Source organism: Chelonus insularis, unplaced genomic scaffold (assembly GCF_013357705.1).
Source record: "Chelonus insularis isolate UGA/USDA-ARS -01 unplaced genomic scaffold, ASM1335770v1 contig_29_pilon, whole genome shotgun sequence".
Taxonomy (NCBI): Eukaryota; Metazoa; Arthropoda; class Insecta; order Hymenoptera; family Braconidae; genus Chelonus; species Chelonus insularis.
In genome coordinates, this window is record NW_023276476.1 from 1 (window position 1) to 72,089 (window position 72,089).

General features: G+C 33.3%; 7 protein-coding genes, 1 long non-coding RNA gene and 1 pseudogene across 8 annotated transcripts; 5 read left to right on the forward strand and 4 right to left on the reverse strand.

Moving 5' to 3' along the window:
• Positions 1-45: 45 nt before the first annotated feature.
• Positions 46-887, forward strand: LOC118065315 (uncharacterized; the record flags this gene model as incomplete). Its single annotated transcript, XM_035080512.1, has 1 exon — positions 46-887. A coding segment is annotated over one exon (842 nt), but the record flags the coding sequence as incomplete, so codon positions are not given.
• A 6,429-nt stretch (positions 888-7,316) lies between these two features.
• Positions 7,317-12,159, reverse strand: LOC118065314 (uncharacterized). Its single transcript, XR_004690158.1, has 3 exons — positions 11,955-12,159; positions 7,727-7,903; positions 7,317-7,571 (listed from the first exon to the last, which is right to left on the reverse strand). It is a non-coding gene; the product is annotated as an uncharacterized lncRNA (long non-coding RNA).
• Positions 12,160-15,679: 3,520 nt separating this feature from the next.
• LOC118065313 (mRNA-capping enzyme-like) lies at positions 15,680-17,434 on the reverse strand. Its single transcript, XM_035080511.1, has one exon. The coding sequence runs from the start codon at positions 17,432-17,434 to the stop codon at positions 15,680-15,682; it is 1,755 nt and encodes a 584-aa protein (XP_034936402.1).
• Positions 17,435-19,389: 1,955 nt separating this feature from the next.
• Positions 19,390-21,144, forward strand: LOC118065311 (mRNA-capping enzyme-like). The gene has a single exon (XM_035080510.1). The coding sequence runs from the start codon at positions 19,390-19,392 to the stop codon at positions 21,142-21,144; it is 1,755 nt and encodes a 584-aa protein (XP_034936401.1).
• A 14,768-nt stretch (positions 21,145-35,912) lies between these two features.
• Positions 35,913-36,677, reverse strand: LOC118065316 (uncharacterized). The gene has a single exon (XM_035080513.1). The coding sequence runs from the start codon at positions 36,675-36,677 to the stop codon at positions 35,913-35,915; it is 765 nt and encodes a 254-aa protein (XP_034936404.1).
• A 135-nt stretch (positions 36,678-36,812) lies between these two features.
• On the forward strand, positions 36,813-39,549 carry LOC118065318 (uncharacterized). Its single transcript, XM_035080514.1, has 7 exons — positions 36,813-37,254; positions 37,363-37,845; positions 37,903-38,100; positions 38,176-38,429; positions 38,487-38,829; positions 38,932-39,380; positions 39,541-39,549. Exons 1-7 carry the CDS (start codon positions 36,813-36,815, stop codon positions 39,547-39,549), a joined length of 2,178 nt encoding a protein of 725 aa, XP_034936405.1.
• A 2,730-nt stretch (positions 39,550-42,279) lies between these two features.
• On the forward strand, positions 42,280-42,755 carry LOC118065312 (uncharacterized; annotated as a pseudogene).
• A 935-nt stretch (positions 42,756-43,690) lies between these two features.
• On the reverse strand, positions 43,691-44,518 carry LOC118065319 (uncharacterized). The gene has a single exon (XM_035080515.1). The coding sequence runs from the start codon at positions 44,516-44,518 to the stop codon at positions 43,691-43,693; it is 828 nt and encodes a 275-aa protein (XP_034936406.1).
• Positions 44,519-55,235: 10,717 nt separating this feature from the next.
• LOC118065320 (uncharacterized) lies at positions 55,236-56,213 on the forward strand. The gene has a single exon (XM_035080517.1). The coding sequence runs from the start codon at positions 55,236-55,238 to the stop codon at positions 56,211-56,213; it is 978 nt and encodes a 325-aa protein (XP_034936408.1).
• Positions 56,214-72,089: the final 15,876 nt, after the last annotated feature.

A 72,089-nucleotide genomic window follows, 5' to 3' on the forward strand; every position in this document is an offset into this window, starting at 1 on the left:
GGCGTTCAACCAAATCACTTCATCCAAGTCAATTAAATTATTTAGATAATACAGATTGGATTGTCAATGATGAAAAGCTTATGGATAATAAAGGATACTTTGACATTTTGTTGCCATTGAATATGTTATTGGGATTTGCTGAAGATTATCATCGCATTATTGTCAATGCTAGGCATGAACTTGTTTTAACACGTTCAAACACCGATCTAAATGCAATAGTACAAGCTGCAGCTAGTACAGATGAAAAAATTACATTGACGAAAATTGAATGGATGATTCCTTACATCACAGTATCGGATCCAAGAAAAATACAATTATTAAATTATATTGCCAAGGATCCGCCGATAACAGTGAGTTTTCGATCATGGGAAACTTATGAATATCCATTGTTACCGAGAACAACGAAAAACGTCTGGATGGTGAAAACATCAACACAATTGGAGAAACCGAGATATGTTATATTGGCATTTCAAACAGCACGAAAAAATGATGTAAGAAAAGATTCCAGTCAATTCGATCATTGTAATTTGAGAGACGTAGAACTTTTTCTCAATTCACAATGTTATCCATATGGCAACTTGAATCTTGACATAGCTCACAATCAATATGCATTATTATATGATATGTACAAAAATTTCCAAGAATCATATTATGGTAAAGATCCAGAACCTCTTCTCACAAAAGAACAATTTATCGGAAAAGCACCTTTAATTGTCATCGATTGTTCAAAACAAAATGAATCATTAAAATCTGGACCTGTCGATGTGCGAATCGAATTTGAATCTACAAAACCGATACCCGATAATACATCAGCATATTGTTTAATCATTCATGATCGAATTGTTGAATACAAACCTTTGAGTGGACAATTAAGAAAATTATTATAATGGAACAAAAATCTGTTCAATTTAATCTTCAACCGAAAATACACATAATGCATGCATGGACTTATGTTTACAGAGCAGCCAGACAAGGATGTTGGGAAGAAGCAGCTAATATTATAATTAATCCTGTATTATTGAGAAAAATTGATTGTATAAATAAAACAAAATAAATTATGTAAGAAAAAATTGTTTTTATTTTTATAACACATTTTACAAAACATTTTATTCTTCATTACACATTTTACAATCCTTAACAATGGTATAGAGCCATCATTTTGGTCGTCTTTTGGTGGATAATGATTGTAACATCGTCGATACATTTTAAAATCCTCATCTGATTTCCATTCATTAGGCAGTTTTTCCCATGCAGTGTCAATATTATTTGCAGCCTCTTCAATGATGAATTCTTTCGTTAAAAGTTTTAAATCTGTTGGATTCAACTTAAGTAAATTTTTGGTTACTCGATAAATTCTGATTGGTCTGATATCATCATCAAGAATCGAAATATTCTCAAAAAACCCATTGGTTCAGTTTCTTTATATTTGTAAGTGCACATTTGTATCGATGGAAGTATAGACGTGGAAGTGCTATATTTATTCCTTTATTCACTATTCCTTTGTTGTGTTGGCCACGATGTGGACACATGAATCCAGTAACATCATAAATTGCAAAATTCTCTCTTTCCAAGTTAATAATCGGAATATCTGTTTTTATCAATGATTCCAGGAAATATTGCACTTCATAATCTCGTACAAAAATATAACGTACGTTGTTCAATGTCTCTTTGAAGTACTTGTCCAGTGTTTCATATGGTGTATCACCAATTTCCCATGAAAGTCCATGATAATATTTTTTACCAACATCAACGTCCCATTCTTCATCAATAGATAATTCACTGTAATCACATGGTGGTTTAAATAAAAAATGATATTCACAAATTTCTTCCAATCCTAGCCATTTACATGAAGCCAACTCTTTCACAATCACTTTTCCGTTAGAAAAACGATAGCCTTTTATATCAATAACGAGATCCATGGTGATCACTCGTTCTCTCTGCAAGACTAATTTTGAACTGAGAAAAGAGTCCCTCAATGGCTCTGATGCTTTTGAGCTCCCCACTACCGTTTTTCACCCCTTCTACCAAAAAAAGTGGGAGAAAAGTTAATGACGTCATTTCCATGAAAATAATTGTCTCGAAAATTCAATAGATTTTTTTCTATCTGTTATTTTTTACTTGATTATTAATTAATGGATAAATTACCTTCTTTTCTCCTTTCTCCTGATCAATTTCTTTCCCTCGAGGTTCAAATTTGCAGCTATTCCATTTGCCACCGAAGAATATGAGTTCCAAATTATCTTCTTTGACGTAATCAAGTAAATTGTTGAAAGTAATATTATCTTCTCTCAAAGCATTTGACAATCTTGATGGTAAATGAACAAAGAACTTGTCGTCGATTGTTGCAGTTAATGCATCACCATGATTTGTATTAACTCTTTTCAGACCAGTCACTCTGTATCTATGCTCTACTTGTAAGTCAGCCAATTTCTTTACAGGTTTTTAGTTATATTTGCAATGTTATTTATGTAATCGATTTATTGTTTCTTTTTCACTGCACGATATTAAAATCAATGTGAATACTTCGCTTATTATATTAAAAATAAAACGTCATATACGGCGGGAAAAAGTTTTTATGACGTCACTTACATGGAAATGTACGTCATACGAAAAATATATGATGTCATTGACATAGACGCCGTTCTTATGAAACTAACAAAAGAAATTCTAAGAACTGTGTTCTGACTTGGAGGGCCCCAAGTCAGCAAGTCTCAGAATATTTGAAAATTGTCAATGCCGGACTTGTCCACCGGCGCGTCAGTCAACTCACTGGACCAATCATCGGGAAGTATTTCCCTCATGGCCCAGAAGGCAACTCTACGGCCCTAGTGACGCCAACAAGCATGCGGTCGAGCACTTGTGGCGTCAGTTAGCTCCAGGCAAATCACGCGGTCATCTCTGTGTAATTTGTCGCAGTCAAATCGCGGTTTTGTGCAGTCAGCTCACCTTTGGTAGTACCAAATACAGTCAAGTAGACTCAGACAACTCTCACGAACAAAAGTGAATCATCATAATTACTCTCATCAGTGCCAGTGGTCCAGTAAAGTCAGTTGTAGTGTCTTTGGGCGCGAAGCTGAACTGGCGTCGACGCCATAGAGCCTCACGGACATTCACATATACATCGCACACCCGAACAACTCTGGTGTATACCGTGAATGTTGCTATTCACTGTTTTGAGACGGTTTTTTTTGGTGAAACATTAACTAGCAAACAATCTTCAAGTGAAAAAATAGTTGAATTACGGACAACTCAATGAACCTTAGTGATTAGTTCTCTCTCTCGTACTATTTATTGTTAATTGTTAATAAAAGTGAAAAAACCATACAGTTTTGGTGTTAATAAACTATTTCGTTTTAAGCAACCTTCTAGCATCCAACCTGTTTCGTTATTCTGCTCTTAATTATTACAGTTCACTAGTTTTTTGTTTGCTCGTCCGGCCGACTCGAAGTCAGAACAAACTGAATATAACGGTTAAACTTTCTAAGAACCGAAGATTTACCGATAGAGTGTAGATTATATTAAACAGACGAGACATTTTGAAATCAGTTCTGCTACAAAAATCATCGAATCCACACTTAGCTGTGCACTATTGAGAGAAAATAAAGTAATAATTACGTTGTCAAGTTTAATACATTGTTGAGTGAAATAAAATACAAAAATCGATTACATCAACAGTATTGCGAATAATACTCAAAACCGAAGAAAAAAATGTCAGAATTAGGAACTACACGAAAATATCAAGTGACAGGATTGAAAAGAGTGAAATCAAGACATGGTGACGCAGTCATTGCCACACTGGATGACGACTTCATAGTTTTTCTGCCAAAAAGATCAACTGAAGCATTACAAGACGACACTGGATATAACACCTTGATCGACTTTATAAAGAAAAATAACTTATCACTTCAATACATTGGTGGAAATTGGAATAATTTCAAATTTATTGAAACAAATGAAGTCAACACCCATCAGGATCCCATAATACACGACACTGAATAGGCAGGAAGTGGATATTTGAAGGAATTAATGTAAAAAAATTCATTTTATTATATGTTTTTGTCAATTATGTAATAAAATTTGTTTAATTGCAATAAAAAATCTAATTTTCACAACTCAACCTTTCCTGTAAAGTAAGATTTATGCATTAAATTAATTTACTAAAAATAAAAGTATCAAGAATAATTCAATAATAGAATAAAAATATATAAGTTAAGTAAAATATACTTTTAGAATATTTAAATTAAACATTAGCATCATAAAAATTTTGAACTTTTTAAAATTCACATTTTCGCGCGTCATTACAACAGCGCAACCTGGTGGAGAAGATCGATAACAGTTACCGACACTAGATTGGTAAAAATTACCAACAAAATTTTTCAAAATTCAAATTTAGAATTTTCAAAAATTTTAATTTGAATTATTTTCCCGCCACAACAGCAGCGCGGCCTAGATCGGTAACAATTACCGACTGCAAATCGGTACAGCGCCATCTAGCAGGAAAATCGGCAACTACGCCCACAGTCGGTAAGTTGCCGGCTTGGGTGGTAAATTACCGGCACTGTCAGTAAGGTAGGATACGCCAGAACCCCCCTACATATCTGCTCGAATATAAAGACTTAATAACTACATATGAAAATAACGAAGCAGAAGAATTAATATAATTCGTTAAAAATCCTGGGAGGGATAAAAAGCCAAGAGTAACTCAAGATCAACGAGTACTTGATAAATTAATTAATTTTTTTGAAGAAAATCAGTGATATATGTTCCTCATTAATATATTTCTCTTCTATATTTTATAAAAAATAGTTCATTATTAGTAAATATTTTAATAAGTATATGTTATTTGTTCTTAATGTTTCGTTTAATACTTCTTTATAAATATATCGTTTAATATATTCTATATTTAATGTTATGATCGATTATAAATCAATAAAGTGTTTTATAAGACTTATTCGTTTATTTGAATTTATGTAGATGATTGTTATTAAATAAAAATTAAGGTTTTTTTCAGAATTTCTCATATATTAGTGGCCTCAACTACTGCACCACCATCTGACTCTATACAACGTTGCTGCTTCAATTTCTTACGATTGCTCTTCTATCCCCTCCACTAAAATTAACCGTCGAAATATTTTGTTTAGTTCAATCGTTTGTCTGAATTACGAGGTGAATAATTTCTGTTTTTTTCTCTACTTATTCCGGATATACTATTTTAACAACTATTAGTTTTTCATCAAGATGGTGAAAGCCCTTCAAAGAAAAAAACAAAAAAATTTGTCATTTTCCCACGCTTCTCCTATGCTACATGTACAAAAAATGTCATTTTTAATTGTAATTATCTCGCGTTTGATTAGATAAATCGTCTTTTAATCGTAACAGTATGTGCATTATGAATTTATTTAATTATATTCCAAAATTTGGAAATTTCTTAAAATATTGCTTTCGTATACGTACTACCTTAAAAGGATAATTCATCAAAACATTGGGAATATAGTTCTCTCCGTACTGGACAAATTTCAGTTTCTCTAGCTTGTCGTTGTTGTATGATTTTTTTGCACACTCGATAGTTTTTCAATAATACCACACATTCTATCAATTGCATATTTAAAAAAATACATTAACTCAAATCATTATTCAGTACATGACTAACAAGTTAACTCATTAAAAATTAATATGGATTAGAATCATCTGAGCTTTTGAACCTTACGTTCATTGTAATTGATTTTAAGGGTGTTACCAAAATATTTGTGACAAGAATTCAATTTCATGGTAAGTGGGAAAATTCTTAAATCATTTCCACGAAAGTACAATCTGTTTGAAATATTGTTTATGTTAGAAATTCTACCATTTTCTTTGTCAAACAGATGAGCCATAAAATTAGGATCAACTCTAGCTTGAATCTCAAAACCAGGTAACCCCTGGTTGGGTATTGGGTGGTTACCTAAGATAGACGAGAACATTTAACAGATGAGACGCACATGTATAATCAAACTACCGAAAGAGTTATAATGGCGACATAGGGAAATTATAGAGTCTCACTTCCAGACGAAAATTCAAGACTAGTTTAATTACTTTTCCTCGTAATACATACATTAAGGCTTATGACTTTTGAAGTAACTATTGTTTTTATGTTGTTAACAAGCTTAGTTTAAAATTGTTAAAATAATACGAAACTCCTAATGATTCATTATTTTTTGTCAGTTTCAATTATCAATGATTCATACATTAAAATTTTGTAGTAAATATTTAACCATTTATCGAAGAAACCTGTTTTACCTCATGCACTTATGTGTACAAATAATATATTTATATTTAGCTTTATATTGTATTTTACAATTTTAACATCCGGTAAATCAGGACAAATCCAAAATTTAAATTTATTATTATTTCTTTATTTATTGTATTATTATTATTGTTTAACTACACTTAGAAGTGTATTTCATAGAACTAAACAGAATTACATTTATTTTATTGTAACAAAAAAATACGTGACTCTAGTTTAATAATTGGGATTAAGTACAGATCTTGAGCGCAGTTAAAAATCACCAGTATAAAATATCTCATTAAATTTTATAAACACGAATAGTTATAACAGTCAATATCTAATTGTATAATAAATTATCTCAGGGACAGAGTTAATGCTATTCTTAATAATTTAGCTGATGACTCAGAATAGTGTGGAAACTCGCTGTAAAAATAATGAAATACACTGCAAAATCAATGAATATTCATTGATTTTGCAGTGTATTTCATTATTTTTACTTTTTCAGTTTTAGAGAGGGTCGAATAAGTTTAACGAAATTGTGAACATTTTGATATATAAATATAATAAAAATCCATATCAATATACTGAGATATTTTAGCGGGGAAATGGCAGTTTGCGTCAGACTATGATTTAAAAATGATGATTTTAAATCTTCGGAGATCGCGATGAAGTTGTTTTACCAGAGTACTCGGACTCTGGGGTCTCTGTCACTTAATTTTACCTATACTCTAACTGGTGCTGTACTATGTGTACTCGTTGTCACTTACTTTAATCTACTTCTGGAGATGAGATTCGATGAGAATAAGACGAAGCGAATTAATGCGAATATGATGTGAATAACAATGTCTTTGAGTGGACTTCGGCAACGTTATCAATACGACGTAAGAGTTTGATCGCAATCGTGAAAAAAGGATTAATCGTAGTGTAAGAGACATCTTCTCCTCCAGCATCCTTGGGACTCTGGAAGTACATGCAACTTAATCTAGAGGGGAAAACCCATGATTACTGCATCCAACACAACTGGTTAATATTGACTTATTTATTGACAAAAGATTGCGCGGGATTATCCTCCGTGACCTTAAGCGGCTCTAAACTGTACAATATAACCTCCACGTTATGGAGAAAAGACTGAAGTAATGACGCCCGGGTACAGGCCGGAATGACGACGAAGAGTTACAAATAATTTACAATAATAATTTTTCCCGCGGCTTCACCCAATGCCCTTTACTGTTAAGTATGAAGGTCAGCTCACCCAGGATGCTCTGAAGATGGTGTTGCAACAGCTCCAAATCCTTGTTTCCCTATCCTGAAAAGGACATTTTATTTGAGTACCTCGCCTTATAGGGCATAACTCTGGGAATGGCTCTACTTCTTGTGAGTGCGTAACTTGGAACGTAATATTTTCGCGTCTTTAAAAAGGCACGAGGATACATGCATCTAGCCCAAGGCCTTGCGACATACCACTACGAGTTCAACCTCAATTGACCGAAAGCAACCGGTTCCTACATGTCGTTTTTCGACTTTGCAGCCCTGGATGCGGGCTTGGATTTCGGTCTCCCGTAGTACCAGTATTATCCGCTTTGGTCGGCGGCCACAGTTGTTTATGGTGTGAGGGGAGCACCATTACATTATCGACAGCTGAAAAAAATGTTTAGTATTAGGTGTTTTCTGAAATATATAAAGGTTTTATTATTATTGGAGATTATTAAGTAAAGTAAAGTGAAATGGAGAATAAAATTCCTATCCGTTTGATCCACAGGTTACAGGTGTTCTGCGAAGGTTGCAGACCTGCAACCGGTGCCTAGGTGCTCCGACCATACCCAGGTGTGGATCAATAAAGTTTACGAGCTATGTTTTACGGCGCTGGTAATGACCTACTACTTCTACGGGGCGGAGGATTCTGTGTGTTGGGCATTGCTGCTCCCGTTCGCACTATCCTCCTCTTTTCTCTCACCCCCTCGCGGATTCTTTTGATCTCCTCGAACAATTTCTTTTCCGCGCACGCCTTGACAAATTGTTCGAGGGCTTTACATGTGTCCTTTGTTTTGACGAATTTTGGCGCTATTTCAGGCCACGTTAGGCTGAGGTCAACGTTCGTTTCCGAACGTATGACCGTTATGAGATCATTACGTTTGTCTCTATATGCGGGACAGTGCAACAGGAAGTGCTCCACTGTGTCGTCGTCTCCCCTATTGCAATTAGGGCAGGTTGGGTCTGTTTCGGTGGCATATTGTGCACGAAATATGCCATGTCCTGTGAATATTGGCGTCATCAGGTTGTTCATCTGCATATCCAATTATTATCAAGCCTATCTGCTATGTTTAGGAAGAATTAGCATGTTTTGCGACCCGTCTCGGACGCATCCCATTCTTCCTGCCATATTTTAAGTGTTTGTAACCTGAGGTTTATCATCAGCGTCAACGATTCTTCTGACGTATTGTCACTCAGAGAAATCCTAACATTGTTTTACGTAACTGCTTCGTCGGTACGAAGTGTATATCGCGCATTGAGATCACCGATCGCTATGCGTATAGGCGGGACGCCTATCGCCACGCAGAGGCCGTCTCTCGGGGTAAATGCGCGAGCGTGCGCGACCGCAAGGGTCAGCCAATCTTTAGCGTTACATAAATCGCTCCAGGCTGGGGACGCATAAGCAATCACCGGCAGGAAGCACCCCCTATATATAGTTAGACAAGTGTGGTAATTAAGTCCCCAATGCATTCGCGAAAGGCGTCTCATCTTGTGAAATAGCTTTTCCGCTTGTGCCTGTCGTTTATAAATATGTGTAGGAATGTTAAGATCTCTGCCGAACCAGACCCCCCGGTACCTAACTAACTCTGGGTACTTAATTTTGTCTACAACTCGGCTATATCACGAGGACACATAGCATCTGGTGTAGTGAATCTTTCCTGGTAGCTAAACAGGATGGATCTCGGCAACTTCGTATTGGTTACGGCAGCTGAAACGCTCGGACATTTGAGTTTGGTTATTTACTTCCTAATATACTTAGAATTCTTCAGAACAAAAGTTAATTGGAATTGGACTGCGGAAGTACAAAAGGCGTTTGTTGCAACAAAGAAGGCGTTGACTAATGCCCCCACCTTGTATCCGGCAGATTCATCGTTGCCGTTTCGCCCTTATACTGACGCTAGTGACGTGGGAATAGGCGCGATCTTAGTCCAATATGATGAAAAAGAGGATAGGGAATGTCTAAATTGCTGCATTTCGAGACAATTCTCACAAGCAGAGCGAAACTATCATACTTCTGATAAAGAGTGCCTAGCTGTCATATGGGTGGTTACTAAACTGCGCCATTTCATTGAAGGCAGTCCTGTGACGGTCTACACCGATCACTCCGCCTTAACTCATCTCACAACTGCATCAGATCTCAAAAGTCGTCTGTCCAGATGGGCAGTCCTTTCGTCAACCTTCAACTTTAGATTTGTTCATTGTCGTGGCACTCGTAACGAAGCTCTCGATGCCTTATCTCGTGTTTTTTAAGAAAACTTCCAACCCGATCCTATTAATCCTCCAAAGGTATATGAAAAAATGCCTGAGTATTCCTTCAACCCATCTTTAGTGACCTTGCCTCTCGAAATAGCGCATTTCTATACCTTCGATCTTAAAACCACAGTCTCAGATAATTATTGAAAAGAGAATCCTCCAGAGTACAAAACTATAGTTAACATTCTTCATCAAGCCCATAATGAGGTGACTTCAGGCCACCTGGGCGTTGACAAAACATATGCTAGAGTAAAGTCACAGTATTTCTTTCCTAACATGTCTCGTATGGTTCGTGATTACGTAATCCCATGTGAAGTATGTTTCATGAATAAATATAATCAATTGAAGGCGACCTCACATTAAGGTCATCAACCCATGCTTGTTCCATGGTCGATTTTTTCTATTAACTCAATTGGTCCATTTTCTACTTCAAAAAGGCATATCGAATACGATGATTTCTAACTATCTGTCCAACTATGATCATCGCACTTGGGATGAGAATCTGCGTGAGTTAGAGTATGCATATAACACTGCATACAACTCGGTGACTAAATGCACTCCATACTTCCTAATGTTTGGCAGAAGTCCTCGTAATCTTAAGGATAAAGTAACGGTGAAATATGATCAGCTCACCAATATAGATTATCTTAAGCTTAGAATAGACCGTCTGAACGAGTTGCGACAATTGAGTAAAGCTCCCGAGCACTTCTCTTCTAAACTAGCGCGTAAATATATAGCGCCAGCAATAGTAGAGTCTTTAATTTCTCCTACTGTAGTAACTCTGATTTCAAAGCATAGTAAAAAGCTGAGGACTTATCATATCAACGACTTGAAGTTTCGCACACACAAAGCATAGCCAGTATGTTACAGATTGAAAATGTCATCTTCAGATCAACTTGTTAACATCTTCGCATCGATCCGAGATGCACTTGTTTCATCAATGGGACCACCGGTACCAGTGTCCTTACATGTCACAATCACTTCGTTACCACCACCAATACAGGAACCACCAAGGGTGACACCTATAGTAGTGCCCAGTTAAACACCACTAGTTGACCTCGAGGACTTTTTGGACAAAGTATCTACACCACCACTAAGCATAGATGCCTCTCATGTCCATGGAAACCAACCTCCAAGTCCTCTACCACCAACAGCATCGCCAGAGTACTCCGATGTACTACTTAAATTAAGACTAATTCCTCTAGTACATCTCAAGAGAGACCAAAAGACCGAAGAGAAAATCTCAAGGACAACCCGGAACTACCACTATTGAATGCTATGCATCCACGACTCTCGGTTCATGTGCTGACTTACTACGAAGAAGAACCAAAATACTAATACGAAGATTACTATTGAAGCCAAAACTATGTGACATAAAAAGACTCTAGTTATCATAATTCTTTGTTATAATTAAAATTTAAACTATCTATATTAATTTAAGAACATTCCAAAGACTGCCATAAGCTTAGCTTGAGTACAGTATTGAAACTTGTCGAACTAAATGTCTGTCTGTGGAGAATCAGTATTGTAGTAGTCTAAGACTGTATTTTTTTACATTCATATGAGAGATTTGTCTAACTTAATTAACTAACTAAGATTTAAGATCTTTTTGATACCTTGTACGTCAATTTAATATATAAATGTTCCTTGATTCATTATATGTATGTCTATGAGAGATTACTTTTATCTCCCTTGTGTACCTTCATTCCCTGAAAAAAAGCGTTCTCACATTCGTTTAAAATTGATGCATTTTCTGTTAAATAAAAATATATATTATGTCACTGACTTTTGGGACATCCCTTCTGGATTGTCCAGTCAAAATACTACATAACATGCAAAATAAATTTTAGTACTATATATCATGGGATGATGAAGATTTCACCCAAAGTCACAGAGATAATTACTCCACAAACAGTACAGTCTATAAATTTAAAAATTCTAAACATTAATATGTACACTCCTAAGTAAAAACAACTACGACCAGTACTCGATAAAATAAGTTCACTTGTTGCTTCCCTTCTGGAGCATTGAACTCAAGGTCATTCTATAGAATAATAAGATCAGCTATTTAAAAGCGCCTTTTGCGCATGATCGAGTACGATTGAAGATCAAAACACTATACTATGTTCATAGAATAAATCTGTGACCTTTTCAAGGTCAAATTTTTTAGATTATATAGACTCACCCAGACGTATGTCTGAGACACATTATGTACAGAACTGTTTGTGAGGCTCCCCTCTGCCCTTGTAGAAACGAAGGTCATCGAGCTCCGACTCGCCTGGATTCTCCCGTTGGGAAAATGCCAACCACACCAGCCACCGATAATGCAGGGTTCCACGTAACCTTCAAAGGTCAAACTATAGACGACATCATGATGCGGCTAAAGCGGCGCTGCAATAGCGGAGTGAGTGGAATAAGTGGGTTGACATAATTGTAAATTGTAGCGTAAATTCTTCTCCTGTCATTGTAAATTATTGCTCAATTAATTACTTTGATTATTACATTTGTTAATTACCAATTGTTACTTTTCCGTCCTGTACCCGGATCATAATCATAAGGTACATTAATTACTCAACTCTATAGGCATCATAATAACACGCTAGCTCGTTTTAGGACGCGGGGAGATAATCCCATACGTGTAATCTGAAGTTTATCTTTGTAATAAAGTTCTTTACGATATACGTATGATTTACTTCACTTTGTATGCACCTCTGCTTCGTAATTTTCTTGCTGAACTGAGTTTCCACGAGCCACATAAAGGTAAGTGAGAACACATACACTTATATCAGCAGCTATATATTCTCAAGATCATATTAAATCTCTAATATTATTTTATTTACATACCTTGCGTTATGTTACGTTACAATTCAAAATATAAATAATTGTCGATAAAATGGATGGAGGCTACCAGAGTGTCATACAATTATCCGTTAGATGTCACGACTAACCCGGTGATCGGTCATTCCAGTGATGGTCAGCTGATAGTCTTATGACCATGACATGACGATCATAAATGAACAATTCGGTCATGCTTGCATCTCTAAAAATGACATAATTTAAAACATAATTGATTTATAAGTTTTTGACTTCTGCAGATCTTTCTTAAAATTTTCAATACAATTTTGAAGAATTGATATATAAATTGTATACTTTCATCAAGTGATATTAAAGAACTTGTTTGAATTCATATCCGTTTTATATTTCTTATGTTTAGCTAGTTATCAAAGTGTAATTTTTGTTAGAATTTTTGGGTGAACATTTTACTGAGTTCTTTGAATGCAATTATCATTTGTTCATGATTCAACATGATGTTGTATTTAAATTTATTGGATCATATAGTCATTGTATTGAATTAAGACTTTTTACGATTATAAACGTATCATTTTATGTTGTCTATTTTTCAGTTTATCTGTGTGAACCAGCATGAATTATAGGTGTAATGCCTATAGTACCTTTTTTGGCGGTTTAGCATGCTGGATCTGATGTATATTTCTCTGATTACTATGTATAATATTGTAAAATAAGACTCAATAACAACTTCGGAAAATTAGTAAATAAATAAAAATGTTTATTAATGATTGACAGCAATTAATTAAAAGAAAGAATCCGTGCGGTCAACTCAAGTCACAGTCAAAAACTGGAGATAAACAAACTCTCCTCTCGTTGCTATAAACAATCTAATCGTCAAGCAATCGTCGTTAACTAACAAACTGTCGTTAGTCTAATAGTCATTAGATGGCGACATACAAATATTTTACAATATATTATACCTGAGTTATCCTAAAAACCTTGAAAATGTTTAGCTCATCGTTGTCGCTTTAATTTTGCTTTGGAGCCCTGTTGAACAATACAACATTTCGATCAGTGTGCTTGTTCATTTATTATTTTTAAAACATCTGTCACACCAGTCAGATTTAGATGACTTCAGAAACATAAATATCAGTGCTCTGCAGTGGTCTGGGTGCGACCCGAAAGGTCCACACGACCAACTTCCCAGTGGAAAAAATGGAAAAACACCTCGAATAGAACCCGTTTCCAATTTTTTATAACAGATTTAATTGTTATAAACAAAAAGAGTGAGTTTCTATTTATATTATACGGTTGATAACTTTTTTTTTAGTAAAAGAAAACATGACGCGTCGGAAGAATTCAAATATACCTCATAGATCCTTTTTTTCATTATTTATAACAAATTTTATTGTTATAAACGAAAAAAGTATGTTTTCATTTATGTCATACGGTTAGTAACATTCGTTTAGTAAAAGAAAAAATTATGCATTAAAAATACTCATATATATATATATATATATATATGTAGCATGGATCCCTATTTTTACTGTTTATAACAATTTAAAACTTATTATTTAAATATTACCATGATCAATAATCATTTTTTAGTAACAATGTTCAATTGTTATGGACACAATTCCATATTATTAACAATTATTATTGACTATTATAGCGTCTTCAATGCTGTTTTCTCAATCCTGACACGAGTTTGAAATTCGTTCATTGCTGATTTTGTTTTTTAAAATTTTTTTTTTTTTCTATAAAATGTTGTCATTATATTTTCATACAAGTATTCTAATCATTTAATAATTATATTTTTTTAAAGATTTTGGAATATTATTTAAAAAATGGTATAATTTATAAATTGCAAAATTCAGGTCGTTTTCCATTTTTGCTAGTTTTTTGGTTCTACAAAAAAAAATGGCTTGACCGATTTTGCTGAAAATCTAATCAGTTCTAAGTTACATAATTATGCGTCGAATGCAATTGGTCTCACACCGATATGATTTTTAGTTCTCGAGATAATCGACCAGAAAAATTCGACCGTATTCGACTTTGGGGACATTAAAACGTGGAGATATGTCAAAATTCGGGATTCGCAAAATTGTCCACTGGGAAGTTGGTTATTGATAACGTTAATAATAAAAACTCAAGTACTCCTACTAACTTTCTCTTTAAGTTTAATTTTATTGCACGTTTAGAGGTTCAAGAGGTAATGGTGGCTGTAAAGGGCAAAAGTATGCCCACCTAGGCTGAAAAATATAAGAAAAAGCAGAGCTAAACTCCTACTTTTTCAGATAAGTGCCGCAATATCAATAAATGTCATCAAATAAAAAATGCTAATTAATTCCCAAAGCATAAGAGCGTCCAAATTGTCAATATTTGTTGTTAATGTATGAATTCATAGATTTTTTAATTGTTTTATTAATAATCTCTAATAACTAAAGATAGCTAATGATAATAGACTTATTTCTTAAACATTTTCAGAAGGAATTTTTTTCTCTAAATTTATTTGTTTTTCATAACTAATAACTTATGTCTAGATATATTATTGAGCCTGAGTTAAGAGTTAAAATTCTATTATTAACGTTATTGAGTGAAGAATGTTAATTGTTTATTAAATAGGAAGAGTCAATATAACAAATTTTATTTAAAACGAATAAATATACATATATACAGTACATTTCCATACATAATAATACAATTACTATCATTCCAATATCACACATGCATTCCAGTCCTTAAACACTCTATGTAAAAAATTTAAGTTAGCTTTAAAAAATGATATTTAACAAAAAATAAATTGTTAAGTTAATATACATAGTACATTTTAATTAATCAATAACATAAAATTGATTTTCAAAAGATACTATTAAATATTATAGTACAATTACTAGCATTTCCATATCAAACATTCTTTCCAGTCGTTCAAAACATTTCCAAAAAATTCAATTTAAGTTTAATTTTCAATCTATCTTGAAAAATAATATCATTCAAGGAAATTCAATGTCTGTACAACTATTAAATTGGTTTAATAAATAGTAATATTTACAAATTATGATGCTAAAAGTTAACATTAAAAAAATACAATTTTAACTTAATTAATTTTTCTATCAATTTTTATCTACATCGTTTACATGGTGGAGGCAAACAATCAGAATCATCTTTAAATCTATATATCTCAATATAATTACATAAATTTTCCGCAGTAATAGGTGCTCTAATACTATGGCAAACAGACTGAGCAGTGGTGAAAGAATTGGGAAAAGATTTATCCGTCCTTTCACGCATAAACACCCAATGCCCATTTTCGAATGTACATTCAATTATTTTATTATGTAAATCTTTAATTGCTTTAGTAATTTTTATGTGATCAAATGGTTCTTTTAATCCTCCAACATATAAATGACCTATTTTTCTGGTTAGAATACCCATACCCGATTCAACGACTATTTTTAATTTAAAATCTACAGAATTTAATGGCTTCCATTTTAATACTTCTCCTGCAGTTCCAGGGATGTAGGGCTCCTTCGAAGGCTGGAAGATTAATCCGTCTAGTTGATGACCCAATTGTTTGGCGAATTTTGCACTCAACAAACTGTTGGCTTGTGTGATATCCCAAAAATGCTTTAGTCGGACAGAAAAAGGTTCTTGTTCTCGGCATATTATACCTTCATTTAATGCTCTATAACGGCTTCCCATTATTTCTCTTTCGATGATGGTATATCGATCGGGGAAGAATGATTTTTCAGATACATCGTTCCCGTCATACATGATTACATCATAAGCCAAGTACCTGGGATATTCGGTACTATTTACTTTATCAATGACCATTTCGCTATCCAATAAAGTATCTTTCAGAGATCTTGAAAGATCTCGAGGGTGTGGAAATTTTAATCCAGACACTTGAAAGACACTATTATTCCGATCAATGAAAAATACCTCATTGTCTGCTTGAATCAGCATCATATATCTAGTACCATCAGCTTTCCATGATACTCTATATGGTTTGATATGAAGTAGAACCATATTCTCCTGGACCATGGAGACTGGTTGAGAACCAGGGAAGCCCTTTTTATTCCATTGGCATATGTCTTGAACTCTTTTTTGAATTCTTGCAACTTTAGCTAAATCTTGTACAGGTACCACACTAGAAACTCCAGCCATGAAAACTGGATTTTTAACAATATGTTCCTTATGTCTTCGAGTATGTTTCCTACTTCCGAATTGGTCATGTTCTTCATAGTTTCCTCTGGAGTCAACGGATTCCAAACACCAATTTGGACGTGGTGGTGCAGGCGGTGCATAACTCTCATCATCATATCGTCTGTATAATTCTTTAATGTATTCTTCCTTGTAAATTCCAGGAGGTCTGATAGATGAGAATTCACTAACAGCAGCGTCCAAATTAAATAAATCACTTTCAACTAAGAAGCTTATCAAAAGAAACCCAGTTCTATTGAAACCATGGGTACAATGGACTCCAATAATCTCCAATGGATTTTGTGCAATGAAATTTTTGCGAATTTCAATAAAAACCTTGGTTTGTTTTATGGAGGGAGTTTCTCCATGACCTCGACATTGAAGTTTGAGGTAATGACAACCGTGGGTTTCGACGTCAGCTTTATTATAAAATCTGTCAGTATTTGTCAAATCTATTAGTAATCCCATTTTCAGTCTTTGACTCTTTAATGATGTAAACAACATATTCATAGAAAAAAGACATTCTTCAGAAACTTGACTATTATATTTTTCTGATAGTGGTGTTTTAAATGCAAGAAATTTATTGTTTATTAATTTTATACTTTTTCGAGGACAGTGTAACCATCGTGGAGGGATCATCCCTTTGCTATTTTCGGCACTCCAACTTGACATTGTTCGTTCACTTGACCTCAACTGTATAAATCAAACTTTTTCTATTACAAACACTTGCTTTCACTTTCAAATATTTGTTTTTACGTTTTGATTATGCAAATGTTGCATAAAATTGAAACTGCACTTGTATTTTTACAAAAAAAAAAACAGATCAAAAAACGTATGATGTGCACTGGTTGACATCTAAGTCTCAAGTAATATCAAACAGTTTTCGTTGCCTAGACTTCCAGTCTTGTGCGCCACCTGGTAGCGCATTAAATGCCTCTGGTGGCATAGCTACCTTTTGTAAAAATACAAAGCAAATAACAATCTGAAACACGACTTTGACTATTCTATTACGCATTACATTCAATTCATATAAATACATATATACATTACATTTTTAGATATTATGATACAATTACTATCATTTCAATGTCACACATGTATTCCAGTTTTTAAACACTCTTTGTAAAAAAATTTTATTTAACTTAAAGAAACGCTATTTAAAATAACATTTAACGAAAAAGCATCATTAAGTTAATGTACATAGTACATTTAAATTTTTTCAAATAAAACTATTAAATATAATAGTACAATTACTATTATTTCTATATCACACACCCTTTTCAATCTTCGAACGAATTTCGTATAAATTTAATTTAAGTTTTCTTTTCTACTCTATAATCAGTTATCTAACACCAGAAGCATTTTTTTTTTTAATTACTTTACGCTTCAAAAAAAAATTGTGATAAATTAAATGCATTTGATTATTCGTTGACTCAATCAATAATGAAAAAAAAAAAAAAAATTTAAACATTTTTAACATCGTTCATTGACTTTATTGACGATGAATTAAGTATTGCGAAAGTGAGTTTATTTTTAACAGCTTATTCGTCGTGATGAAACTTTGTCCATTCGTCTTCTTCAGCTTGTGCTTCTCTAGCTAACAACTTATAAACTCTATTCCTCCTGTTTCTACTCCATCTGATAACTAAATTTTCACATTGTAATTTTGTTTTAAAACTAAATGACATTGCAACTTTAACATTGTTTTAACATTTGGTTTTGTCCAACTTGGACCTGATTTTTCACATTCACCTTGATATACCTCAGCAATTAGTACCTTACATAGATCAAATCCTATTATTCTTGCCAGATTGTTTTGCGTTGAAAATAATTATTGTTCCTTTTCCGGTAAATGCTGTTAGATCCTCAACATTATTCAGAACTATTGATGGTGATAGAATTGATGATAATTCTGGCGATAGGACCCTATTGCTACCCTACTATAAGCTGGTAGTGGTTTGTTAGAAATTTCTCGGAGATGAAATAATTTTTTTTCAGCTTCTAATTTTTCTATTTGTAAAAAATGTTTTACACTATAAAATATCGAATTATTTATTAATTTAAATAAATAATTCTCAACTAAATCTGAATATAATAATACGTAAATAGTACTCCACTTATTAACAATAACATTCAAATACATATAAAAACTTACATAAAAATAAGGTTATTTGACTATTATAACGTACAAACACCAGCATATTTTTAACAAATTGACGTTTGTATAATAAATTACCCACTGTTCCTCTTATAATGAATAATATTAATACACAGGCCTCGTTTTTATTTATATGCAGATTTAAAAAAAAATCCACGACGGGCCATTACCGCCGGATAGTTTATTGTTTCGTAGCTATGCCACCAGAGGCATTTAATGCGCTACCAGGTGGCGCACAAGACTGGAAGTCTAGGCAACGAAAACTGTTTGATATTACTTGAGACTTAGATGTCAACCAGTGCACATCATACGTTTTTTGATCTGTTTTTTTTTGTAAAAATACAAGTGCAGTTTCAATTTTATGCAACATTTGCATAATCAAAACGTAAAAACAAATATTTGAAAGTGAAAGCAAGTGTTTGTAATAGAAAAAGTTTGATTTATACAGTTGAGGTCAAGTGAACGAACAATGTCAAGTTGGAGTGCCGAAAATAGCAAAGGGATGATCCCTCCACGATGGTTACACTGTCCTCGAAAAAGTATAAAATTAATAAACAATAAATTTCTTGCATTTAAAACACCACTATCAGAAAAATATAATAGTCAAGTTTCTGAAGAATGTCTTTTTTCTATGAATATGTTGTTTACATCATTAAAGAGTCAAAGACTGAAAATGGGATTACTAATAGATTTGACAAATACTGACAGATTTTATAATAAAGCTGACGTCGAAACCCACGGTTGTCATTACCTCAAACTTCAATGTCGAGGTCATGGAGAAACTCCCTCCATAAAACAAACCAAGGTTTTTATTGAAATTCGCAAAAATTTCATTGCACAAAATCCATTGGAGATTATTGGAGTCCATTGTACCCATGGTTTCAATAGAACTGGGTTTCTTTTGATAAGCTTCTTAGTTGAAAGTGATTTATTTAATTTGGACGCTGCTGTTAGTGAATTCTCATCTATCAGACCTCCTGGAATTTACAAGGAAGAATACATTAAAGAATTATACAGACGATATGATGATGAGAGTTATGCACCGCCTGCACCACCACGTCCAAATTGGTGTTTGGAATCCGTTGACTCCAGAGGAAACTATGAAGAACATGACCAATTCGGAAGTAGGAAACATACTCGAAGACATAAGGAACATATTGTTAAAAATCCAGTTTTCATGGCTGGAGTTTCTAGTGTGGTACCTGTACAAGATTTAGCTAAAGTTGCAAGAATTCAAAAAAGAGTTCAAGACATATGCCAATGGAATAAAAAGGGCTTCCCTGGTTCTCAACCAGTCTCCATGGTCCAGGAGAATATGGTTCTACTTCATATCAAACCATATAGAGTATCATGGAAAGCTGATGGTACTAGATATATGATGCTGATTCAAGCAGACAATGAGGTATTTTTCATTGATCGGAATAATAGTGTCTTTCAAGTGTCTGGATTAAAATTTCCACACCCTCGAGATCTTTCAAGATCTCTGAAAGATACTTTATTGGATAGCGAAATGGTCATTGATAAAGTAAATAGTACCGAATATCCCAGGTACTTGGCTTATGATGTAATCATGTATGACGGGAACGATGTATCTGAAAAATCATTCTTCCCCGATCGATATACCATCATCGAAAGAGAAATAATGGGAAGCCGTTATAGAGCATTAAATGAAGGTATAATATGCCGAGAACAAGAACCTTTTTCTGTCCGACTAAAGCATTTTTGGGATATCACACAAGCCAACAGTTTGTTGAGTGCAAAATTCGCCAAACAATTGGGTCATCAACTAGACGGATTAATCTTCCAGCCTTCGAAGGAGCCCTACATCCCTGGAACTGCAGGAGAAGTATTAAAATGGAAGCCATTAAATTCTGTAGATTTTAAATTAAAAATAGTCGTTGAATCGGGTATGGGTATTCTAACCAGAAAAATAGGTCATTTATATGTTGGAGGATTAAAAGAACCATTTGATCACATAAAAATTACTAAAGCAATTAAAGATTTACATAATAAAATAATTGAATGTACATTCGAAAATGGGCATTGGGTGTTTATGCGTGAAAGGACGGATAAATCTTTTCCCAATTCTTTCACCACTGCTCAGTCTGTTTGCCATAGTATTAGAGCACCTATTACTGCGGAAAATTTATGTAATTATATTGAGATATATAGATTTAAAGATGATTCTGATTGTTTGCCTCCACCATGTAAACGATGTAGATAAAAATTGATAGAAAAATTAATTAAGTTAAAATTGTATTTTTTTAATGTTAACTTTTAGCATCATAATTTGTAAATATTACTATTTATTAAACCAATTTAATAGTTGTACAGACATTGAATTTCCTTGAATGATATTATTTTTCAAGATAGATTGAAAATTAAACTTAAATTGAATTTTTTGGAAATGTTTTGAACGACTGGAAAGAATGTTTGATATGGAAATGCTAGTAATTGTACTATAATATTTAATAGTATCTTTTGAAAATCAATTTTATGTTATTGATTAATTAAAATGTACTATGTATATTAACTTAACAATTTATTTTTTGTTAAATATCATTTTTTAAAGCTAACTTAAATTTTTTACATAGAGTGTTTAAGAACTGGAATGCATGTGTGATATTGGAATGATAGTAATTGTATTATTATGTATGGAAATGTACTGTATATATGTATATTTATTCGTTTTAAATAAAATTTGTTATATTGACTCTTCCTATTTAATAAACATTAACATTCTTCACTCAATAACGTTAATAATAGAATTTTAACTCTTAACTCAGGCTCAATAATATATCTAGACATAAGTTATTAGTTATGAAAAACAAATAAATTTAGAGAAAAAAATTCCTTCTGAAAATGTTTAAGAAATAAGTCTATTATCATTAGCTATCTTTAGTTATTAGAGATTATTAATAAAACAATTAAAAAATCTATGAATTCATACATTAACAACAAATATTGACAATTTGGACGCTCTTATGCTTGGGAATTAATTAGCATTTTTTATTTGATGACATTTATTGATATTGCGGCACTTATCTGAAAAAGTAGGAGTTTAGCTCTGCTTTTTCTTATATTTTTCAGCCTAGGTGGGCATACTTTTGCCCTTTACAGCCACCATTACCTCTTGAACCTCTAAACGTGCAATAAAATTAAACTTAAAGAGAAAGTTAGTAGGAGTACTTGAGTTTTTATTATTAACGTTATCAATAACCAACTTCCCAGTGGACAATTTTGCGAATCCCGAATTTTGACATATCTCCACGTTTTAATGTCCCCAAAGTCGAATACGGTCGAATTTTTCTGGTCGATTATCTCGAGAACTAAAAATCATATCGGTGTGAGACCAATTGCATTCGACGCATAATTATGTAACTTAGAACTGATTAGATTTTCAGCAAAATCGGTCAAGCCATTTTTTTTTGTAGAACCAAAAAACTAGCAAAAATGGAAAACGACCTGAATTTTGCAATTTATAAATTATACCATTTTTTAAATAATATTCCAAATCTTTAAAAAATATAATTATTAAATGATTAGAATACTTGTATGAAAATATAATGACAACATTTTATAGATTTTAAAAAACAAAATCAGCAATGAACGAATTTCAAACTCGTGTCAGGATTGAGAAAACAGCATTGAAGACGCTATAATAGTCAATAATAATTGTTAATAATATGGAATTGTGTCCATAACAATTGAACATTGTTACTAAAAAATGATTATTGATCATGGTAATATTTAAATAATAAGTTTTAAATTGTTATAAACAGTAAAAATAGGGATCCATGCTACATATATATATATATATATATATATGAGTATTTTTAATGCATAATTTTTCTTTTACTAAACGAATGTTACTAACCGTATGACATAAATGAAAACATACTTTTTTCGTTTATAACAATAAAATTTGTTATAAATAATGAAAAAAAGGATCTATGAGGTATATTTGAATTCTTCCGACGCGTCATGTTTTCTTTTACTAAAAAAAAAGTTATCAACCGTATAATATAAATAGAAACTCACTCTTTTTGTTTATAACAATTAAATCTGTTATAAAAAATTGGAAACGGGTTCTATTCGAGGTGTTTTTTCCATTTTTTCCACTGGGAAGTTGGTCGTGTGGACCTTTCGGGTCGCACCCAGACCACTGCAGAGCACTGATATTTATGTTTCTGAAGTCATCTAAATCTGACTGGTGTGACAGATGTTTTAAAAATAATAAATGAACAAGCACACTGATCGAAATGTTGTATTGTTCAACAGGGCTCCAAAGCAAAATTAAAGCGACAACGATGAGCTAAACATTTTCAAGGTTTTTAGGATAACTCAGGTATAATATATTGTAAAATATTTGTATGTCGCCATCTAATGACTATTAGACTAACGACAGTTTGTTAGTTAACGACGATTGCTTGACGATTAGATTGTTTATAGCAACGAGAGGAGAGTTTGTTTATCTCCAGTTTTTGACTGTGACTTGAGTTGACCGCACGGATTCTTTCTTTTAATTAATTGCTGTCAATCATTAATAAACATTTTTATTTATTTACTAATTTTCCGAAGTTGTTATTGAGTCTTATTTTACAATATTATACATAGTAATCAGAGAAATATACATCAGATCCAGCATGCTAAACCGCCAAAAAAGGTACTATAGGCATTACACCTATAATTCATGCTGGTTCACACAGATAAACTGAAAAATAGACAACATAAAATGATACGTTTATAATCGTAAAAAGTCTTAATTCAATACAATGACTATATGATCCAATAAATTTAAATACAACATCATGTTGAATCATGAACAAATGATAATTGCATTCAAAGAACTCAGTAAAATGTTCACCCAAAAATTCTAACAAAAATTACACTTTGATAACTAGCTAAACATAAGAAATATAAAACGGATATGAATTCAAACAAGTTCTTTAATATCACTTGATGAAAGTATACAATTTATATATCAATTCTTCAAAATTGTATTGAAAATTTTAAGAAGATCTGCAGAAGTCAAAAACTTATAAATCAATTATGTTTTAAATTATGTCATTTTTAGAGATGCAAGCATGACCGAATTGTTCATTTATGATCGTCATGTCATGGTCATAAGACTATCAGCTGACCATCACTGGAATGACCGATCACCGGGTTAGTCGTGACATCTAACGGATAATTGTATGACACTCTGGTAGCCTCCATCCATTTTATCGACAATTATTTATATTTTGAATTGTAACGTAACATAACGCAAGGTATGTAAATAAAATAATATTAGAGATTTAATATGATCTTGAGAATATATAGCTGCTGATATAAGTGTATGTGTTCTCACTTACCTTTATGTGGCTCGTGGAAACTCAGTTCAGCAAGAAAATTACGAAGCAGAGGTGCATACAAAGTGAAGTAAATCATACGTATATCGTAAAGAACTTTATTACAAAGATAAACTTCAGATTACACGTATGGGATTATCCTCCCCGCGTCCTAAAACGAGCTAGCGTGTTATTATGATGCCTATAGAGTTGAGTAATTAATGTACCTTATGATTATGATCCGGGTACAGGACGGAAAAGTAACAATTGGTAATTAACAAATGTAATAATCAAAGTAATTAATTGAGCAATAATTTACAATGACAGGAGAAGAATTTACGCTACAATTTACAATTATGTCAACCCACTTATTCCACTCACTCCGCTATTGCAGCGCCGCTTTAGCCGCATCATGATGTCGTCTATAGTTTGACCTTTGAAGGTTACGTGGAACCCTGCATTATCGGTGGCTGGTGTGGTTGGCATTTTCCCAACGGGAGAATCCAGGCGAGTCGGAGCTCGATGACCTTCGTTTCTACAAGGGCAGAGGGGAGCCTCACAAACAGTTCTGTACATAATGTGTCTCAGACATACGTCTGGGTGAGTCTATATAATCTAAAAAATTTGACCTTGAAAAGGTCACAGATTTATTCTATGAACATAGTATAGTGTTTTGATCTTCAATCGTACTCGATCATGCGCAAAAGGCGCTTTTAAATAGCTGATCTTATTATTCTATAGAATGACCTTGAGTTCAATGCTCCAGAAGGGAAGCAACAAGTGAACTTATTTTATCGAGTACTGGTCGTAGTTGTTTTTACTTAGGAGTGTACATATTAATGTTTAGAATTTTTAAATTTATAGACTGTACTGTTTGTGGAGTAATTATCTCTGTGACTTTGGGTGAAATCTTCATCATCCCATGATATATAGTACTAAAATTTATTTTGCATGTTATGTAGTATTTTGACTGGACAATCCAGAAGGGATGTCCCAAAGTCAGTGACATAATATATATTTTTATTTAACAGAAAATGCATCAATTTTAAACGAATGTGAGAACGCTTTTTTTCAGGGAATGAAGGTACACAAGGGAGATAAAAGTAATCTCTCATAGACATACATATAATGAATCAAGGAACATTTATATATTAAATTGACGTACAAGGTATCAAAAAGATCTTAAATCTTAGTTAGTTAATTAAGTTAGACAAATCTCTCATATGAATGTAAAAAAATACAGTCTTAGACTACTACAATACTGATTCTCCACAGACAGACATTTAGTTCGACAAGTTTCAATACTGTACTCAAGCTAAGCTTATGGCAGTCTTTGGAATGTTCTTAAATTAATATAGATAGTTTAAATTTTAATTATAACAAAGAATTATGATAACTAGAGTCTTTTTATGTCACATAGTTTTTGGCTTCAATAGTAATCTTCGTATTAGTATTTTGGTTCTTCTTCGTAGTAAGTCAGCACATGAACCGAGAGTCGTGGATGCATAGCATTCAATAGTGGTAGTTCCGGGTTGTCCTTGAGATTTTCTCTTCGGTCTTTTGGTCTCTCTTGAGATGTACTAGAGGAATTAGTCTTAATTTAAGTAGTACATCGGAGTACTCTGGCGATGCTGTTGGTGGTAGAGGACTTGGAGGTTGGTTTCCATGGACATGAGAGGCATCTATGCTTAGTGGTGGTGTAGATACTTTGTCCAAAAAGTCCTCGAGGTCAACTAGTGGTGTTTAACTGGGCACTACTATAGGTGTCACCCTTGGTGGTTCCTGTATTGGTGGTGGTAACGAAGTGATTGTGACATGTAAGGACACTGGTACCGGTGGTCCCATTGATGAAACAAGTGCATCTCGGATCGATGCGAAGATGTTAACAAGTTGATCTGAAGATGACATTTTCAATCTGTAACATACTGGCTATGCTTTGTGTGTGCGAAACTTCAAGTCGTTGATATGATAAGTCCTCAGCTTTTTACTATGCTTTGAAATCAGAGTTACTACAGTAGGAGAAATTAAAGACTCTACTATTGCTGGCGCTATATATTTACGCGCTAGTTTAGAAGAGAAGTGCTCGGGAGCTTTACTCAATTGTCGCAACTCGTTCAGACGGTCTATTCTAAGCTTAAGATAATCTATATTGGTGAGCTGATCATATTTCACCGTTTACTTTATCCTTAAGATTACGAGGACTTCTGCCAAACATTAGGAAGTATGGAGTGCATTTAGTCACCGAGTTGTATGCAGTGTTATATGCATACTCTAACTCACGCAGATTCTCATCCCAAGTGCGATGATCATAGTTGGACAGATAGTTAGAAATCATCGTATTCGATATGCCTTTTTGAAGTAGAAAATGGACCAATTGAGTTAATAGAAAAATCGACCATGGAACAAGCATGGGTTGATAACCTTAATGTGAGGTCGCCTTCATTGATTATATTTATTCATGAAACATACTTCACATGGGATTACGTAATCACGAACCATACGAGACATGTTAGGAAAGAAATACTGTGACTTTACTCTAGCATATGTTTTGTCAACGCCCAGGTGGCCTGAAGTCACCTCATTATGGGGCTTGATGAAGAATGTTAACTATAGTTTTGTACTCTGGAGGATTCTCTTTTCAATAATTATCTGAGACTGTGGTTTTAAGATCGAAGGTATAGAAATGCGCTATTTCGAGAGGCAAGGTCACTAAAGATGGGTTGAAGGATACTCAGGCATTTTTTCATATACCTTGGAGGATTAATAGGATCGGGTTGGAAGTTTTCTTAAAAAACACGAGATAAGGCATCGAGAGCTTCGTTACGAGTGCCACGACAATGAACAAATCTAAAGTTGAAGGTTGACGAAAGGACTGCCCATCTGGACAGACGACTTTTGAGATCTGATGCAGTTGTGAGATGAGTTAAGGCGGAGTGATCGGTGTAGACCGTCACAGGACTGCCTTCATGAAATGGCGCAGTTTAGTAACCACCCATATGACAGCTAGGCACTCTTTATCAGAAGTATGATAGTTTCGCTCTGCTTGTGAGAATTGTCTCGAAATGCAGCAATTTAGACATTCCCTATCCTCTTTTTCATCATATTGGGACTAAGATCGCGCCTATTCCCACGTCACTAGCGTCAGTATAAGGGCGAAACGGCAACGATGAATCTGCCGGATACAAGGTGGGGGCATTAGTCAACGCCTTCTTGTTGCAACAAACGCCTTTTGTACTTCCGCAGTCCAATTCCAATTAACTTTTTGTTCTGAAGAATTCTAAGTATATTAGGAAGTAAATAACCAAACTCAAATGTCCGAGCGTTTCAGCTGCCGTAACCAATACGAAGTTGCCGAGATCCATCCTGTTTAGCTACCAGGAAAGATTCACTACACCAGATGCTATGTGTCCTCGTGATATAGCCGAGTTGTAGACAAAATTAAGTACCCAGAGTTAGTTAGGTACCGGGGGTCTGGGTTCGGCAGAGATCTTAACATTCCTACACATATTTATAAACGACAGGCACAAGCGGAAAAGCTATTTCACAAGATGAGACGCCTTTCGCGAATGCATTGGGGACTTAATTACCACACTTGTCTAACTATATATAGGGGGTGCTTCCTGCCGGTGATTGCTTATGCGTCCCCCAGCCTGGAGCGATTTATGTACGCTAAAGATTGGCTGACCCTTGCGGGTCGCGCACGCTCGCGCATTTACCCCGAGAGACGGCCTCTGCGTGGCGATAGGCGTCCCGCCTATACGCATAGCGATCGGTGATCTCAATGCGCGATATACACTTCGTACCGACGAAGCAGTTACGTAAAACAATGTTAGGATTTCTCTGAGTGACAATACGTCAGAAGAATCGTTGACGCTGATGATAAACCTCAGGTTACAAACACTTAAAATATGGCAGGAAGAATGGGATGCGTCCGAGACGGGTCGCAAAACATGCTAATTCTTCCTAACATAGCAGATAGGCTTGATAATAATTGGATATGCCGATGAACAACCTGATGACGCCAATATTCACAGGACATGGCATATTTCGTGCACAATATGCCACCGAAACAGACCCAACCTGCCCTAATTGCAATAGGGGAGACGACGACACAGTGGAGCACTTCCTGTTGCACTGTCCCGCATATAGAGACAAACGTAATGATCTCATAACGGTCATACGTTTCGGAAACGAACGTTGACCTCAGCCTAACGTGGCCTGAAATAGCGCCAAAATTCGTCAAAACAAAGGACACATGTAAAGCCTCGAACAATTTGTCAAGGCGTGCGCGGAAAGAAATTGTTCGAGGAGATCAAAGAATCCGCGAGGGGTGAGAGAAAAGAGGAGGATAGTGCGAACGGGAGCAGCAATGCCCAACACAACAGAATCCTCCGCCCCCGTAGAAGTAGTAGGTCATTACCAGCGCCGTAAAACATAGCTCGTAAACTTTATTGATCCACACCTGGGTATGGTCGGAGCACCTAGGCACCGGTTGCAGGTCTGCAACCTTCGCAGAACACCTGTAACCTGTGGATCAAACGGATAGGAATTTTATTCTCCATTTCACTTTACTTTACTTAATATCTCCAATAATAATAAAACCTTTATATATTTCAGAAAACACCTAATACTAAACATTTTTTTCAGCTGTCGATAATGTAATGGTGCTCCCCTCACACCATAAACAACTGTGGCCGCCGACCAAAGCGGATAATACTGGTACTACGGGAGACCGAAATCCAAGCCCGCATCCAGGGCTGCAAAGTCGAAAAACGACATGTAGGAACCGGTTGCTTTCGGTCAATTGAGGTTGAACTCGTAGTGGTATGTCGCAGGCCTTGGGCTAGATGCATGTATCCTCGTGCCTTTTTAAAGACGCGAAAATATTACGTTCCAAGTTACGCACTCACAAGAAGTAGAGCCATTCCCAGAGTTATGCCCTATAAGGCGAGGTACTCAAATAAAATGTCCTTTTCAGGATAGGGAACAAGGATTTGGAGCTGTTGCAACACCATCTTCAGAGCATCCTGGGTGAGCTGACCTTCATACTTAACAGTAAAGGGCATTGGGTGAAGCCGCGGGAAAAATTATTATTGTAAATTATTTGTAACTCTTCGTCGTCATTCCGGCCTGTACCCGGGCGTCATTACTTCAGTCTTTTCTCCATAACGTGGAGGTTATATTGTACAGTTTAGAGCCGCTTTAAGGTCACGGAGGATAATCCCGCGCAATCTTTTGTCAATAACTAAGTCAATATTAACCAGTTGTGTTGGATGCAGTAATCATGGGTTTTCCCCTCTAGATTAAGTTGCATGTACTTCCAGAGTCCCAAGGATGCTGGAGGAGAAGATGTCTCTTACACTACGATTAATCCTTTTTCACGATTGCGATCAAACTCTTACGTCGTATTGATAACGTTGCCGAAGTCCACTCAAAGACATTGTTATTCACATCATATTCGCATTAATTCGCTTCGTCTTATTCTCATCGAATCTCATCTCCAGAAGTAGATTAAAGTAAGTGACAACGAGTACACATAGTACAGCACCAGTTAGAGTATAGGTAAAATTAAGTGACAGAGACCCCAGAGTCCGAGTACTCTGGTAAAACAACTTCATCGCGATCTCCGAAGATTTAAAATCATCATTTTTAAATCATAGTCTGACGCAAACTGCCATTTCCCCGCTAAAATATCTCAGTATATTGATATGGATTTTTATTATATTTATATATCAAAATGTTCACAATTTCGTTAAACTTATTCGACCCTCTCTAAAACTGAAAAAGTAAAAATAATGAAATACACTGCAAAATCAATGAATATTCATTGATTTTGCAGTGTATTTCATTATTTTTACAGCGAGTTTCCACACTATTCTGAGTCATCAGCTAAATTATTAAGAATAGCATTAACTCTGTCCCTGAGATAATTTATTATACAATTAGATATTGACTGTTATAACTATTCGTGTTTATAAAATTTAATGAGATATTTTATACTGGTGATTTTTAACTGCGCTCAAGATCTGTACTTAATCCCAATTATTAAACTAGAGTCACGTATTTTTTGTTACAATAAAATAAATGTAATTCTGTTAGTTTCTATGAAATACACTTCTAAGTGTAGTTAAACAATAATAATAATACAATAAATAAAGAAATAATAATAAATTTAAATTTTGGATTTGTCCTGATTTACCGGATGTTAAAATTGTAAAATACAATATAAAGCTAAATATAAATATATTATTTGTACACATAAGTGCATGAGGTAAAACAGGTTTCTTCGATAAATGGTTAAATATTTACTACAAAATTTTAATGTATGAATCATTGATAATTGAAACTGACAAAAAATAATGAATCATTAGGAGTTTCGTATTATTTTAACAATTTTAAACTAGCTTGTTAACAACATAAAAACAATAGTTACTTCAAAAGTCATAAGCCTTATGTATGTATTACGAGGAAAAGTAATTAAACTAGTCTTGAATTTTCGTCTGGAAGTGAGACTCTATAATTTCCCTATGTCGCCATTATAACTCTTTCGGTAGTTTGATTATACATGTGCGTCTCATCTGTTAAATGTTCTCGTCTATCTTAGGTAACCACCCAATACCCAACCAGGGGTTACCTGGTTTTGAGATTCAAGCTAGAGTTGATCCTAATTTTATGGCTCATCTGTTTGACAAAGAAAATGGTAGAATTTCTAACATAAACAATATTTCAAACAGATTGTACTTTCGTGGAAATGATTTAAGAATTTTCCCACTTACCATGAAATTGAATTCTTGTCACAAATATTTTGGTAACACCCTTAAATCAATTACAATGAACGTAAGGTTCAAAAGCTCAGATGATTCTAATCCATATTAATTTTTAATGAGTTAACTTGTTAGTCATGTACTGAATAATGATTTGAGTTAATGTATTTTTTAAATATGCAATTGATAGAATGTGTGGTATTATTGAAAAACTATCGAGTGTGCAAAAAAATCATACAACAACGACAAGCTAGAGAAACTGAAATTTGTCCAGTACGGAGAGAACTATATTCCCAATGTTTTGATGAATTATCCTTTTAAGGTAGTACGTATACGAAAGCAATATTTTAAGAAATTTCCAAATTTTGGAATATAATTAAATAAATTCATAATGCACATACTGTTACGATTAAAAGACGATTTATCTAATCAAACGCGAGATAATTACAATTAAAAATGACATTTTTGTACATGTAGCATAGGAGAAGCGTGGGAAAATGACAAATTTTTTTGTTTTTTTTCTTTGAAGGGCTTTCAACCATCTTGATGAAAAACTAATAGTTGTTAAAATAGTATATCCGGAATAAGTAGAGAAAAAAACAGAAATTATTCACCTCGTAATTCAGACAAACGATTGAACTAAACAAAATATTTCGACGGTTAATTTTAGTGGAGGGGATAGAAGAGCAATCGTAAGAAATTGAAGCAGCAACGTTGTATAGAGTCAGATGGTGGTGCAGTAGTTGAGGCCACTAATATATGAGAAATTCTGAAAAAAACCTTAATTTTTATTTAATAACAATCATCTACATAAATTCAAATAAACGAATAAGTCTTATAAAACACTTTATTGATTTATAATCGATCATAACATTAAATATAGAATATATTAAACGATATATTTATAAAGAAGTATTAAACGAAACATTAAGAACAAATAACATATACTTATTAAAATATTTACTAATAATGAACTATTTTTTATAAAATATAGAAGAGAAATATATTAATGAGGAACATATATCACTGATTTTCTTCAAAAAAATTAATTAATTTATCAAGTACTCGTTGATCTTGAGTTACTCTTGGCTTTTTATCCCTCCCAGGATTTTTAACGAATTATATTAATTCTTCTGCTTCGTTATTTTCATATGTAGTTATTAAGTCTTTATATTCGAGCAGATATGTAGGGGGGTTCTGGCGTATCCTACCTTACTGACAGTGCCGGTAATTTACCACCCAAGCCGGCAACTTACCGACTGTGGGCGTAGTTGCCGATTTTCCTGCTAGATGGCGCTGTACCGATTTGCAGTCGGTAATTGTTACCGATCTAGGCCGCGCTGCTGTTGTGGCGGGAAAATAATTCAAATTAAAATTTTTGAAAATTCTAAATTTGAATTTTGAAAAATTTTGTTGGTAATTTTTACCAATCTAGTGTCGGTAACTGTTATCGATCTTCTCCACCAGGTTGCGCTGTTGTAATGACGCGCGAAATGTGAATTTTAAAAAGTTCAAAATTTTTATGATGCTAATGTTTAATTTAAATATTCTAAAAGTATATTTTACTTAACTTATATATTTTTATTCTATTATTGAATTATTCTTGATACTTTTAATTTTTAGTAAATTAATTTAATGCATAAACCTTACTTTACAGGAAAGGTTGAGTTGTGAAAATTAGATTTTTTATTGCAATTAAACAAATTTTATTACATAATTGACAAAAACATATAATAAAATGAATTTTTTTACATTAATTCCTTCAAAATATCCACTTCCTGCCTATTCAGTGTCGTGTATTATGGGATCCTGATGGGTGTTGACTTCATTTGTTTCAATAAATTTGAAATTATTCCAATTTCCACCAATGTATTGAAGTGATAAGTTATTTTTCTTTATAAAGTCGATCAAGGTGTTATATCCAGTGTCGTCTTGTAATGCTTCAGTTGATCTTTTTGGCAGAAAAACTATGAAGTCGTCATCCAGTGTGGCAATGACTGCGTCACCATGTCTTGATTTCACTCTTTTCAATCCTGTCACTTGATATTTTCGTGTAGTTCCTAATTCTGACATTTTTTTCTTCGGTTTTGAGTATTATTCGCAATACTGTTGATGTAATCGATTTTTGTATTTTATTTCACTCAACAATGTATTAAACTTGACAACGTAATTATTACTTTATTTTCTCTCAATAGTGCACAGCTAAGTGTGGATTCGATGATTTTTGTAGCAGAACTGATTTCAAAATGTCTCGTCTGTTTAATATAATCTACACTCTATCGGTAAATCTTCGGTTCTTAGAAAGTTTAACCGTTATATTCAGTTTGTTCTGACTTCGAGTCGGCCGGACGAGCAAACAAAAAACTAGTGAACTGTAATAATTAAGAGCAGAATAACGAAACAGGTTGGATGCTAGAAGGTTGCTTAAAACGAAATAGTTTATTAACACCAAAACTGTATGGTTTTTTTCACTTTTATTAACAATTAACAATAAATAGTACGAGAGAGAGAACTAATCACTAAGGTTCATTGAGTTGTCCGTAATTCAACTATTTTTTCACTTGAAGATTGTTTGCTAGTTAATGTTTCACCAAAAAAAACCGTCTCAAAACAGTGAATAGCAACATTCACGGTATACACCAGAGTTGTTCGGGTGTGCGATGTATATGTGAATGTCCGTGAGGCTCTATGGCGTCGACGCCAGTTCAGCTTCGCGCCCAAAGACACTACAACTGACTTTACTGGACCACTGGCACTGATGAGAGTAATTATGATGATTCACTTTTGTTCGTGAGAGTTGTCTGAGTCTACTTGACTGTATTTGGTACTACCAAAGGTGAGCTGACTGCACAAAACCGCGATTTGACTGCGACAAATTACACAGAGATGACCGCGTGATTTGCCTGGAGCTAACTGACGCCACAAGTGCTCGACCGCATGCTTGTTGGCGTCACTAGGGCCGTAGAGTTGCCTTCTGGGCCATGAGGGAAATACTTCCCGATGATTGGTCCAGTGAGTTGACTGACGCGCCGGTGGACAAGTCCGGCATTGACAATTTTCAAATATTCTGAGACTTGCTGACTTGGGGCCCTCCAAGTCAGAACACAGTTCTTAGAATTTCTTTTGTTAGTTTCATAAGAACGGCGTCTATGTCAATGACATCATATATTTTTCGTATGACGTACATTTCCATGTAAGTGACGTCATAAAAACTTTTTCCCGCCGTATATGACGTTTTATTTTTAATATAATAAGCGAAGTATTCACATTGATTTTAATATCGTGCAGTGAAAAAGAAACAATAAATCGATTACATAAATAACATTGCAAATATAACTAAAAACCTGTAAAGAAATTGGCTGACTTACAAGTAGAGCATAGATACAGAGTGACTGGTCTGAAAAGAGTTAATACAAATCATGGTGATGCATTAACTGCAACAATCGACGACAAGTTCTTTGTTCATTTACCATCAAGATTGTCAAATGCTTTGAGAGAAGATAATATTACTTTCAACAATTTACTTGATTACGTCAAAGAAGATAATTTGGAACTCATATTCTTCGGTGGCAAATGGAATAGCTGCAAATTTGAACCTCGAGGGAAAGAAATTGATCAGGAGAAAGGAGAAAAAGAAGGTAATTTATCCATTAATTAATAATCAAGTAAAAAATAACAGATAGAAAAAAATCTATTGAATTTTCGAGACAATTATTTTCATGGAAATGACGTCATTAACTTTTCTCCCACTTTTTTTGGTAGAAGGGGTGAAAAACGGTAGTGGGGAGCTCAAAAGCATCAGAGCCATTGAGGGACTCTTTTCTCAGTTCAAAATTAGTCTTGCAGAGAGAACGAGTGATCACCATGGATCTCGTTATTGATATAAAAGGCTATCGTTTTTCTAACGGAAAAGTGATTGTGAAAGAGTTGGCTTCATGTAAATGGCTAGGATTGGAAGAAATTTGTGAATATCATTTTTTATTTAAACCACCATGTGATTACAGTGAATTATCTATTGATGAAGAATGGGACGTTGATGTTGGTAAAAAATATTATCATGGACTTTCATGGGAAATTGGTGATACACCATATGAAACACTGGACAAGTACTTCAAAGAGACATTGAACAACGTACGTTATATTTTTGTACGAGATTATGAAGTGCAATATTTCCTGGAATCATTGATAAAAACAGATATTCCGATTATTAACTTGGAAAGAGAGAATTTTGCAATTTATGATGTTACTGGATTCATGTGTCCACATCGTGGCCAACACAACAAAGGAATAGTGAATAAAGGAATAAATATAGCACTTCCACGTCTATACTTCCATCGATACAAATGTGCACTTACAAATATAAAGAAACTGAACCAATGGGTTTTTGAGAATATTTCGATTCTTGATGATGATATCAGACCAATCAGAATTTATCGAGTAACCAAAAATTTACTTAAGTTGAATCCAACAGATTTAAAACTTTTAACGAAAGAATTCATCATTGAAGAGGCTGCAAATAATATTGACACTGCATGGGAAAAACTGCCTAATGAATGGAAATCAGATGAGGATTTAAAATGTATCGACGATGTTACAATCATTATCCACCAAAAGACGACCAAAATGATGGCTCTATACCATTTGTTAAGGATTGTAAAATGTGTAATGAAGAATAAAATGTTTTGTAAAATGTGTTATAAAAATAAAAACAATTTTTTCTTACATAATTTATTTTGTTTTATTTATACAATCAATTTTTCTCAATAATACAGGATTAATTATAATATTAGCTGCTTCTTCCCAACATCCTTGTCTGGCTGCTCTGTAAACATAAGTCCATGCATGCATTATGTGTATTTTCGGTTGAAGATTAAATTGAACAGATTTTTGTTCCATTATAATAATTTTCTTAATTGTCCACTCAAAGGTTTGTATTCAACAATTCGATCATGAATGATTAAACAATATGCTGATGTATTATCGGGTATCGGTTTTGTAGATTCAAATTCGATTCGCACATCGACAGGTCCAGATTTTAATGATTCATTTTGTTTTGAACAATCGATGACAATTAAAGGTGCTTTTCCGATAAATTGTTCTTTTGTGAGAAGAGGTTCTGGATCTTTACCATAATATGATTCTTGGAAATTTTTGTACATATCATATAATAATGCATATTGATTGTGAGCTATGTCAAGATTCAAGTTGCCATATGGATAACATTGTGAATTGAGAAAAAGTTCTACGTCTCTCAAATTACAATGATCGAATTGACTGGAATCTTTTCTTACATCATTTTTTCGTGCTGTTTGAAATGCCAATATAACATATCTCGGTTTCTCCAATTGTGTTGATGTTTTCACCATCCAGACGTTTTTCGTTGTTCTCGGTAACAATGGATATTCATAAGTTTCCCATGATCGAAAACTCACTGTTATCGGCGGATCCTTGGCAATATAATTTAATAATTGTATTTTTCTTGGATCCGATACTGTGATGTAAGGAATCATCCATTCAATTTTCGTCAATGTAATTTTTTCATCTGTACTAGCTGCAGCTTGTACTATTGCATTTAGATCGGTGTTTGAACGTGTTAAAACAAGTTCATGCCTAGCATTGACAATAATGCGATGATAATCTTCAGCAAATCCCAATAACATATTCAATGGCAACAAAATGTCAAAGTATCCTTTATTATCCATAAGCTTTTCATCATTGACAATCCAATCTGTATTATCTAAATAATTTAATTGACTTGGATGAAGTGATTTGGTTGAACGCCAAATGAACTATTTATGCCATCAAGTGACATAGAAGGAATTATAGTGGAGAAAGTCATTGATGTTTTATTAGCACAAGTTGAAGAGCGAGATTCAGGATGGTCCATGGTGGAAATCATTCATCTCCAAGTCAATATTAATAGATATGATCCATTAGTAGCAGGCGAATCAACTTGGATTGCTCTACCACAGTTCATTCAAAATAAAAAAGCAGTGCTAAATATCAAGAATAATGATCAATGTTGCTTTTTTTGGGCAGCTACAGCAGCACTATTTCCAGCTGAAAATAACATAAACAGCACATCATCATATCCAGATTTTAGGACGATTTTCAAGTATCAAGGTATTAATTTTCCAACAACCTTATATGATATTCCAACGTTTGAACTAGATAATAATCTTTCAATTAATGTTTATGGATTAAAGAATAAGGATAAAATAGTTCCATCATACTTAAGTAAATTTCCTTGCGAAAATCGAATACATTTATTGATGGTAGAAAGTAATGTTAAAGTTGATAATAATAATAATATAAAACCTATCTATCATTTTTGTTTAATTAAAGATCTCTCCAGATTGGTTAGTTCTCAAATTTCTAATGGTAAAACAAAAAAATTTCTGTGTAATAGATGTTTGTGTCATTTTAAATTTCAACAATCATTCGATAATCATCGGGAAGATTGCATTAAAATGAATAAGACTGCTATTACCTTCCCTGAAAATGATGAAAAAATTAAGTTCAAAAATCATAAAAATAAGGAACAAGTTCCATTTGTTGTTTATGCTGATCTGGAATGCATTCTTGAACCGGACGATACGAAACAAAAACATATTCCATGCAGTGTTGCTTTCTATGCTCATTGCTCATTTGATAAATCTAAATCTTATTTTTCATTGAAACGCGATGTAGATTGCATTGATTGGTTCATTGGAGAATTAAAAAAATTATCAGAACATGTAAAAGACACTATTAAACATGTTGTGCCAATGAAACCATTAACTTTCCAGCAGCAGAAAGCTCATAATGATGCTAAAAAATGTCATATTTGTAATCAAAATTTTTTAAATGAAGAAATTAAAGTTCGAGATCATTGCCATTTCACAGGTGCTTATCGTGGTCCTGCACATAACAGATGTAATTTAAATTATCAATCTTCTCACATCATTCCTGTTGTTTTTCACAATCTTTCTGGATATGATTCTCATTTTTTAATTAAATCTTTGGTATCAACATCATTTGAAGGTAAAGTCGAATTATTACCAATCAATAAAGAAAAATATATAGCTTTCACCAAAACAGTTGGTAAGAAAGAAAAAAAATTTCGTAGAAATAATAGAAAAAGAACTTGTGAAATAGTCATTAAATTGCAATTCATAGATTCATTTAGATTCATGGCTAGCAGTATTGATCAATTAGCATCTTTTTTAGATAATGATAAAAAAAATATCACTAAAAGATTTTACAATGATCTGGAAAAATTTAAATTGGTAGTGAGAAAAGGTGTTTTCCCCTATGAATATATAGATGACTGGGATAAACTTAATGAAACTCAGCTTCCTGCTCAATCAGCTTTTTACTCAAAGTTGAATAATGCAAACATTTCAGATGAAGATTGTCAACATGCACTCACTGTATGGAATAAGTTTCAACTTTAGACTTTAGGTGATTATTCAGATTTATATTTGAAGACTGATGTTTTACTATTAGCAGATATCTTTGAAAATTTTCGTGAGAATTGTCTAGCTGCTTATAACCTTGATCCATTACATTATTTAACTGCACCAGGTCTAGCTTTCGATGCTATGTTAAAATACACAGAAATAGAACTTGATCCTTTACAAGATGTTGAAATGTTGAATTTTATTGAGAAAGGTATAAGAGGAGGTGTATCTCAATGTAGTAATAGATATGCTAAAGCTAATAATCATTACATGGGAGATAAATATGATCAAAACAAAGATGAATCACATCTGATGTATTTTGATGTGAATAATCTTTATGGTGCTGCAATGAGTGAATATTTACCCACTGGTTCATTCGAGTGGGTTACTGATAATTTTGATTTGAATAACAATATTGAGAATTTAATTTTAAATATTCCTAAAAATTCTTCTACTGGCTATATTTTTGAAGTAGATTTAGATTATCCACAATCATTAAATGAACACCATAAAGATTTACCAGTATGCCCTGAACATTGGCAACCACCAGATAGCAAATGTGAAAAGCTGATGACAACGTTATTGCTAAAGAATGAATATGTAATACACTATAGAAATTTACAGCAATGTATTGAACTTGGTTTGAAAATCACTAAAATTCATAGAGTTTTACAGTTTAAACAGTCAGCTTGGTTGAAAAAATATATTGATTTGAACACAGAGATGAGAAAAAAGTCCAAAAATGATTTCGAGAAAAACTTTTTTAAACTTATGAATAACGCTGTTTACGGAAAAACTATGGAAAATGTGCGTAATTATAAAGATATAAAATTAATTACAAAATGGGAGGGAAGATGGGGTGCACAAAGTCTAATATCACAACCGAATTTCCATAGCAGTGTCATTTTTGATGATGATATGGTTATTATTAAAATGAATCAACTTGAAATAAAGTTTAATAAACCAATTTACGTAGGTTTTGCAATTCTCGATTTATCAAAGATTTTTATTTATGATTTTCATTATAATTATATTAAGAAAATATTTAAAAATAATTTTAAATTGCTATATACTGATACAGATAGTTTAGTTTATCATTTCATGAATGTTAACATATATGACTATATAAAACATGATATTCATATGTATGATACCTCTGATTATCCAGAAAATAATGTATATGGTATTCCTAGGAAGAATAAGAAGGTACTAGGTTTAATGAAAGATGAGAATAAAAGGATAATTATGACTGAATTTGTTGGTCTTAGAGCTAAAATGTATAGTTATACTATTTTAATTGAAGAAAAAGATAAAAATAAAGATAAAGCTAATGTTGTTAAAAAAGCTAAAGGTGTGAAGCAGGCTACAGTTACAGCTATCACATTTGATGACTACAAAAAATGCCTGTCTGATTATACAATTTTAAACAAAATTGAATATCACATTGTCAGTAAAAAACATGAAGTATGTACTGTTCCTAGATCAAAAAAAGCTTTGAGTTGGCAAGACAATTAAAGACAATTATTAGAGGGAACTACTGATACTGTACCATGGGGCTATAAAAAAAGTAATACAAATTCGTAATTTTTATATGTTTTCTTTTATTCTTCTTCTCAATTTTTATATCTTTTAGCTTTCTGTAAACAGTATCAAATAATTGCTTCTCATCGGCTGAAGTTACATCCACAGGTTTCATCTTAATTGTACGATGTTTAGTATTGTTATATGATGATAATAGTTTCGGTAGCAAATCAATCCACTTATAATTTCCAATATGAGTGAATTCTTTCCACATTTTGTTTTTTAAAGTTCGATTAAATCTTTCACAAATTGATGCTTTGAGATTGCTGAATGTTGAGTACATTTTAATGTTATACTGTTTCATAAGTCCTTCAGAATCCTTATTATAAAACTCTTTGCCTCTATCAACGTGTAAATGTTTGGGAACTCTTTTTTCTTTTAAAATAGTCATCATTGCAGCAGTGACATCTCTACTATTTTTAGTCTTAATTGGTATAGCCCAAGCATTTTTAGAGAAAATATCAATAACTGTTAATAAATGTTGATATCCTTTATTGTAGGATTTATATGTAGTCATATCAACAAGATCCGCTTGCCAAGTCTCCTCAAGACCACGTATATCCACATGTCTGACCCGGAGTACTTTCATATTTTTTATTACCAATGTAAACAAATTTATCATCAAATCTCGCTTCAGAGTTACCAATCATCAGTTCATTTTTTAATTTTCTGATACCAAACTTTGTATCCAATTTCTTTACTTGATGTTTTGAATTGAATTTCTTCAAATATGATACTGCAGGTAACTCTTTTATCGGTGTACTTTGATGAGGAGCAGTGGTAAAAGATTTATCATCAGTTATTGCACTATTATCCACATCATAATCAACAGTATTATCATGTGTTGTTTGAAAGCTTATAGCGTCTTCTATAGGAACTTTTTTGATTAGCTCTTCTTTTTCCACATCAAATTTCTCCATTTTCATCGGTGTCTTATCCACTAATTGTTGCAGAGGAGCTACCACGGGTTTAAACATTTCGTTCATAGCTCGTTGAGTTGTTTCTCGTCCGTGTTTTATAATTTCATGCTTACGTCGTATTGCATCACTCGCTTTTGCAATTTGATGCAGAACATCAGCTTGTTTTTGCATTTTTCTTATCTTCATACTACCACTTTGATGACTGCGTCACAAATGTTCTTTTTCTCTTATTGTTGTACAATTTATATATTAATGAAGCAATCGAATCCTTTTCTATAACGTCCACAATCGATTTCTCTGTCTTCGTCGATAACGACGAATCCATACTTATCATTCCAACATTTGGAACAAAGTTCTCGAAAATCAGGAAATGACATATCAGTGTTTACATGATCATCATAAATATGCTTTAAATTAATATCATCTTGTCGGAAAAGCACGAAAAAATTTGTATTATCTCGCACTAGATGTTTGGGAATACGTGCATAAGTTTGACAGAGATAAAAGCTATCAACATCTCTGTGTCGTCCTATACAAAAATAAGCACGCATATTATCTTGTTTCTCACACGCTACGTCATCAAAAATCATGATTGAATTTGGTTTTGCTTGCTCTGGTTTCACAACTTCTTTATGTTCATTACAAGGAAAATAACCCATACCTTCTACAGGTTCAAGTAATTTTTCCAAAAATTTATATTTTGGTTGATGTATGGATTTGGAATATAAATATATATTTTCAAATCGTAATCCATTTGGGTGTATAACAAGAGCTAAGAAAGCATTTGTTTTACCGCAATTCGAGGGGCCACATATCACGCCGCGAACGCTACTCGGTAATAAATTACCATGACGTTGAATTTTTACAGTTTGTGGCACGACGTTGTCGAAATTCGACACCGGTAATTAAGTTCTGTGTTGCTCGAACTTCATCTCGATGTCAACTGAAAAGCTAGAGTATAAATGCGCTACTTTTATAGAAATTATTTCAGTATGGCTCGGGTTATGACACAGTACAGACGTGGCGCCGGTTTAGTTAACACTATCATAAATAAATTGCCATTCGAGTTACATATTCCTGGATATCAGTATTGTGGACCCGGAACAAAATTACAAAAACGATTAGAACGTGGTGATCATGGTGTAAATCCATTGGACGCAGCGTGTAAAGAGCACGATATTGCGTATTCGAAAAATCGAGAAAACGTAGAAGCGAGAAACGTAGCAGATAAAGTGCTTGCTGAAAAAGCTTGGCAAAGAGTTTTTGCTAAAGACGCAAATTTAAGTGAAAGAGCTGCTGCATTAGGAGTTACTAATATCATGAAAGTTAAATCAAAACTCGGAATGGGTTTGAAGAAAAGAGTGGGAAAGAAAAAAGTTGGGAAGGTTTAAAAAAAAAACCTTTAAGACAGATTGTGGATTCGGCCAAGTTGATGATGAATTCTGGTGCAGATCCCATAAAATGTGCATTATCAGCTGCACGAAAAGCAGTAAAAACGATTGGTGGGAAAAAGAATGTTCGAGTTCCTCGTGTATTACCTGTACCGACTAAGGTTGGAGGTATTTTACCACTTATACCGATATTCGCCGGTCTAAGTGCAATTGGTGCTTTAGCTGGTGGAGCTTCAGGTATTGCAAAGGCAGTTAATGATGCTAAAGCTGCTCATCGTCAATTAGGTGAAGCAAAACGTCACAATCAAAAAATGGAAGCCATAGCCTTGGGTAGAGGTCTACGTTTTAAACGTCGAAAACGAGGATATGGCCTATATTTGAAACCAGCGAAAAAAAACGTATAGAGCTACCACATCGAGCATTAACTAACATCGACATTTTGAGGTATGCAAAAATTATAAAAATTCCATACTTTCGTGGAGTTTTCATGAGAAATGATTTACCGAAATCTAAACCATGGAAAAATGAGTCAGCTATTATTAACCTTGATGATAAAGATGGACCTGGAACTCACTGGGTGGCATATAAAAAACGAGGAAATAAAGCAATATACTTTGATAGTTTCGGTAATTTAAAACCTCCACCTGAACTTCAAAAATATCTCGATGTTAGTAGCTTATTATATAATCATACAAAGCAACAAGATTATTCAACAACAAATTGTGGACATCTATGTTTAAAGTTTCTCAGAGAAAAAGTTGCAGACATCTGAGGACTTGGTATTGAATTTAATCTCAAAAGCTATATAAAAAGTGAAGATGAATAAAAAGTTCTTCAGTCATGGACGATTCGTTCACAATAACGCTGTCTGGACAGTCCTCTATATCAGAGGTAGGGACTCCGGATCAACTCTGTGAGATCGATTTTCAAGATCGATTCAAATCGACACCATCAAATCGATCTTTAAAAAAAATCAAGCCATAAAGATCGATTCTAAAAGAAATCGATCTTCAAAAATCAAAAAAATTTTTTTTAAATTCAAATTGTAAGACAAATAATTATTCTTTATAATTTTCGATTAATAATCAATGAAAATTTATTAATTAGAACATTTTATTTATGAAAACTATTATAAAAGTTTTTATTAACAATATATTTTCCATATTTATTTTTCTTTTAATTATAATATTATTATAATGATATAATATATAGGTAAACTACATTTAGTGACTATTTTTCAGTCTTGAGTAGTATTTATCCCAATCACAAGTATCTTTTGTAATTAAACAAATTAAAATAAAATAAAATGTACGTTTTTTTTTTAAAAAACCAAAATTCTTTACAGCATCCAGTCTGAAAGATCCAAAGATTTTAAAAATAATAAATTAGACAAGTGTTCACCAGTAAGTCTATTGCGGATCCTTGTCTGCACATTTCCAGCCATGGAAAATAGTCGTTCACATGGGGCTGAAGTGGCTACAATTGATAAATATTTAAGAGCTATCTGAGATAGTTCTGGAGTATTCTGTTCATGAGCCCAATATTGAATAGGATCAGTATTTAGAGGTTGAATTTTCTGACTAATGTAATTCTTCAAACAATTACTGAGTCCAAATGAACCAAATCTGTTTTCACTGTCATGATTATGATTATTGACAAGCTCAACATGAAACTTCCATAACTCATGATCTGTGCTCACTTGTTTTGGACCTAAATTCGAATCATCAACTGATTTTTTAAATGTTTTTAATTCTTTATCAACTCTTTCAAATGCTAAAGCAGCATCACCGCAGTTTTTGTTAAAATTTACTCTCTTATAACGTGGGTCAAGAACTGTTGCCACACTATGTATATAACTTTTAGTTATATTCTGAAATCGGATTTCCAGTTGGTCGAGAATATCATTGCGAAGTTGAATAGCGATCGGTGATGTCATATAGGCTGCTTTCAAATTTTTTTCTAAACAACACAAAATTGGAATCACTTTACTGCATGTTGTGTATGTTTGACCACACATTTCTGTTGTTGCTAATTCCATGGGTTTTAAAATAGCTATAATTTCTCGTGAAACTTCAATTTCCGATGCAGACAACATTGGAGGAGATTTTGGAAACTTCAATAACACAGTACTAATAGGCTCAACTATTTCAATGAATCGGCATAACATGAAAAAAGTAGAATTCCATCTTGTTGATACATCCTGAATCGGTCTCAATGGTTGTGATGAAGCTTGTGCTTGTTTCAGAGCATCTGAAGCAACGACAGAGTGTTTAAAATATGTCACGATTGATTTAATTTTCATTAACAATTCATTGAGATGCGCTGATTTGGCTATAGCTGAATGTAGAACTAAATTAAAAGTATGAGCAAAGCAGGCTATATGCTTTTCTTTACCAAACGTATCACAAACAGCTTTAACAATGTTTGGTCCATTGTCCGTCACTATAGCTGAGACTTTATTCAATGAAATATTCCAATTTTCAATAATATTTTTAAATTCACATTGTAAATTTCCACTTGTATGACGATCTTGAAGTTCAGTGATGCCAAGGGTTAGAGATTTTAACCTTGTATTCTCTAAAAAATGAATAGTAATACCCAAAAAACTTGTTGTTGTATTCGTTTCAGTCCATAGATCAGCTGTTAATGTATAGTAGGACGCATTTTCCAATTTCTCCTTAACGATTCTTGAATGAACTTCATATTTACGATCAACACAATCTGTTACTGCTGTATGTAAAGGAGGCTGGTAGTGTGGAGCAACAACATTCATAAAATGTTTGAAGCTATTGTTTTCATAGTTGTATCTATTTTAGGTTGAAAATTACTTGTAGAAGATGTTGAAGCATCAGTAGAAGACGAGTTTTTTTTTGTATAAAGAATTTTTTTATCTTGAGAATTTTTGATGAAAGATCTTATCTTTGGTATATCTTGATGATATCGAATCAAATGATTATTAAGATTCGTAGTATTTGAAGCTTTTACAAGCTTTTCACATATAGCACAAATACCTCCCTCTTTGTGAGCACTAAAATATGACCACACATGACTTTTAGACGGCTTCTTGTTCATTATCACATTTGAGTTAGGTTTCGAGTTATCTCTAATTGAAGTCTCAATAATCTCAACTTTATCAGATGATCTCGGTACATTACTATTTTCTTCGTTCTGCCCAGTTTCCATACAATCACTTGGTTTATCTAGTTCGAAATCACTAATTTCTTCAGATGTTGGCATCACAAATGGAAAATTCTCTAGATCAATAAGTACATAAGTAATGTTGTCTGTAGAATACCAAGCAGCCGTAACATCCTCCCCATTTGTATTTAGTTTTTTCTTTTCGTATATAAGATATTTTAAATATCGAACAGCAAAACCATCACTCCCTGTAAATAAAATTAATTATTAAATATTCGACGATAACAGATAAACAAAGTTATAATTTATGATACTCACCTGATACTCGAACATATACTCGATATTGAATCCCGTCAACTCTAATATTGGGAAGATCATTTATTCGAAAATAGAGCGTATACGTACGTTCTTCCGGCTCCTCTGTAATACACAATAAAAAGTCATGCTCAATAAATAAATATTGAAAGGAAAAACCAGGTTTTAAACACAAAAAACCGTTAATGATTACCAAATCATAAATGTTCATAACTTTTAAGATAGTTTTTGTTTTTAAATTTTACATTCCAGAAATTAGTAATAGTTAATAGATTCACATACCTGCAATTGTTGAAGATAACATTTTTATTATCTTTTATAATAAATTTAATATAAATTTGAAATAAGCAAATGACATGCTCCATTTATGGCTGTATTAGTTATGTGGATTGTTTGCAAAGGCGCTGAACTCTTAAGCCCAAATATGGCCGGAACTCACAATAAGTATGTAGTGACCTCTATCGCAGATTGTCAAAATTTTTCTGTCGGTTAATTATAAAAGAACGAACAAAAAAAGTGTATTGCGAAGATAAATAATAATTAAATAATAATAATAAAATAATAGTTAACATCAATGACAGATAATTTCAAATATTCTACGAAAACAATGAATGTGTATCTGGCAAGTAAGTGGCTTGACATGAATATAATAATAGAGTATACTGTACTAACCTATTCTTTAAGAAATAGTAAAATTTACTAATGTTATTAATTAATTTATTTTTATTTTCAGAGCCAACTTCAGAAATGAAGTTTACTCTATTCTTTTCAGTAAATTTTGAAGATTCTTATTGCATAGAGGGGTTGGATTTTCATAATTATTTAAGAATCACGGGGTAGGTAACATTTAAATAATTCTCTCTAAGAAGTTTAAATATACTATTATTATCACTATATAAATTATAAATAAATTTATAATTAAATAAACTCTTCAATCACAGTTCTACAAGAGAAGCAAGGACTTTACTCGCAGAACTGATGAAAGAAGGGAAAATTCCTCATCCAAGGGACCCTATCGATAAACTTCACATGAGCACTGATGGAATTCACTAGTAAGTATTTACTGAATATTTATATTCTTTCTTTTTTTCATATCTGAAAATAATGAATAATGGTTATTTTTTAGTGAATTGATAAATGAAGATTTAGAATCCGAAGCTGAAATGATACCCTCCTCTCTTTAATGGATAGAAATTTTTTATTCCGAATACGAAATAATAATTGTTATAATAATAATAATAAAAACAATAAATTTATTTTCCAATTTTAATTTTCAAATGTATTTATTTTATTACATTATTTTACCTGGAATTCTTCTTAATTTTACGAAATTGATTTTTATTTTATTTTTTTTTTTTTTTATTGAGTAAATAAGGAGATAGATGGCGCTAGGCTGTATTGCCCATTCCGCCAATTTACAATATTATACAGGTTTTTTAACAAAAATATTTTCTTTATACCTTTATATCTACTTATGATAGTGATATGTAATTACTGAACCACTTCCAATAATATTAGACTATAACATATATTTCCTCTGGCTTTACCCTTTGCTTCAGAAATACTTTAGTTTTTCCTTTTCTTTGGAAATTTTATAAAAATAGAAAATTTTATAAAAATAAAAATATAATAACTTATAAGCTATTTATACTTTCCGTGACACAAAACACAATAACTCTTATACTTAATATTAATTATATATTACAGTCGATACTGTTTAAGAATTTCGCAATCACAAAAATTGCATTTGGTGTCATACTATGCAAAAATGACTCTATACAAAAAGGTGGGAAAAATCCCTGTTTGATAAGCTCTTTAACAAACTGACTTCTTACACACTCAAATCTTTTGCACTGCCATAAAATATGATTAATAGTTTCTCTGGCTTCACCACATTCACATATATCTGAATCATCAATATTAAATCTAATTAGACTTTCTTTAAGAGAGTGATGGCCTGAGCGCATCCTATTAAAAGTTACAAAAGCTTTTCTCTGGAGTCTGATCCTCTGATACCATGGGGTCGCGTCCTCTGAGGCATAATTCTGAAAGTATTTAATACCTTTCTCTCTACCTAAATTTTTACACCATTGACTTGTCTCTACTTTCATTTTTTCCTTCCATCTACTACTGAAGTCAGAGCTAGGTATAGTGAACTGAGAATCGATTCCCTTTACACAGCTCTCTTTTGCGGCGATGTCTACCACTTCGTTGTAGTTAATTCCGCAATGGGCCGGAACCCACCAAAATTGTACTTGTTTCTCTTGTTCTTCTAACAATATAAGTTTTTGCTTAATGAATCCAATAATCGGTGCATGATTTTTAAAATACGATGGCCTACTCAAAGCCTCTAGCACACTTTTAGAGTCTGAGAATATATAGAAACAGTTTCCCTCTTCTTCTTCTATAATCTCTAAGGTCTTTCTAATGGCCATAGCTTCTGCTGTAAAGATCGATGCAAAGAGTTTTGTTCTGCAATAGTAAATTTTCATATCAGTTACACGCACTACAGCAAACCCGACAAACTCAGAGTGAGTTCCCTTGGAGCCATCAGTAAAAAAACATATGCCTTTGCTACTTAAGTTTCTAACCATCGTATCCAAGTTCTTTCGCCCTTCAGGACTATTCTTAGCATCCTGCCCTTCTTCAAATGAGACTACTGCTCTGTAAAGCAACGATTCGTATGAATTACTGAAACAAATAGGCTTGTCTGAGCTTGCTATCAAGAATTTATATAAATCCAATTCCTCGTAATAACTGACCAACCATGGAAGTTCCATTTTGAAAACTTTAGTAGGTTGTTCTCTCCTGATTAAAATTTTTTCAATGACCTTTACTATCGGGTGATCTATATTTGTAATTGCTCTAGTGAGATAATTTCTACACAAAAATTGGAATCGAGTTTGTAATGGTGCAATTTCCGTTTCAGCTAGAATCATATTCCTTGGGGTAGATTTTATGTATCCCATTGCCAGTCGTAATCCCTTATACTGAATTACATTCAGTTTGTTTATCTGACTCTTATTTAGTGCATGAAACATAAAAGCACCATATTCTATTCTAGATCTCACAAAAGCTATATACAATCGTATAAGAATAAGTGGATCCGCTCCTAACCAAGTCGATCTAATATAACTCAAAATCGCCAACGGGTTTATACATTTCTTTCTTATTGCTTCGATCTGTTGTTCCCAGTTAAGTGCTGAATTAAGAAATATTCCCAAGAACTTGACTGTGTTTACCGATTCTATTTCTTCATTCGAGATATTGATTGACCATCTTCTAGATCTGATCTTTGTTTTATTACTAAAAACTATCAGTTTACATTTTTCTGGTGCTAATTCTAATCCACTTGAATCCAAAAAGGTATTAATACTTTGTGTGGCTTCTTCAATACTCTGTAAACAAGTTGTAGGATCAGGTCCAGTCGCGTATACCGCGACATCGTCCGCAAATTGAATCATCTTACATTCCTGATTGATTACCCTATCCATCGAAGACATGTATAAGTTATACAAAGTTGGACTAAGAACGCTGCCTTGAGGTAAACCTCGACACACTGTCCTTTGACAGTCAATTGACCCATATCGAAATGTCAGAGACCTTTCCGAGACCAAATTATATATAAACCTAAGTACCTTGCTGGGCAAGTTAAGTTTTTTTAGTCGTTCAATTAAAATTTCTGCAATCACGTTGTCGTATGCACTTTGTATGTCCATAAAAACTGCTCCAACACATTCATCTTCCTCGAATGCATTAAATATATCCAGGTAGAGTAATGCAATATTATCTAAGCATGATCTACTCCTTCGGAAACCAAACTGAAGTTGGGGAAGTAAATTGTTATACTCCAACCACCAACTCAGTCTCATACTAATCATCTTTTCTACTACTTTTAGTAAGCACGGAGCTAGTGATATAGGCCGAAACTTTTTCCCTTCTGCTTTCGAAATAAAGAATACTGCGTATTGCTTCCATTCAAGGGGAAATGCACCATTCAGAAAAATTTTATTATACAACCTCAACAACAGCTCACGCATTTCGTCTGGTAGAAATCTTATAACCACGTAATCTATACCATCTAGGCCGGGAGATGACTTTTTCTTCATACTTGCGATTGCTACATTAAGCTCCTCTATAGTGAACGGTAGATCCAAAAATGGATCTCCCATATCGGTGTTAATCGTTAGACTTCCAGCTTTCGTCCATGCAGGACAAAGCTTATCAATAGCTCCCATTACTGCCTCTATTTTTGAATCATCGTACTCATTAGATCCTACACCTGTATTCCATGCCTTTTTGAGTCCTCCAATCTTACGCCATATGTAAGTTGGGTTAACGAATCGATTGATGGAATTACAGAATTCCATAAAGTAATTTTTCTTAATTCTTTTAAGTCCACTTTTCACCTTACTTTCTGCTTTTTTATACTTTAAAAAGTTCTCACGAGAAGGAAACTCTTTCAGCCTCTTTAAAGCTGCTCTTCTTAATCTTACTAACCGATTACATTCTTCATTCCAAAAACTCGCTGTACTTTTTTGTTTAGTGTTCTTAGGTTGGTTATTATGTCCTGTAAAGGCTAGTGTTTGACATCGATTTTTCGGACTAGCATTAATGATGCAATCTGCTATCATTGATGTAAAAGTTGTATACTTGACTTGAGTCTCTATACTAGAATCTGCAATTACCTCTGTGCATTCCTCCAATTTTTCCATTAAATTCTTCTTTGCTAGCTCCCAATCTGTACTTTTCTTATAAACTCTATATGTTGACTGCTTAACTGCATTAGTTTCAGCCTTCTTACTCAGTTCAATATAAATCGGGTAATGATCACTACCCCAACTATCTTGCTCTACTCTCCATTTATAAGAAAGAAGAAATTGATAGTCTGCTAAAGTTAAATCAATTGCTGACTCCGTGCCATACTGTCTTGATCTAAAAGTCATATGACCTCTATTCACTACACCCATCTCCGACTCCTCAATAGCTTCAAAAATTTTTTTCCCTTCAGAACACCTATTTTGCCCTCTCCAAAGAGGATGATGGGCGTTAAAATCTCCAGCTATCAAAAATCTTCCATTAAATTGCCTCAGAAAACGCTTCCACAAAGCCTCAGAGATATGAGCATCCGGTGGCCTATAACAAGATACGATTAATAACTCTTCTTTATTCACAAATATTTTGATGGCACATACCTCTATTTTTCCATTACAATTGTATAAATTACTAACCTTTTTGTACTTTAGATTACTACTTACAATAATAGCTACACCTCCTCCAGTAACACCTACCCTGTCTTTGCGTATTATATCAAATCCTCTTATTCTTATATTATCTTGTTCAGTGAGCCAAGTCTCTGATAACAAAATAACCTCGAAATTATTAGCCCTATACTGAAGCTCATTCATTTTATTCTTGATGCTCTGACAATTCCATTGAAGAAACTTTATTTTTTCCAGCTCCATTTTGGTTTCCAAAAGTTGAAAGATGTAACTCGATGGTCCTCCAAATTCTACCTAGCAGTTTATCAGCATCTGGGGCGACTTGAATGAAATTTCTTAGAAATTCCCATCCCTCTGGGTTATTATTTGCACTATCCTCTTGTAATGAATCTTGCTTACTTCGGTTACTTTGACGATCGTTACGTAATCCACTGACTGCAGCTAAATTCTTTATTTCAGCAAAAATATTCATATTCTCAATGTTCTTTGGTACTTTCAATTCAGGAAAATTCTGAGCGTTTTTGACTGGAACCCTATTATTAGTCCCTATCACACTACTAGCTGCATACTTTTTTCTGGCTTCTTTGAAATCAACGTTGTCATACGCCATAATTTTCCTAATTTCTCTTTCTTCTATTAGTGTTGGGCATCTGCGATCCAGGGTTGAATGTTCCTCTCTACAATTAATACATTTAGGCTTTTCTTGACACCGTTCTTCCTCGCTGTGCTTATCTAGTCCACATCTTAAACATTTCTCTTGATTTTTGCAAAATTTACTAATATGTCCTTTTTTACCGCATCTATAACATTGAGTGACACGTTGAATATAAGGCACTACGCCTATTCTAGTTTTTTTCAAATAAACATATTCTGGTACTTTCTTGCTTCTAATAGTTAGACATACTGAGAATGTGTCCACCAGTATATTGTGTCCACCATTTTTTTCCCTTCTCTTCATTCTTTCTGCTTCCTCTACATACAGTTTAGGATTGGCGTTGTTCAATTCTTCTATTAGTTCCTGCATCGTAATGTCTAAAGGGATGTCTCTTATTATCACTTTTCTATATACCAAGGCACGAGGAACCCAGACCGTCAGATTTCGTTTTCCCAAATATGGATTAGATAAAGCTCTATTAGCAGCATCTCTAGAATAAAATGTAACCTCCCATAACCTCCTAGACAAAGGGGTTACCAAATCATATTTAATTGCACACTGTTCCAGTAACCTACATACTTCTAAGGCCATCAGTGGTTTGGCAGGTGCCTGGGCTACGTTCTCTTTGTCTACTTTTCTTAATCTTATGATAAATGGACCTTTGTCCTTGGTACTATATTGCAATTTCTATTCCTTTTTATTTTCATGTCCCAAAGTATCCTTACAGATAGGACTCCGACTTCTTGATCTACTATTAATCTCTATATCATTTGAACCCGCTGCTTCCTTTTGTAAACTCATAAATAGGTCCGATTCTCTTAATCTTTCATCATTCATTTTTTCTTTTACTTTTCCCGCCAGCTCAAGATCCCCATCGTTCCTTTTCTCTCTCTTTGCCTTCATGATAACCTACTCTTCTACCACGTGCGTGGTAAAGAGAGGTTAACTTTAGTTTAAATTGAAGAAACCTCTCTATACTACTGCTGTTACTGACTAATTTAACTTATTATTTTAAATTTAACTTATTTAACAAATTTTCTTATTTGTTTTAGGAAATATATGAGAAAAGTTATAAATTTACTATCTAAAGCCACTACGACTCTCCCACCAGCCTCTCAATCTTTTTTTTCGTATAAATATCTATTTCCACGCATCCATTTCCTTGTATCGGCCGTCACCTTTCCTGAATTTTATTTAAAGATTAAAAATATATGGTGCCCCCTAGTGGTTGTGTATCGAACTAAAAGTTGATTTGATCTCGGACCTCAAACTCGATCTATTCGATTTATCGACTTACCAAGATCGATTCAAAAAATCGATTATTTACAGGCTAAAGATCGATCTTTGTAAAAAATCGATCTCAGATCAACATCCCTAATCAGAGGCATATTATTTTCCACCTATCGAATTAACAAGGACAAAAAATTATGCACTGGGTCTTGTTGAATTATTAACATTCAACTCTATCCCAAACATTGATAATGGAAATAATAAATTTTATTATAATATAAATAGACAAAATAAAATTATTGAAATACCAACAGGAAGCTATGAAATTGAAGATATTGAAAATTATTTGAAGAAAGCAGATCCTCAATTGTCAATTTCCATTAAACCTAACAACAATGAATTGCACAGTGAGATTTACAGTGATAACGCTACAATAAATTTCGAGCCAGATGATTCTATTGGTCGTCTGTTGGGTTTTGGTCCAATACTTATCTCGCCAAAATCAACACATACGTCGGATTCACCAGTTTCTATCTTGAAAATAAATGCATTGAGAATCGAGTGCAATATTACTACAGGAGCATACATAAATAATAAATTAGTGCATACAATTCATACAATTCATGAATTCTTTCCATCAGTTCCACCAGGATATAAAATGATTGAAGTGCCATCTAACGTCATTTATCTTCCAATCGCCGTGCAAGCAATACATCATATGCAATTAAAAATTGTTGATCAAGACGGAGAATTGGTTAATTTTCGTGGAGAAATAATAACAATTCGTTTGCATGTGAAATCTGTGAAATAATGGGTATTCTTTATAAAACGATTGTCGGAAGAAGCTATAAAACTGAGTTACCATGCCAAAGAATTGTCAGTCAACGACAAAACCTCTGTTATGTACCAGAGTACACAACATTTTTTGTTAAAAACAAAAAAGGAATATTACATTTTAAAAAGAAAAGGACAGCATGCAGAGGAAAGTCAGGTAAGGAAAAATCAATAAGTGAAGTCAGACTTGGAGGCACCAAGGGGAAACTCAAGGACGCTAGGTGGACAGACAGGTGAAGGAAAGAAGAGAAAGCGAGCGTAAAGGCAGTTCAAGAAGCCCGCACGTGGATAGCCTGACCAAAGGAAATTTGGATATTCAAATTTACCGGATTGGCAGAAAGAACATTAAAGCTACCACCTCCAGCTTTTCAGAGGCGTTGGAACCCTGGTTAAATAGTTCAGGTTTTCCCAAGGAACTTCACTCTCTTCCAAATTTTTACTGGGCACGGTGCAAATCCGAACTCAGCTTGATATAATTTTTCAAACTCAGAATACTTTTAAACTAATTCTTGATTCAACTCTAAAATTCAAAGATAAATTTTTGGGCTTGAAATATACTCATTTGAGATTAAATAATCCTACGTGGATTTTCTCTCAAACAAATTGCATATTTAAATTCTTTTATTTTTAATCTTATTTATCTCCTAACAAAAATTATTAAAATAAAAATCGGGAGTGTAAGAAGAAGGAAGATCAGTCAACTAGAAGGCTTCAACGAAGATTTCCAACGAGCCAACGACAACCTTTCACCAAGACGGCCATAAAACCATAAAATCATCTCAACTACGCCGAAAGACGCCGCACCAACGCCGAGAGCCGAGAATCGAAGCGTCAACCAAACCAAGCAACTGCAGCCTTTCACGCGTATACAACCTTCTGCTACCTAGCTACCTGTTTAGCCAAGCTGTAAAACAATTTAGTGAGTAAAAAGATGACAGAAATTAAATAAAGAATTGACTATCATAAGAACAAATTTCTATCTTTCTTTGAGAAAATTAAATGCACCAGTGTGGTTTGTAAAGCACTAAGAACCTTTCCTATTTCTTTAATTCTCCATCTAAAGTATATTCTGCGTGGTCTCCGCACCCATGATGAGTAGAGGACGATTGGGTCTTGACTCGAAAAAGAGACTATTCTGTTACTGAGACGTAACACCTCAAACGACTAAGTCGTTAGAATATTTCGTTTTTAAAGAGCTTGGGCCTTCGCATACGAAAAAAGTCAAAGTAAAAGTGTGCTGTTTTGCGTGTTTATTGCCATGGCTGCGGGAGAGGAGACATTAGCTATCAACAGAAGAGTTGTTTTCACAATGTGAATTACATGCGCATCAACCTTATGCATCAGCTTCACTCAACAACAACGATGAAATCCGGATTGCTGTTCAACATCAAGATTTGTGCTTATTGCCTTGCAAGAGTTCTCTTCATATTACTGAAAAATTTATGAAAACTAATGACACTGCTGTAGCATCGACAACGAAATTAGTAAACATGGCATTATGTTACTTATTTGAAAAAATACGATATGAATTGAATGGCATTGAGATTGATCGCAATAAAAATGATGGTCTTGCGAGTGTCATCAAAGGATATCTATCACTTCATCCAAGTCAATTAAATTATTTAGATAATACAGATTGGATTGTCAATGATGAAAAGCTTATGGATAATAAAGGATACTTTGACATTTTGTTGCCATTGAATATGTTATTGGGATTTGCTGAAGATTATCATCGCATTATTGTTAATGCTAGGCATGAACTTGTTTTAACACGTTCAAACACCGATCTAAATGCAATAGTACAAGCTGCAGCTAGTACAGATGAAAAAATTACATTGACGAAAATTGAATGGATGATTCCTTACATCACAGTATCGGATCCAAGAAAAATACAATTATTAAATTATATTGCCAAGGATCCGCCGATAACAGTGAGTTTTCGATCATGGGAAACTTATGAATATCCATTGTTACCGAGAACAACGAAAAACGTCTGGATGGTGAAAACATCAACACAATTGGAGAAACCGAGATATGTTATATTGGCATTTCAAACAGCACGAAAAAATGATGTAAGAAAAGATTCCAGTCAATTCGATCATTGTAATTTGAGAGACGTAGAACTTTTTCTCAATTCACAATGTTATCCATATGGCAACTTGAATCTTGACATAGCTCACAATCAATATGCATTATTATATGATATGTACAAAAATTTCCAAGAATCATATTATGGTAAAGATCCAGAACCTCTTCTCACAAAAGAACAATTTATCGGAAAAGCACCTTTAATTGTCATCGATTGTTCAAAACAAAATGAATCATTAAAATCTGGACCTGTCGATGTGCGAATCGAATTTGAATCTACAAAACCGATACCCGATAATACATCAGCATATTGTTTAATCATTCATGATCGAATTGTTGAATACAAACCTTTGAGTGGACAATTAAGAAAATTATTATAATGGAACAAAAATCTGTTCAATTTAATCTTCAACCGAAAATACACATAATGCATGCATGGACTTATGTTTACAGAGCAGCCAGACAAGGATGTTGGGAAGAAGCAGCTAATATTATAATTAATCCTGTATTATTGAGAAAAATTGATTGTATAAATAAAACAAAATAAATTATGTAAGAAAAAATTGTTTTTATTTTTATAACACATTTTACAAAACATTTTATTCTTCATTACACATTTTACAATCCTTAACAAATGGTATAGAGCCATCATTTTGGTCGTCTTTTGGTGGATAATGATTGTAACATCGTCGATACATTTTAAAATCCTCATCTGATTTCCATTCATTAGGCAGTTTTTCCCATGCAGTGTCAATATTATTTGCAGCCTCTTCAATGATGAATTCTTTCGTTAAAAGTTTTAAATCTGTTGGATTCAACTTAAGTAAATTTTTGGTTACTCGATAAATTCTGATTGGTCTGATATCATCATCAAGAATCGAAATATTCTCAAAAACCCATTGGTTCAGTTTCTTTATATTTGTAAGTGCACATTTGTATCGATGGAAGTATAGACGTGGAAGTGCTATATTTATTCCTTTATTCACTATTCCTTTGTTGTGTTGGCCACGATGTGGACACATGAATCCAGTAACATCATAAATTGCAAAATTCTCTCTTTCCAAGTTAATAATCGGAATATCTGTTTTTATCAATGATTCCAGGAAATATTGCACTTCATAATCTCGTACAAAAATATAACGTACGTTGTTCAATGTCTCTTTGAAGTACTTGTCCAGTGTTTCATATGGTGTATCACCAATTTCCCATGAAAGTCCATGATAATATTTTTTACCAACATCAACGTCCCATTCTTCATCAATAGATAATTCACTGTAATCACATGGTGGTTTAAATAAAAAATGATATTCACAAATTTCTTCCAATCCTAGCCATTTACATGAAGCCAACTCTTTCACAATCACTTTTCCGTTAGAAAAACGATAGCCTTTTATATCAATAACGAGATCCATGGTGATCACTCGTTCTCTCTGCAAGACTAATTTTGAACTGAGAAAAGAGTCCCTCAATGGCTCTGATGCTTTTGAGCTCCCCACTACCGTTTTTCACCCCTTCTATCAAAAAAAGTGGGAGAAAAGTTAATGACGTCATTTCCATGAAAATAATTGTCTCGAAAATTCAATAGATTTTTTTCTATCTGTTATTTTTTACTTGATTATTAATTAATGGATAAATTACCTTCTTTTTCTCCTTTCTCCTGATCAATTTCTTTCCCTCGAGGTTCAAATTTGCAGCTATTCCATTTGCCACCGAAGAATATGAGTTCCAAATTATCTTCTTTGACGTAATCAAGTAATTTGTTGAAAGTAATATTATCTTCTCTCAAAGCATTTGACAATCTTGATGGTAAATGAACAAAGAACTTGTCGTCGATTGTTGCAGTTAATGCATCACCATGATTTGTATTAACTCTTTTCAGACCAGTCACTCTGTATCTATGCTCTACTTGTAAGTCAGCCAATTTCTTTACAGGTTTTTAGTTATATTTGCAATGTTATTAATGTAGATCTGAGAGAAAGAGATATTGTGATGATTTTGCTGCCATGACGACTTCCCCACGCAACTCACTACAATAGTGGTGGGAGATAGCAAAGTGGGCGGAGTCAAATGGTATAAAAGTGTTGGATTTTGCGGAGATCGGCACTTCACTTGTCTCCGAGGTACTAGACTGGCGAGACCAACGAGAGCTGTAGCTTACGTTGCCAAGAGTTGGTGCTCTTGGTGTTAGATAACAATCGAGAGTTGGCGCTTACGATTTTGACCATGTAGGAGTTGTATCTCCTCGCCGAAGAGTTGTAGCTCGTCGATTACTTAGGCAAGGTTGAAGCCTTCTCTCTAGGAGTTGTTAGCTCTTGGAGTACCTTGGGACAAGTTGTAGCTCACACCCATGTCCCTAGAAGAGTTGGAGCTCGTCGATTACTCAGGCAAGGTTGAAGTCTTCCCTCTAGGAGTTGTTAGCTCTCAGAGTATCCCGGGTTGGGTTGTAGCCCGACCAATTAGGGGTTAGGTTTAGGGGTAGACATTTTTGGGGTGGGATTTTATATCAACTCTCTTTCTTGAGTATAAAGGCATTTAAGTTAAAGTTTATCTGTAATGCTGTACAATTGGAAATCTCGAATAGAATAAATATATGTTGTAAATTGTTTATATAATAAAGTTGGAATTGGATATTAATTTGTGTTTAGAGAAGTTACTTCGTAGCATATCCGCCATAGAATCCTGGGCCATAAAATTCGATGCTTTTTAAATTGGGGCGGGAATTTTCTTGAGGATTCACCTTAAGGAAATTTTAGTCGTTACAACCTATTTATTCACTAAAAGAATATAGAAAAATATTCCTTTTTCATTATTTTTATGAATTTCAATAAAATATAATATAAAAGCTTTTTATATATATATATTTATTCTAAACTGAAATTTTAGCTTAATAGAAATTCTTTTGTATTTGATAATGAAGACTCATAAAATTTTTTTCAACGTGTCTAAAGTGTAACTTTTTTTTATTCCATCGTATATGAAAAAATCATCTTTATAAATTACAATAAATATTGTATCATAAAGTTCGTGACATTTCAATTATTCTTTAAGATTCTTTATATCATAATTGTTATTTCTATAATCACATTAAAAAAATACTCACATGACTTGTTGTTGAGGAATTTCCTGATCCATCTCTTCAGAACTTGTAAACTTTATATTAGACATTTGATTTTTCCGTTTTGCACTTATTGAAAGTTATTATTCTTTTTATATAATAACTCAATTAAATGAATTGATGAATTGGAGTTTTTGATAGTTGATAAGCTTCCTTTGACAGATTTATATAAACAATTGACATTCTGTAAACAACTGTTAGAAACTGTTGTTATGACAATATTTTAGGCTATACTTATGAATAAATTTTGTAATTAAGATAATAATAAAGTGGTATGTTAATTCATCGATGAAATATTTGATCGAATAACCATCGTATTTTATGATATTTTTTATTAATGTAACATACTGAACTCATGTATATATGCAAAACACATAACATTAATAAGATTTTCAAATTGAAATCGAAAATTTATTTGAAATTATATTAATAATCATGGTCATATTTTTTAATAGAAACTTATTTTTAAGTACATTGCAAATTTATTATCAGGGATTGTTATCACTCTATCTTTAAGCGTGTTAATGATACATATTTTTAAATTTAATCATTTATTTGATATTAATATACGTTTTTAATGCTTCTTGAAATATGTAGATAGTGAAATATTTTAAATATTTATTGATTTTAACTTCATTTTAATGAAATTTTCATTTTTATGATTTATTTTAAATTTAATAATTAATAACTTCAATATTTCTAGCTTTTCTATGTATTGTATAATTTAATTCATAAATCTTATTTTCTTATGTACATTGTTAATTTCATTCATTGTATTTTATTGAATTATGTTCAATTTGTATTTCTTTTTAATTTTGATCTTTTTTCTATTCTCAAACTTATTCTGCATTTTATTTTCTGTTTTCTATTCTTAAACTTATCCTGACTTATATTTTTTCTGTTTTCTTTTTCAAATTGTTTTTTCCTTTTTTTCAAATTAATTTTTATTTTATTTATTAATATTTTTACATTTTTTCCGTTAAACGTTTTATAATTTCAACAAAATTTTAATTTTTATTTCACTTTAAACTATATACTATACTAAATAATTAAATGATTAAACGAACTTACCCGTAAGTAAAGTTCTATCTTAATTGTACGGAGCGCCTCCTCCGAAGATCACTATGTAGTACCCCTGCCTAGTGCCTTTTCAAGCCACATGCTCCAAAGTAATTTTTAACTTTACTTAACAAACTATTTCTTTCTCGTCTTTAAAACAGCTTTAGCAAACTGATTGCTGCTATCAATAATTATTCGATCATAAAACTTAGCAAACATTTCAGCCGATTCCGTCCAACCAGCTGTTTTTCTGATGAGGTCAATATTTATCCCTTGTTTTTTCGCCGAAGATGTTGAAGCATAGCGAGTTGAATACGCAGAAAAAATAGATGTATCTATACCACTTTCAGTTAGAACAGATTTTATCCACTGACTTATGGATTCTGTATGAATAGCTTTATACGGTTTCTTATATGAAATTAATAAAGAAACTGTATCTCTCCGATGGATCTCTGTTCTTTTCAAATAATCTGTTAAAGTTTTAGCTACACAAATACAGCTGTTATCAGTAAAATATGGCAAGGTAAGGATTGGTTGAAATCTTCCCTGGCCAGATGTTTTCAACCGAGCTGGAATCTTAATTTCCATTCGTGTATCTAATTCTTCAATATTCCTAATATCAATAGCAGCTAGTGTTTGTGTCCGTTGACCTGTTGTTACTGCCAACAAAACGGCAAGTTTTTTAGACAATTGTTCAAGTGTAATCTGGTCATGAGGCCGCCACTACACAACTAGATCCAAAACTATCTGAGGATTCCAGGTTTTGTTATATTTTGGTAAGCATGGTCTTAACTTCGAAGCTCCTTTACAAAACCTCCGAATATCTGAGTTTTCACCAATTTGAGGTCCTAAAATCAACGATATTGCTGATCTAAAGAAATTTATTGATCCATAAGAAGCTCCAGCTTCAAATTCATACGTAAGAAACAATAAAACTTGATTTGTATCAGCCTCAAAGACGTCTATTTTATTTAACTGACAACATATCCACCATTTTTTCAGTCCAACATTGTATTGCTTCCATGAAGAATCTGATAATAAAGCTAAATTAACTTTTATTGTTTCTGAAGACATCCCTTTTGTTATAAATGCATGTTCGATAAGATTCCGGCCACCAGAGAAAGTTGCGACCAAAGTGGATGTAGCTCCCTGGTGGAAGAAAGTAAAAGATCATTTCGTGGTTTGAACACTATTGGTTCAGATTCAAAAAGTTTCAAACTATAGAAAACGGAGGAAAAGCATAGAAAAAGGTATCATACCACGACAGTGTAAAGGCATCTCTTGCCACAGAATGTGGGTCTTTCCTCCATGATACATATTGATGACATTTTGCATTAACTCTGCTGGCAAACAGGTCTATTTCCGGTCGTCCAAACTTCCTACATATCATGTCGAAAGCTTCTTGATACAAGCTGTACTCATCTTCAGTTTCTTGCTGTCTAAATTCATAATCAGCAATTACATGCTCCTTGGATTTAATATAGGACGCAAATATCCATAAATTTCTTTTTTCACACCATTGCCATATCCCTTTAGCAATTTTATTGAAGCCCGGAAACTGGATACCACCCATACGATTTATATATGATATAGCCGTGGTATTATCGATACGAAGTAGAATATCACGGTTTTCCAAATTTCCAGCGAAAGATTTCAAAGCCATAAAGGCGGCCTTCAGCTCTGAAAGGTTTGTATGTAATGCACGTTCATCTAACTTCCAGAACTCATGTGTAGATTCTCCTCCACATGCTGCTCCCCAGCCTGTACATGAAGCATCTGAGAAAATTTCAATACAATAATCATGACTGGTTATTGGTCTATAAATATGCATTATATTCTTTTTCCACCAGTTAAGATCTTCCTCTACTTCTATTGATAAAGTCAGATAGGAATTAAAATTTTCATTAGAACGTCTCAAGGCTAGGAACTTTTCCCTCTCTATATCCTTCATATAATTCCATCCATATTTTGCTGCAGGACAACATGCTCCCAAGCTACCAATGATCAAGGCAAAATCCCTGATTTTATACCTTTTCCCAACTTGAAATTCTTTTAAAGCATTTAACATTCTTATACTTTTATCATATGGAAGTTCTAATCTCATCTGTGTTGAATTCAATATCAAACCTAAAAATTTCTGTCTTTGAAGTGAAATTAACTGACTCTTTTCTTTATTGAGAATAAAACCTAGTTTTTCAAGTAAGCAAACTGTTTGAACAATGTTATCCTTACAATCTTCTACTGTACCGCCCAGTAACAAAATATCATCAAGATAAATTACTGAAGTAAATCCCTGACTTCTCGAAAGGGTAACCACTGGACGCATTATCTTAGTAAATACGTAAGGAGCTGTATTTAACCCAAAAGGCAAACAGTTGAATTCATAAATACAACCATTAAATTTAAATCTTAAGAATTTTTTCGAATAATCAGCTATTGGTATCAAATGATAAGCATTTTTCAAATCTATTGATGCCATAAAACAATTGGGCGTCAAAAGATCCCGAGCTGTTCGAATATCCCCGAGCTTAAAATGTTCCGTATTAATAAATTCATTCAATTTTTTCAGATTCAGTATTAGTTTACCTGAACCGTCTGGTTTTGGAACCAAAAATATGCTGGAGAGAAATTGACCTTCACATTCCGTGACTTTTCCAATAGCTCCTTTATTCATCAAATTACTAATATGTTTTAATAAATGCTTTCTTTCCTCTATTGACCGAGGTCCTTCTGCCGGTTCTAAATCTTGAACTGGCTCTTGGGCGAATGGAATGACATAACCTTCGAGCCATTTTAAGACTACTCTGTCAGAGCAAAATTCTTCCCAGACTGGGACAAACATTTTTAGTCTGCCTGCTGACATACTCACCGATGGTGGCATTAGTGTCTCTTGTGAGACGAACCTGTCGATGTTCTTGAATACTTCCGGTAACTGGATGGCCTTTGCTGCTGACTGCTGTGTCGATACTGCCCCGTCGCCATCTGACGTGTCGTCATATGCCGACGAGGTGGTCTCAAGTTTTTTGAAGGATATCGAGCTTTAGTTGCTTGAGGCCTTTCTTGATTCTTTTTTATCTGTTTCAATTCCTTTGCGGATTTTTCTAATAACTTTGCATTTTGAAGCGTTTCACCAAACTCCTTTCCATATAACCATTCATCTGGTTTAGTCTTCTTTAGTGTATCCTTCATGACCGGATTTATATTTGATACTATAATAAGGCGACGTGTTAATGTTTCATTCCTTTAAAGATCTACAAGCAACCGTGTTACATCACTTAGCGTTGCCACCAAGCTTTCCTTCGGTACTTCTTCCTTGGACAACTTTTCAATTAACCCGCCTGAAGCTGCGAGACAGACTGTCACCTTTTGTTGTTTTCCAGCAATTTTCGAGTCTCTGCTTATAATTGGAGCTTCAATAGATTTCTCCATTTCAGTATTTAACTTGGGAGCTTCATATGCTCCTAAATTTTCTGGAATTTCATACTTTGTTAGTAATTTCTCCAATTCTTCTTTAGGAAGACCAACTTGCAATATTGGGTCCCAACGATCTAAAATATCTTGGTGTATAGGAGGGCCACGCTTTGTTTTTATATTGAGGCATGGTCCTAAAGCTTCCAATAATTCTACGTCTAAATGATCTACTGACGGAGTATCTGCTTCTTTATTTTGAGGATCTATTGATTGACCGTTCTCTTTGGGATCTTGTTTCTCTGTCTGATCATTTGTTTTACTTAGATCAGCTATTTTATTTTTCCGAAGACGATGGACCTCTTCTTCGCTATCACCGCTATGGCCTGAAGATGATGATGAACTATAACTTGAACCTCGATCAGCAGATCGCCGATGTGGTCGTCCATAGCAACTGCTATCCGAAGAATCACTTGATCTGATTCTATAAGGCCTTTCCTTCCGGCTTCTCTTACGTACAGAATAAAAGGTTTTAATAGTCCTTGACCATAAAGCCGACTTGTGCTTAACAAGATAATAACTTGTTTTCGAGGAAGCTCGTCCTATTGTGTTTAGAGAAAACTTGTTCTCTTTGTTTCTAGAGAAACTTGTTTCCTCCCTCTGAACTTGTCAGAAAATTATTTGTGGACTTTACTTGAATGTAAATGATATCGTTGCTTGAATGTAAATAATATCGTTACTTGAACGAGTGATAAAGATATACAACTGTCTTCCTTCTGGCTGCCGCTAGAACAAAAGTGAGGTTATATTTACGTTTATGTTGCAAATACTCCAAATCTCGCTCTTGATCCAGCAATTTTCTTTTCAATCTTTTCAGTCTTCTCTCAATACGAGAATCTTCTTCACTATCCGACCTGTAGCGACGTTTTCCCATCTTACTTCAATTAATTTCAATATGCACGTGGCTTTACTCGGGCACAAGAAAAAGGAATGAGGAACATGGATGCTAGCCGTTGGGACGAGCGCCAACACGCGGGAATAGGTAAAGTTAAAAATTACTTAAAAAAATGAGGCTTGAAAGGGCACTAAGCAGGGGTACTACATGGTGACCTAAAGGAGGAGGCGCAAAGTACAATTGTGAATTATATTGTAATTTTTTTTCAGCTAATAAAATTTTGTATTAATAATTTTTAATTAATATTTTTTATGCTAATATTCTTATTTCTGTAGATTTTTTTTTATGTTTTTTGCCTTCTTCACTTGAATGTGTTCCCTTTTTATCTCTTTGTCACGTTTATTATTATTTCCTTTCTTGAAAAATTACTTCACGTCTTCTTGTTTCCATCCATATTATCATTCATACTCTTTGTTCTTGTTTAATTCCCATTGAAAAATATGCCAATAACCCAAAAATTACAACACTAAATTGATTATTTTTGTATTATTGTTTACATAAAGATATTATCAAATTTATGTCAATGTGAATTGTACCATTTTTCTTTACTTACTTACCTTGAATAATATAATTTTATATTTTATTTATTTTCAATCATTAATTAAATATTTATTTATTTTGTTTCCCTATTGATCTGTACAGTAGGTTGTGAGTGTTATTTATTTATTCTAATCTATCAATTGTATATTCTTAACATAAGTAATACAATTTTTTTATTTTCATTTCAATTGAAAATTGATTTGTATATGATTGCAAAATTTTTCCTTTACTTATGATTTATACTTTATTATTCATTTTTTAATTATTTTACACAATTTTTTGAATCGTTTTACAAACATATATATCTTTTTTAATCAACGTTCATACATGTATGAGTGTGTGTGAGCGTGTATGTATGTATATATGTAGATTTGTATGTAAGTTCGTATGTATGTTGATGTGCGTGAGCGTACGGTAATTTTTTAATCAATGCGTGGGTGGAAAAATAAATATGCACATTTATTGCAAGTTTTTGAGAGACAGATAGAATTTTTGTTTTATATATCAGATCAATTTGATGAAAGAAGGCAAAGAAAATTCGATTACTACAGCAGAAGAACTAAAAGCTCAAAAGATTGAACTTGAAAAAACAGTAGCTCAGTTACAACAAAAGTTTGAACAGGCTAAAAGAAGATCAACTGAACTACGAGATGTCGAACAAAACAAAGCATTCTGAGAAAATTGAACTTTAAAAAAAAACAAATCAACAACTAAAAGGAGTTTTTAAATATTTTTTCATGTATTAATCATTATCTTTAGTATTGCTTACAGATAATATAGCATTATAAAATGTATAAATATTAAAGAATATGTCTGATAATATTTATAAACATATAATGTATTTAATTTCCAACTTGTCACTCTTTTCGTGTTAACTATCTTCACATTCTCATTAATATTCATAAAAATGATTTATAATTGAATTTAATTACAGTCTTTGAGAGCCATCCATAAATACGGTACAATTGTCTGACAAATTCGTAAAACGTACGAATTATTTTTTGGTTTCAAATTAAATTTATTTATTATTGGTACCTATAAATGTTTAATTGACATTGACAGCTATATTTTGTTTAAATTTTCAAATTCCTTGTAACGACTAAAATTTCCTTAAGGCGAATCCTCAAGAAAATTCCCGCCCCAATTTAAAAAGAATCGAATTTTATAGCCCAGGATTCTATGGCGGATATGTTACCAAGTAATTTCTCTGAACAAAAATTAAAATCCAATTCCAACTTTATTATATAAACAATTTGCAACATATATTCATTCTATTCGAGATTTCCAATTGTACAGCTTTACAGATAAACTTTATCTTAAAATGCCTTTATACTCGAGAAAGAGAGTTGATATAAAATCCCACCCCAAAAATGTCTACCCCTAATTGGTCGGGCTACAACCCAACCCGGGATACTCTGAGAGCTAACAACTCCTAGAGGGAAGACTTCAACCTTGCCTGAGTAATCGACGAGCTCCAACTCGTCGACAAAGCGCTACAACTCTTCTAGGGACATGGGTGTGAGCCACAACTCGTCACCCTCTAACCTCAAAGTCCTATCTAAATGTGGACAAGCTACAACTCGTCCCAAGGTACTCTAGAAGCTAACAACTCCTAGAGGGAAGACTTCCTTAGGCAGTTTTCTTCAATATTAGTTAACTTATGGAACTTTTGAAGTGTTTGGCGCTACTTTCTATGTCATCCATATTTACGATGAAGGTTGTTTCAGTTCTTTATGATTTGAGTATTAAATTTATCAACCAGCGTCAGAGAAGAGGGACGTAAATAGAATCACAATGTCGTGTTCCATTTGGGGATCACCCCAGATCACCTCAAACCGCAAAGTTATCACCCTATCCGCCAGACGACGATACTGTACATGTAAGCTTCTGTTCCCTAAAACCAGGTGACGACAGTGTTTTTGGCACAGTCACGCCTGCTCCCCTCCAAAGATGTGCACGCTTAGAAAAAATGCTTCACGGCAGTAATAGCTAACTTGAATTCTCAAATTTTCCGAAATTTTTAAAGAGTTACAGCTCAAAATTATCGATTGAATTTATCGCTTTGATCAGCAAATAAATTTGTTTAATTTTTTTTTAGAGTGCATACAGTGTATAAGTGACTGTGCATTGTGTACGCAAAAATGCCAGCTACAAATATATGTGCATTTTTCAAATGCAAATCATTGAGGATGCCGCATCTCTCGTTTCATTGCTTTCCTAAAAACGAAAGGTGAGTTTTTGAATCACTTTTCATTATTGACAGTTTTTGTCTTAATTCATTGATATATTAATCAATTGATATTAAAAAATATTTTTTTTTGTATATAAATACTTCTTTGAGTATCTTCAACAACTTTATACATGCTGCAGAAAACGTCATTTTCAATTATAATAAAAGGGTAGTTGGTTAGATATTAGTCGATCAACTTTTTGATTAGTATTTATTTTTTACAAATAATTTATTGCAGCATTTGAATGTTATTATATCACGATTTTTTAAGTTTTTTGAATCCAGTTACTCTGATGAAAGTGAAAGTAGTAATGTAGAGAGATCCTATGATCAATCAATTTTAATTAATGATATTATCAACTCTCTCTTTGCTTATAAACAATTTTCAAAATTATTGTAACGTTTCTATGAGACATGGGCCAAGCTGTTTTTTTCATTTAAACTTTTTCGTTCATTCCATGGTTTTCCCCAGTCTCCAATCTTTTAAGCTGCTTTAGATAAGTATTTGTACCAATTGTTGTGTCCATGTGTAACAATATTTCTACAAAATGAGTTTCAATACATTTTCATGAATCATTTAAATTGTTAAGTTCATTATAGTTTTTAATATAAATGTAATGAAACAAATGAATATCGATGTTATTGAAATAAAGAATTGAACCTTTGAATAATTAAAAATCAAAAAAGGTAAAAAGTTGATAATATTGAAATATGAAGTCGATCGTTTAATAAATTATTGCGACATATATAATTACAGTAATTTTTATTATAATAAATACCTGTTGTTGAATTAAGAATTATTAATTCGATTGTAATTACCTTTATTAACACTAATTTATATGCAAATATGAATATGTATAGTAATAAGGGAAGTAAAAAAGTATCAATACAATTATTATTGCTAAAATATGTTAGAATATATAATGTTGAATTTATAACAATTTTGTTATAGATCTTTTATAAAATGATAATGTTGCAAATACAGAAGACAAAGAACAATTTCTGTTCTAATAAATCAATTGAAGATGAATTATATAGTAGTTTAAGTAGTATTTAAATCGGAAAGGATTTTTATTTAGATAAACGACCTTTTTCCATTCAGCTTACCCTTCCCCAATTCCGATTCATGCTCGTCTAATTTTGCGCTTCTAGATTTGACAGCTTCCGACGTGATAAACCATCCCGATGTTAAGAGTTGCGGAAATATTTATTTGTTGAAAAAGAAAATAGCAATGTTGGAAGAAAAACTCAATAATGCACGGAAAAGCATTCAAAACTTCAACATTCAAAACGTGCTCAAACCGAGAAGAAACCGCGAACCGTAACACCTACAACCATTTTACGAGATGCCGCGAAATATTTAAATAAAAATCAATTGTTGTTTTTAAAAATGCAACTTGTTCGTGTCACCAAGCAAAAAACAGAATGGACGCCATCCGAACGAAGTTTTGCTACCTCACTCTATTATGTCTCGCCAAAAGCCTACAATTTCCTTTGCGATGAAAAAAAATCACTCTCGCGTGTGTTGGATTTATACGTCAACGGATTAATAATCTCGAAGTCGCGACAGATTTCAATGACCGTTTGATTAACATAATACACGATAAAGTTAAAGGTATGTCTCCTAAAGAATGTGACGCGGTTTTGACCTGGGACGAAATGAGCATTAAAGAGCATTTAGAGTTCAATTCGAGTATTGATTTTATTGGAAGTCTCGAAGATCTCGGTGAACTAGAGCGAAAAAATAAAAATGGAAAATACGCGTTAGTTTTCATGATTCGTGGTCTTAGATTTTCGTGGAAACTACCGGTTGCTTATTTTATATCAGGTCAAAGCATTAAAAGCTCGACATTAGCAGATTTGATCAAGGCTTGCATCGAAAAATGTTTTAAAGTCGGAATCAAAGTTCGGTCAACCGTATGTGATCAGGCAACTGCAAATTGTAGAGCTGTCAAAATCTTAGGCGTTAGTGAATCTCATCCCTATTTTTTGATTCAAAATCGCGAAATACATTTCAATTACGATATATGCCACCTAATAAAATCTGTACGAAATCGGTTAATTGCAAATGATATTTTAATTGGCGACGAACGTATTTCATGGAGAGCGGTCGAGGAATTATTTAACATTGAAAAAAATCAATCTTCGAAAGTAGCTCCGAAACTAACTTCAGCGCGTCGGTCGCGGCAGCACTAAAAACCGGGTCAATGAATGGAGTATTACGAGAACCTGTATGTATTTTAACGACAGATTATTGCAAAAAACTTAATGATATATTTGACTGCTTTAACGCTAGCTTTACTTCAGATTCGAATCCCTTTTGGCGTGGTATTTCAATGAAATCTCCTCAAGTGATGGCGTGTTTGATGGCTCAAGGAATCTCGCGAATGGGTAAATACGTGGATTTACGACACTAATCGGGAATCAACCTCTTGTTTCGCCGGTTCAAAATTAACATTAAATTTGGTAATATTGTTTGCGGACGATCTTTTAGTAGAGAATATGAGTTATTTACTAACTGCGAGACTTAATCAAGACTGCATTGAAAATTTATTCGGAAATATACGTCGCCGGTGCGGAAATAATTGCAATCCTTCTGCGCTACAATTTAGACATAATCTCGAGTATATAACAGTAGCATAACTAGTTGCACCACTAAAAGGGACTAACTACATGAATGATGGCACTAATATTATGATCATTTCTAAAAACAACGTAGTACACGAAAGTGATGATTCGCCGGTAGATATGCATGATAACGCGGTGGCTGGGAATGATGAATTCGATAGTAGTATGTCTGAATGTTTATTAGAAGAAGATGACAGCTGTGATGATGTCCAGCCGATTATGTTTGAAACATGCGCTATGAAATATGTTGCGGGTTATTTAGCATACCGTTGCCTTTAAAAATTTACTTGCTCTAGATGTCAAATGAATGTAATAAAATGCGATGAAAAAGTTAAAAGATAATAGTAAATTGCTAATTTTTTTGAAAGCATTTCATACGAAAGATTGTGCGATATTTGGACACTTGAATGTCCCTACCGATAATTTTTCCTCCTCCGTAATGACCGCGTATAAAATATTTGATGATCAATCTCTAAAGTTCTTTTCTAGTTTGCAAATAAGTAAAACATTAGAGAAGGTGATATCTGAAAATTTGAATATAAAGGATAGTTTTTGACGTGATAACATTTGCATGGCGCATAAAAAATTCATATTATATTTATTTGTTCGTATGCATAAGTAGATATATAAGGAGAGTTCTAGATCCACTTGCAATACCGGTCGAGAGAAAAGTGGGTTCTGATCCGCACTAATGACCGACTGCGGTAACTTCTGGCGGTAAGTTATCGACTTACCAACCGTGATAAGTTATCTACAGCGATTTTTACCGATCCTGATTGGCGATAAATTATCTTCAGTGATAATACCGACTTTGATTGGCGGTCAATTATCTTAAGTGATAATACCGATCTCAATTAGCGATGAATTATCTGCAGCGATAATACCGATCTTAATTAGCGATAAATTATCTGCAGCGATAACACTGATCTCGATTAGCGGTAAATTCTCTTCAGCGATAATACCGTCTTAGATTAGCAATAAGTTATCGTCAGCTATAATACCGATCCTTGATTAGCTATCATTCTTCTTAATTTGTGCTACTTATTTTTTCAGGAAATTAATGAAAACGATGATTTTTTTTTGTGTACACAATTTATTTATAGCAAAAAAAAATTACATTTGATTAATATATCATAATAATATAATTATAATAATAATATAATATATAAATTTTTCCAATATATTATGTTAGTTTTCTTATTTGCGCACTCAAGGGTTTATATTCTATTATTCGATCATGTAAGATCAAACAATAAGCTGATGTTTTAGCAGGAAAAGCTTTTAATGATTCGAACTCCATTCGAACTTCAACTGGTCCTGATTTTAAGGATTCATTTCGTTTAGAACAATCGATTACTACAAGTGGTGCTATATCAATAAATTTTCTTTCCGTGAGCAGAGATTTTGCTTCTTTATCATAATATGTTGCTTGAAAATCTTTATACATATCATATAATAAGGCAAATTGATTGTGACTAATGTCAAGATTCGTGTTACCATATGGATAGCATTGTGAATTGAGGAAAAGTTTTACATCTCTTAAATCACAATGATCGAAATGACTTGCATCTTTTGTAGCATCATTTTTGCGTGCAGTTTGAAATCCTAATATAACATAGCGTGGCTTTCCCAATTGAGTTGATGCTTTTACGACCCATACATGTTTGGTTGTGTTCGGCAGCATTGGATATTCATATAATTCCCATGATCTGAAACTCACTGAAATCGGTGGGTCTTCGGCAATGTAACTTAATAATTCTTTTTTTTTATGTCTGCAACAGTGACACAAGGAATTATCCATTCAATTTTTATGAGCGTGATCATCTCTCCAGGTGCCGCTGCAGCTTGTACAATTCCATTAAGATCGGTATTTAAACGAGTAAGTATTAATTCATATTTGGCATTGGCAATTATGCGATGATAATCTTTAGCAAATTCCGATAGTATATGTAACGGTATCGAAACATCAAAGTATCCATTATCATTAAATAATCTTTCGTTATCAGTTACCCAACCTGCATTATCTAAATAATTTTTTTGACCTGGATGAAGAGGTAGATATCCCTTCATGAGGATCGTATTTCTTCAAATAAATAGCATACGGCCATATTAATGAATCTTGATGTTGCTGCTACACCATTTCCGTTAGATTTTGTAAATTTCCCCGTAATATAAAAGGAACTTTTGCTTGGCAACAGACATAAATCTTGATATTGAACTGAGATATGCATCTCATCATTATTATTATATGTTGTAGATGCATATGGTTGATGAGCATGCACCTCAATGTGTGCGATAGACTTATCAAATATGACACCTTT

Bases quoted from the DNA above. Each gene is read 5' to 3' on its own strand.
- LOC118065313 (XM_035080511.1), bottom strand. From the start codon at position 17,434: ATGTCAAGTTGGAGTGCCGAAAATAGCAAAGGGATGATCCCTCCACGA.
- LOC118065311 (XM_035080510.1), top strand. From the start codon at position 19,390: ATGTCAAGTTGGAGTGCCGAAAATAGCAAAGGGATGATCCCTCCACGA.
- LOC118065316 (XM_035080513.1), bottom strand. From the start codon at position 36,677: ATGTTATTGGGATTTGCTGAAGATTATCATCGCATTATTGTCAATGCT.
- LOC118065318 (XM_035080514.1), top strand. From the start codon at position 36,813: ATGCCATCAAGTGACATAGAAGGAATTATAGTGGAGAAAGTCATTGAT. The intron at 37,255-37,362 runs GTAAATTTCCTT...GTTTAATTAAAG, and splicing joins AATAGTTCCATCATACTTAA to ATCTCTCCAGATTGGTTAGT. The intron at 38,830-38,931 runs GTTCATTCGAGT...ATATTTTTGAAG, and splicing joins GAGTGAATATTTACCCACTG to TAGATTTAGATTATCCACAA.
- LOC118065319 (XM_035080515.1), bottom strand. From the start codon at position 44,518: ATGTTATGCCGATTCATTGAAATAGTTGAGCCTATTAGTACTGTGTTA.
- LOC118065320 (XM_035080517.1), top strand. From the start codon at position 55,236: ATGGCATTATGTTACTTATTTGAAAAAATACGATATGAATTGAATGGC.